This window comes from Felis catus, chromosome B2 (genome assembly GCF_018350175.1).
Source record: "Felis catus isolate Fca126 chromosome B2, F.catus_Fca126_mat1.0, whole genome shotgun sequence".
Lineage (NCBI taxonomy): Eukaryota > Metazoa > Chordata > Mammalia > Carnivora > Felidae > Felis > Felis catus.
Window position 1 is genome coordinate 89,686,594 of NC_058372.1, and position 72,089 is coordinate 89,758,682.

Consider the following 72,089-nt stretch of genomic DNA (forward strand, 5'->3'; position numbering starts at 1 on the left):
TATCTGTGAGAATTTTACATGAACAATTCACATTGTAGATAGTCAATGTATGGATAATTGGGACTTGGCTGTTGAGAGAAGCAAGTTAAGAAGCATGCTGTATACATGGTATTTTATGCTTCCTGTGTCTGTGCTTTGACCTGATCTAAATTGTTGTCATCAGAAATAAATTATAATTGGGGCACTTGGGTGGCTTAGTCAGGTAAGCATCTGACTGTTGATTTCTGCTCAGGTCATGGTCTCATGGTTCGTGAGATCTAGCCCCATGTCTGGTTCTGTGCTGACAGTGTGGAGCCTGCTTGGGGTTCTCTTTCCACTTTCTCTGCCCCTAGCCTGCTTGCATGCACGTGCACTCTCTTTCTCTCTCTCAAAATAAATAAACATTAAAAAAAATTACCATGGCTATTTCGTTCTTAGTCACAACTCAGAAATCTTACTCTGCATTCTTGAAAGATCTTTGGTTTGGCAAATAAAAATTGGCAGCTACTATCTGTAGAAATCCATTCCTTTAAGGTAAAGTTGACAGCACCATTTAATTAAGTCTAATTCTTCCACACAGGAGAGTTGTGAAGATGAAGCCATTAAAAAAAAAACTCTTTAATAGCATATGGTAGAAACAACTTTTAAGAAAAATATTATCATGTCTAGATTTTCACCAAAATAGATTTCACCAATCTATCATTTATTGATCTCTATTCTCTAATCTATAGAAGAATGTCTTTCAAATATATTTTATTTTGACCTAGAATAAGAAATACATTTTATATCACACACTAGTGCATGTATGTGGACATGCAACATACACATGAATACACAACTCAGTTAAGGGGGAAAGAGAAAAAACAGCTGGTCGAGAGCCACTAACCTGGTTTCATGGCTCTCTGGTTGTGACCTGCACCTTGAAAAGCACTGTTAGTAGTATTTTATATAAATAGACAAGCATTAAAAAAGCTATATGCCAAAACCCATCATAAAAATAACTTAAAGCAGAGCACAAGACTCAAAAGAGTGTTTTAACTAGAGCAGAATTCTTTTCTTTAGAGATCTAGATGTGGTGATGAAAGTCCATGTTACCTTTGAGTTCATCCTAATTGAGCACTGCCTTCCCCATAGGTTTCTGATTGAACTTTCTTTATTGCCCTGAGTGATGTAGAAATTAACAGGCTAATTCCAGTATCTAGTCTATGTGCTTTTTTTGGTAAATAATAAATTTTTTTTAAGAAAATAAGTATTTAAAGATGCTGAAGTTATTTCACATGTGTTTTTGCATCCATATGCACATTTTTACTAAAAGATAATGGCACATTCAGTTCTACACGCTCCTTACATTGTTATAGGAATCTAGATGGCAGGATTTTTTTCTAAGTCACAGTCTGGTGTTGGGCAATCCCCAGAGACATTTGCCCATGTTGGCATTGGGAATTTCTCCAAGTCAAAATCTACAATATCTCTGCTCATTTGCTTAGCTTTGTCAAAATAACTGGCCAGTTTTGTGGAAATAGACCTACCTTATACTTTAATGTTTGCCTACACAGAAAACTAACTACCATATATGTTTCCCCAAGTTAGGAAGTCTAAACACCAATATAGCTTATACTTTACTATATTCTTTTTATAACTTAAATTCTGCCTTCATTTTTAAGGAACACTCTGTATTCAAAATCTCACACTTTTTCAGCAAGAAATCTGTACAGAGCAGTGACATATTGTTTTGATTATGTCTCAGCTTATCCATTTAAGAAGGCTGAGAAGTTGTTTCAGCAGATTTCCTGCAGATAACCTGTGTTCCTGGTTACCTGTGCTCCATTGTTTCAGGAAGATAAATGGAAAACTTAGATCTTCATGAAATAAGGCCTGGAGGGAGAAATTCTGCAATAAACTGTCTAAAAAAAGCAAAGAGCTTCCCATTCCTAGAAATCGTTAATCATAAATTTGGTGACTGCTGTTGGAGATATTTTGGAGAGATGATGAGGTAGGATTGTAAGGCTCATAGGTTTATATGGTCTTATCCAATTGGGAGGTTTTTATGATTTTAAATTATGTGAAAAGATTGACATGTTAGACCATAGGGTCCATTGAATTTTCAATGACATACACATGGGCTGGTACCCATGTAATGCTGGCACCCAGTGTTTTACATTATCATTAGTTAGGTTTGGGTTCAGCATGACGGCATCTTCAGAAAAGCTCGTGCTAAATTTATTCTTCAACTTAAAAACTTCAGTTGCTGTTCTTCAGTCTATTCTTCTTTTTGTGGGATGTCAAACTCTGGATTTGAAGAAAAGTTGTTTAAGTTTAAACGTTGGGGATAGTGTCAAATGTGAAAATTATTTGAAGAACATCTTATGATTCTTATGAACCACTTTGGAATCACAATCTGTTCAGACCCTACCCTGAAAAGTGCACACTGAATTTTATAGGCTCAGGTGATTCACCCCAGAGTAAGATTACTTGTAAGGAAATATGTGTACTTTCCAAAGTCTCACATTTTCACTTCTTAGGGACTGCCTGAACACACCAATTACTCCTCAAGTCATTCTCACGAGGCTCTGAATCTCTGCCTGCAAATTAAATACCTTAACAGAAGTAATAAATACCCTCTCCCATCCAACAAGAACTATGTTTACACTGAAAATCATCTCAGAATTGAAAAGGAGTTCATAAAGCCGTAAAAACAATAGAAGAAATCACAAAGTAAGCCAGTGGATGACTATATAAAAATCAAAGACTGTTCATCAAAGAACACTATAAACAAGATTAAAAGGAAATGAGAAATTGGGGGAAAATAATTGCAATAAGCATCTAGTATACTTTCTAGCTTTTGGAAATTAAAACAAAGGTTAAAAACCAATGTAACGAATGGTAAGAGTGTGGGAAAATACCATTCTTTCTACAGCAGTTATTAAGTGATTACAGTATGGCAGACACAGAGGATTTTGGTACAGGAAAACACCCCTGTCCTTGAGGGGCTTACTTCCCAGTAAATGAAATACAAATAACCAGTTAAGATTTGAAAAATGCCTAACTTCACCTCATCATCAAAGAAATATGCAAAATTATTGAGAAACAACTTTGGCCTGTCATTTATCAGAGACAAATAGTAATAATGCCGAGGGTTATTGAGGAGATGGGGAACAAATGCTCTTATCCATTCCAGGTAGGAAGTTCCATGGTGGTAGCTTTTTGGAAAGTATTTTTGCAGCATATATTAAAAGTTTTAAAAACTGGGTACTCTTTGATCTATTTCTTTCTCTTCTATAAACATGTTCTGAAAAAGTAGTTAAAAACTCAGACAAATACCTATATTCAAAGTCCACCACTGCAGTATTAGTTATAACCTCAAAAAAACTGGGAGTAATCTACATTTAAAACATTTAAAAATGTATACCATGGCCCAATATTTGTTAAAATAATGTATATGCTTAGGAAAAAACAATATATAAAATACTGTGATTTTCATTTTATTTTTTATTTCTAAATTTTCTATATATATTATTTTTCTAATAAAATATTATTATGATAAAATATTAGCAATAATTATCTCAGGCTGCTGAATTTGGGATGATTTTTATTTTCTTCTAAAAAATTACATATTTGCTTCCCAAATTCTCTATACTAAGCATTTTTATATTCTTTATAAATTCAGAGAAGAAATAAGCATTATTTAAAAACATATCTTGAAAGCAAGAATATATTCAAATGCCCATCAAATTATAATAATTCTATGGAAGCAAGGATGAACTTATTCAGGTAGAAAAGACACTGGGTACAACCAGATGTCTTTAGAACCTGTAGTTATTTGCTTGATAACATTTATGGGATTTTGATTCATTTGAAAAGAAGATAGAATTGAGTATTATTCTTTGAACTTTCAAATATTCTTAAAATGTACTACAATTTTTTGAAGTTTAGAAATTAGTTTACAGAGGTCCAAGTTTTACAGTAAGCACTTGCTACATTTATCAAATATTGTTCTCATAAATTCATAGTAACACATTTGAAACCACATTAAATCTTTTTGTCTTATTTATATTTTTTCACATTAAATCTTTATTTTTTTTTCAGGAATAGAATTTAGTAATTCACCACTTACATATAACACCCAGTGCTCATCCCAACACGTGCCCTCCTTAATGCCCATTGGCCATTTAGCCCATCCCTGCCACCCAACACCCCGTCAGCAACCCTCAGCTTATATATATATATATATATATATATATATATAGTCATATATATATGTATATATATATACATATATACAGTCATATATATATGTATATATATATACATATATATAGTCATATATATATGTATATATATATATAAAATCTTCTTTATTCACATTAAATCTTAAGAAGTGCAAATCAGATGCCTTTTAGAAAACCCTAGCTAAAACCTAAGTAAAGACAAAATGTCTGCAAGCATTTTAATACACAAGTGATATGCCAGTGCTTTATTGCTACATTCAAAGTAAAAAAAAAATGAAAAGGAGAAGTTTAAAGAGATTTGTAAGGTATCTCAATCACAAGTCTTTTCGTGGTTTATATGAGAAATCTTCCTATATGTTAACATTTAGATATATATCTTTCCATGCCCATATATGACTATGGGTATAAATATATGTGTATATATATGTGTAGGCATATATTTATACCCATAGTCATATATGGGCATGGCAACTTCAAAAAAATATATATATATATACACAACACATACACACAGACACCCCAACATCCCTTCAAAGTATTCTTTATCTTCTTTCCTTTCTGATTTATTTATTCACTCAGTTGTTACCTGGACACCTGTTATGTGATAGCTACTGAAGTTTCACCAGTACTAAGATGAGTTAGATTTGTTCTGGTTGGAGGAGCTTACAAGTGTAGTGGGTAAGACAAGTACATAAATGCTATTACTGGTTATGCTACATATAATAGAGGACACCACAGAGTAGTATGTAAGTACCAACAAAGAAATGATTAATTTGTCTTACTTTGGGAGTAGGAGTGTAAAGAAATGACATTTACATTGGGTCTGAAGAACAAGAGTTTCTTAGGTGGAGAGCAAAAGGGTATTCTAGGTAGTAGGAATGGCACATAAAAAAGCCTGGATAAGTGAATGTATACCCTATGTATATGACCAAATTTTAAGGTAAGTAGAGGGGAATGACCATTAGGGTTCAATTGTGACGGGCTTTGTAGACCAGGCTATATTTAAGTCTCAATCACAGTCACCTGGGACATGACCATTATCAAGCCCTTCAGGGTTAAGGGTCATTTTGTCATCTGTCTGATCCAGTTATCCCAGAAGCTTCCATTTGGGAATGCAAATAAGGCCTCCTCTGTGCAGAAAGCAATCCTCCATTCCTGCTGAGGAAGTGCTTTACCCAAACTTACTTATCTTTTCAGGTATACATTCTTCAGAAACAAATAGTAAACAACACCCACAGTGCTTTCACGAGACCTTCTCATTTGCAATGACCCAGGAAACCCAGCTTTGTTAATAAGCAGTGAACACCTACTCAGGCTGGCAACTGGGTCAAATGTTAATTACTCTCCAATAGCCACATTTTTTTCTCTCTTCATTTGCTTTTTCACCTCCTCAGAGACTTTAATCAAGTTTGAATTTTCCTTACTGCTGAGACTAGTGTAGTGTTAAAAATAAGTTAGCCCTTTGCCTGTCTCCTGGGCACCTATAATCTCAGGCGTCATTAGATTCTCTCCCTTTCCAAGTTAATTATATTCAGTGTGAGCTTGAATTTTCAAATCCATCTGGTTTCTCCATCTCTGGAGATAGTTTATTTATATCTACTATTTTAAATAGAAAAGAGATGGAACAACAGTTTCCTCATAGTCTAAGCATTTTGAGTTTGATTCAACAGCCATTTCCTTTAGAATAAAATCAATGGGGAAGAATTTATTTCACAGCATCTCTGTGTCTAAGCACTGATAAAAAACTCTCCAGTAGGACTAAGGTTTGTCTCTGTTATTGTCTCCTCTAGGCACTCATCACAATTTATAATTATATATGTATTTCTGTGTTCACATTTGTGATGCTAACCAGACCATAAACTCTGTAAGGGCAGGAAAATGTTTTGTTCATCAATCCATAACTGAAACTTAAAATACTATATGGAATATGCTAGATGCTCAATAAATCTTTATAGAATAAAGGAAGAAAGGAAGGAATCAAGGTTCATAATAATTGTAATACTTTAGAGGCTTACAACTTTTTTTAATCACCAAGGCCATTTATTTATTTATTTATTTATTTATTTATTTATTTATTTATTTTTACATTTATTTATTTATTTTTGAGACAGAGAGAGACAGACACAAGTGGGGGATGGGCAGAGAGAGAAGGATACACAGAATCCGAAGCAGGCTCTGGGCTCTGAGCTGCCAGCACAGACCCCAACGCTGGGCTCGAACTCACGAACCGCGAGATCATGACCTGAGCTGAAGTCGGACACTCAACCGACTGAGCCACCCAGGCGCCCCATCCAAGGCCATTTTATTAATTTTTACCTTCATGGATGCTATTTCAGTTACCTATTGCTGTGGAACAAATTGCCCCAAAGCTTATGACTTAAATAACAATTATAATTTTTCCCAATTCCCAGTTGGTTGGGTGGTTCCTCAGTTGCTTTTACCTGGGTCACTCAAGTGACTGAATGCTGGACAGTCAGCTGGACTGTAAGGTCCAAGATGGTCTCAGCCACATCTGGGAGTTGGTGTTGGCTACCAGCTGGAGTGCCTCAGTTCTCTTCCACATAGTTTCTCATCCTCTGGTAGGCTAGACTGGCTTTATAACATGGTGTCTTACGGCAGGGTTCGAGAGGGCACAGGTAGATGCTGCAAGTGCTCGTGAGGGCCTACACTTTGGAACTTACACAATGTCACTTCTGCTAGTCTGTTGGTCAAAGGCAGTCACAAGATCAACCTAGCTTAAAGGGATGGAGAAATAGACTGTACTTCTCAACAGGAGAGGTTGTAAAATATGGTTCATGTGTTTTTCAATTTCTAGAGTATTTAAAAGTGATGATGAGAATGAAGATGATGATGGTACTAAAAGTACTAAATATTTACACTAACTAGTGTTCTAAGTGCGCTATTTACGGCTCACACACAAAAAAGTGTGAATTAGGTGATATGATCATTCTCAGTTTATAGATGGGGAACTGAGGGTTAGAACAGTTAAAGAACTTGCTCAAAGTATTACAGCTAGTAAGCAGAAATATAGGGATGCAAACACAGGTTGATTAACTTTATAGCCTGTAGTTTCCCCCCCTTCCCTTTCTCTGAACTCTTAATGAAATAATTAGTCCCTGCTGTCTGTGTTATGTCTTTCCATGTCAACATCAATCTTGATTTAAGTAACCAGAGATGATTGTTTTCAGTGGGTTGCTAATAAACGATAGAGTTGAATAAATAAGTTGATGTGTTAGCTACTACTGTTAGCACTGTTAGCTACTACTGGTAGCCTGATTTTCATAATTGCTAAAAGAATGGGTTCAGCCTTTTTTATTTTTAAAATTGATTTAAGAACAGACAGGCAGAAACTCTATTTAATGAATACAGATTGCAGCTGGTCCTCCTCCTGGGTTATCATTTCAGCTGGTAAATTTCCCATAGGCTAGAAATCTCAAAACAATTCCTCTTCTTCAGTCTGCATAACCAACTTTATTTTTGGAAAGTTTCTCCTGTCTGTCTCCTCCTTTGCATTTCCATTGGACATAACTCCTTGCAGCTCAAAGTGGGGTCTGTGCACTAGCAATATTGGCTCAATTGGGAACTTATTAGATATGCAGAATCTCAGACTGCACCTAGAACTGCTAAATCAGAATCCACATTTTTAAAAAAGAGAGAAGGCAAATAAAATTAGAAATGAAAGAGGTGAGGTGCCTAGGGGGCTCAGTTGGTTGAGTGTCCTCTTGATTTCGGCTCAGGTCATGATTCCAAGTAATGATCTCAGGTCGTGGGATCAAGCCCCACATTGGGCTTCATGCTGAGCCTGCTTGGGATTCTCTCTCTCTCTCCCTCTGCCCCTCTCTCCTGCTCAAGCTCTCTCTCTCTCTCTCTCTCTCTCTCTAAAATAAAAAATGAAAAAAAAATTTAGAAATGCAAGGAGACGTTACAAATGATATCACAAAAATACAAAGAATCATAAGAACAATGAACATGAACAATCATATGCGAACAAATTAGGTAACCTAGAAGAAATTGCTAGAAACATGCAACCTATCAAGACTGAATCAAGAGAAATATAAAGCCTAAACAGACCATTGATGAGTAAAGAGACCGAGTCAATAAACAAAACAAAAAACAAACAAGCAAAAAATTCCTAACAACGAAAAGCCCAGAACCAAATGGCTTTACTGGTGAATTCCACCAAACATTCAAAGAAGAATTAATATCAATCATCCTTAAAACAGAAGAGGAGAGAATATTTCCAAACTTATTTTATGAGGCCAGTATCCTCAGATACCAAAGATACAATAAGATACAATAAGAAAAGTACAGGCCAATATTTCTAATAAAATTAGATGCAAAAGTCCTCAATAAAATTCTAACAAACTGAATTTAACAGCACATTAAAAGGATCATGTACCATGATCAAATGGGATTTATCCCTGGGATTCAAGGATGGCTCAACACATATAAATTGATTGATGTGATATACTAAATTAACAGAATGAAAGATAAAAACCACAGGATCATTTCAATAGATACAGAAAAAGCATCTGATAATATTCAACATCCATTCAAAATAAAAACTCTAAACAAAATAGGTTTATAAGGAACTTACTGCAACACACTGAAGCCCATATATGAAAGGCTGTCAACTAACATCATACTCAATGGTGAAAAACTAAAAGCTTTTCTTTTGAGATTTAGTAAGAGGCAAGGATGCCCACTCATCACTTCTATTCAACATACTACTTAAAGTCCTAGCCAGAGTAATTAGACAAGAAAATGAAATAAAAAAACACCAAATTGGAAAGGAAGCAGGAAAATCAATCACTATTTGCAGATGACATGATTATATATATATATATATATATATACACATGTGTATATGTGTATATATATATATATATATATATGCAGAAAACCCTGACTAAGCAAAAAATTGTTACAACTAATAAATTCAATAAAGTTGCAGGATATAAAATCAACATACAAAAATCAGTGGCATTTCTATACACTAAGAATAAGCCATCTGAAAAGGAAATTAATAAAATGACCTCATTTGCAATACCAACTAAAGGAATAAAATAGGAATACATTTAATCAAAGAGGTAAAGGGCTTATGCACTGAAAATATAAAATGTGGAGAAGTGATATTAAAGAAAACACAGATAAATAGAAATATATCCTTCATACATGGATTGGAAATAATATTGCTAAAATGTCCATACTGCCCAAAGTGATCTATACATTCAGTTCAATCTCTATCAAAATCCCAATGGAATTCTTTTCAGAAATAGAAAAAAAAACTCTAAAATTCACCTGGAAATACAAATGACCCCAAATAGCCAAGGAAACATTGAGCAAGAAGAACAAAGCTGGAGGCATCATACATCCTGATTTCAAAATATATTTAAAAAGCTACAGTAATTAAAACAGTGCAGTACTTGCATAAGACAGACATGCAAACCAATGGAATGGGATATAGAAAGTCCAGAAATAAATCCATGCACTTTTGGCCAACTGATCTTTGACAAGGGTGCCACAAACGCACAATGAAGAAACAATAGTCTCTTTAATAGTGTTGGAAAAACTGAATATCCACATGCAGAAGGAAATTGGACTCATCCCACACCATGTAAAAAGTGGGATAATTGATACAAAATCAACTCAGTATGGATTAAGGGCTTAATGTAAGATCTGACATGTAAAACTACAAGAGGAAAACATAAGGAAAAATCTTCTTGACTTTGGTCTTGGAATTGATTTCGTGGATATGACACCAAATACACAGGTAACCAAAACAAAAATAGACAAGTGGGATTGCATCAAAGTAAAAAGCTCCTGCACAGCAAGGGAAACAATAAATGGAGTGAATAAAGATCTTATAGGATGGGAGGAAATATTTTCAAACCATAAATCTTATGAGGGGTTAACATCTAAAATATATAAGGAACTCAATCAAACAGCTCAATAGCATGAAAACAAATAACCTAATTAAAATTGGGGCAAAGGATCTGAATAGACATTTCTCTGAAGAAGATACACAAATGGACAACAGGTGGGGAAAAAGCTGCTCAACTTCACCAGTCATCAGGGAAATGCAAATTGAAACCACAATGAGATACCACTTCATATCTGTTAGAATACCTATCATCACAGAGACAAAAGATAAGCGTTGGCAAGGATGTGGAGAAAGAGAACCTTTGTGAGAATGTAAATCAGTGTAGCCATTATGGAAAATGGTGTGGTGGTTCTTCAAAAAATTAAAAATAGAGCTAACATGTGATTTAGTGATCCCACGTCTTTTAAGAAAATTTTCTTTAATGTTTATTTCTGAGAGAGAGAGAGAGAGAGAGAGAGAGAGAGCGAGCGAGCATGAGTGGAGGAGGGGTAGAGAGAGAAGGGACACAGAATCCCAGGCAGGCTCCGGGATCTGAGCTGTCAGTACAGAACCTGGCATGGGGCTTGAACTCATGAATGGTGAGATAATGACCTGAGCCAAAGTCGGACGCTCAACCAACTGAGTCACCTAGGCGCCCCAGTGATCTCACTTCTGAGTATATGTCCAAAATAAATGAAATACTATCTTGAAGAGATATATGCACTTGCATGTTTATTGCAGCATGATTCCCAATAGTCGATACAGAAACAACCTAAATGTCCATCAACAGATGTATGGATAAAGAAAATGTGATACACACAGATCACACACACACACACACACACACACACACACACGCACACACACACACAATTCAGCCTTTAAAAAGAAGAAAATCCTTTCATTTGCGATAGCATAGATGAACTTGGAGGACGTTATGCCAACTGAAATAAGCCAGATGCAGAAGGATACATACTGCATGGTCTCATTTATGTAGAACTTAAAATAGTCAAATGCATAGAAGCAATGAATGACATGGTGATTGCCAGGGGCCAGGAGGAAGGGTGAATGGGGAAGATGTTGGTCAGAGTACAAAGTTTCAAGGTGAGTAAGTTCTGTTCTAATGTACAGTATGCTGATTATATTAACAATACTGTGTTGTATACCTGAAGCTTTCTAAGTGGGTAGATCTTAAGTGTTCTCACCAATAAATAAATAAATAAATGAATAAATAAATAAATAAATAAATAAATAAATAAATAAATAAAATGAGTATGTTAATTAACTTGATTGTGGTAATCATTTCACAGTGTATACATATATCAAAACATCAAGTTGTACACCTTAAAAAATACTATCCCTATTCGTCAGTTATACTTTAATATAGCTGAGAAAAGATCCTCTTTTATTCAGTTTAGAAAGCTCTTATACTGTTCTTCCTTTCTGATTGTATACTCTAATAAACTGTTGCCTGCTGCTCATTTTATTTTGTGCCCACCTCTTCATTCTTTGAAGTGGGAATACAACAAATCCTAGGTATTAAGGTAAAAAAAATCCTGCAGCAGTACAATTTATTTCAAAATTATTTGTATATTTTTTTCTCAACCCTGTGTGTGAAAAAAAGTAAAACATTTTGTGAGGTATTTAGTTAATTTTGATCCTTCTATATGATTCATTTATGTATTTGGATTTAGGCATTCATTAGTAGGGAGGAAGTCAGTTGGTAGAGACTTGTTTCATTGAATGATAGAGATGGGTGCATTTAATTTTAGAAGAAAATGCAACGATGAGTTGTCAGTGTATTTTTTCCTCAATTCAGTGATGTGCACTTTACCCACATGTTAGTTTTTAAACTAATAACTAGGATGTGCCTTACTATTAATATGAATATTTAATGTTGTATTTTTGGTTCCCAAAGGAAGTTATTACATTAATTGTGCATTTTTTAAATGTTTAATTTTGAAAGAGAGAGACAGCATGACCAGAGGAGGGGGAGAGAGAAAGAGACACAGAATCCGAAGCAGGCTCCAGGCTCTGAGCTGTCAGCACAGAGCCTGATGTGAGGCTTGAACCCACAAACTATGAGATCATGACCTGAGCTGAAGTCAGATGCTTAACCAACTGAGCCATCTAGATGCCTCTAAATTCATTGTGCATTTTACCATCAATTGTACTTTAGAATTGAGAAATCACTGGAGATTGTTTTCTGGTTCACCTAAGTAGGTAGAATTGATCTATAGGAAACACAGGAGACAATGGATTTTCAATTCTTGAGACTGGGTAATGTTTTAGGCATTAAATTTTATTTTTCCCCCCAGTGGAGCCCAGAATAATGTCTTGGAGATATTGTTATATAAATGTATGTTAAATAATGAATATACAAACATCAAAAATCAAGATACCAATTTAGCATAGGTTTTTGGATGGACATTGCTGTATTTGAGCTAATTACTGAAAGGACAAATGAAACAATACTATCTCTATGGGGGTGAAGTCATAAAGGATTCATAGCTATAGGATTGTTCCTAGCCTTAGGCAGAGGAGGAGGCTATCTGTACAATGAACTAAATTTTTGGTGTAGAGAGGTGTCAACAAAGAACTGGGGATAGTAAAAAAATATTGTTAATTTCTATATTTTGCTTTGGGCTTGTTCCATAGAACTCTGTGAATAAAGGGATGACTGGGTGCCTCAGTTGGTTAAGTTTCTGTCTTTGGCTCAGATCATGATCTCAGGGTGCGAGAGCCCCACATCGGGCTCCCTGCTGTCAGCATAGAGCCCACTTTAGATCCTCTGTCTACCTCTCTCTCTGCTCCTCCCCCCTCACCTCCTCACTCTCTCTCCTGCTCTCTCTCTCAAAAATATTTTAAAAAAAGAACTCTGTTAAATAAATGGAAAATTAATCTCTGCCATCCTGACAAAGAAGTCAAAGCAAATTATGAAGAATCAGCTATTTTTTTTCTAACTACAACTTTTAAAACATATGATCTTGATTTATTCACTGAACTCTCAGGAATTTGGTATAGCCATTAAGTGTTAACTTTAATTTTCTTACTAGCAGTTTTTTACTGTCCCCACAAGGGAGGAAAGTTTGGTGGCAAGAACTCAGGGCTGGTTTCTAGCAGCCCATTGGGGTTGGGTCTCTGGACACACACTGGACTGTGTTAAAAATAACTTGGCCTTTCTGGGGATTATTTTTCTCATCTGTAACATCTGATAATCTCTAAAGCATCTTTCAAGTCCAGATTCCATGACCCCTGTGACATCATAACCCATGAAAAACAGTAATATCTAGACTTCAGGTGCCTAGATTTCTGAGAATTTGGTATGATGGGTGCCTTTTTTTAAAATTTTTTTTTCAACGTTTATTTATTTTTTTTGGGACAGAGAGAGACAGAGCATGAACGGGGGAGGGGCAGAGAGAGAGGGAGACACAGAATCGGAAACAGGCTCCAGGCTCTGAGCCATCAGCCCAGAGCCCGACGTGGGGCTCGAACTCACGGACCGCGAGATGGTGACCTGGTTGAAGTCGGACGCTTAACCGACTGCGCCACCCAGGCGCCCCTAGGTGCCTTTTAATTATTAGCCATATTTAGGGTACATTTTACTAATTCTGAGCTCTTTAGGCTTTGTTCATGAGAAACTATATTAAGGAAATACGAAATCCTTAGGAATATGTACCTATTGGGATGAGCACTGGGTGTTGTATGGAAACCAATTCGACAATAAATTTCATATAAAAAATACAAGCTGTAGGCTAGAAGTAAATTAATATTCAAACATTCACTGATTTATATTAATTGGTCAAAATTTAAATGAGGTACCTTAAATTGAGTAAGCATAGAGGAGGGATGCAGTTATGATTGTAAGTAATAACAAATACCCAAGTATTAATTAGATATGGGAAACTGATCATTATGTTGTCTTGAAAATAAACATGTATACATATCATGGGCAAAAAATACAAGACAGAGAATCTCTGTCAAACAACCTTAGCAAATTTGCGTGTGTGTGTGTGTGTGTGTGTGTGTGTGTTTACTTATACATAGAAAAAGTACATAAAGCACAAAAATGAATTTAATAGTCATCCTTTTTATTTTGCACTTTGATTAAATGCTAAAGTTCTTTACAACTCTTAATAAATGTAAATTAAAAGAAATCACTGACCAATTTACATATTGGAATTATTTGATATCTATTGGAAATGCTATTAGAAAAATGTATGTTGGTTTAAAATAATTTTAATCTTTAAAATCATAATATATTTTGTAATAAAAAAGATGATGGAGATAAACTCTTCAACTATTTTTCAATTACCAAATGACAACATCTGTTGATGACCCATGGTTTTGGGTCTTCAGATGTCAGGGTTATTCACTGAACCCTGACTGTTGCACCATAGGAAAGTGAGAATAAAGGCCCCTGGAATTGTAGCCATGATACAGCTTTTTCTGAAGTTGTAAAGGAGCATCTAGGCTCTGGGTGTAGCTCTGCAGAGCTCAGTTACAGAACTAAAATGCCTCAATGTGACCTATATGTATCACGTTATTTATGTGAACTTTCATCGAGATATGCGTTTATATATTCCCTTGTTTCAAAATGGTCTCTAAAAGATCTAGAACCAAATACACTGGGTTAAAAGTCATATGTCTTGACAATTGAGATATAAAAATGGAAATCAGATTGTTAAAAAAGTTGGTCTCTGTGACTCTTTCATGTAAAGGGTTGAGTAAAAGTGAGTTTAAGACATTCATGGAGCAAGTGATTCTATGAATTTAGATGAAGTGGGTGGGTTTATAGATTTCATCCACAAATAAAATAGCAGTGTTTACCTTTGTTGAGAATACAGTCTTTAAAATCATTTCTTTCTTTTCTTTCTGTACAAAATGCATGTTTTATACAAACCCAAAGAAGAAAAGGTAGCTATAATGAACATCTACACATTTAAGGGCTAATTACTTTTGTACTCTTGAGCAAACATATACTGTAACCTAAAGAGAATGTATCTGAGTGTATGCCTCACATCCTGAAGAATACTATTATTAAAACGCATGTACTGCTTTCTGTAATTCATAAGCATGAGAACAAAGCTAAATGCAAAAGAATATTCTTAAACCATCAACCAATTTCTTAATCAGTCCTTTTCTTATGGCACTGTAGGAGAAAGCAAATCCTCCCCCCTCCCAAATAATTGACACTCTCCAGTATGATAGTACAGGTTGCCAAGGTGTGCTTTAAAAGTACAGAAACAGACAGACCTGGATTTTAGCCCAGCTGTTATGAAGCTGCTCAACATCAAGCCTATCATTTAACCTTTCTGAGCCTAAGTAAATTGGGTTGATACTTACCTCATGGGTTTGTTACATGTAACCTTACATATTGCATATGTTCAATACATGGTAACTGTTACGCTAACAGATGGAGCTGATTATTGAAGGCATTAGATTGAATCATATGAAATTTTGTAGATAAAAAATGGCCAAATTTAACACTTCATGATAAGGTTTTCCCCTCCTAGGAATCTCAAGAGCACTATTGCTGTGAAGCCAAAGTATGGATGGCAAGGCCAGATTCCTTGGTGAATTTTCAGTCAATAGTCATGGCCCTTTTATCAGTGACTAGTTTATAATATGCTGAAGTAACACCCATAACCATGGAGCTCAGGGATCTTAGACTATCCCTTTCTATACTCCCAACGTGAACAAATATTTTACATCTTACTAAAGTTAGCATTTTAAACTCATTGCATTTGAATGGTTACACTTTCATTCCATGCTACTGAGAGTCATAAATACACAGGAAGGATGGACATAAGCACACTGTTTCACCTGCTCTTTCTAATAATACCAATAACATAGACAAGCCTATCTAGACTTTTGGTGATACGTGTGCTCTCCTAAAAGCTGGATTTCAAGGTATTTTCTATATTGTTGATTTCCTTCTCAGTCACTCTCCTTTGCACTTGAGGCAGGCGTTTCCGGAAATTTCCACTCAGCACGATGTAGAGAAAAGGATTAATGCTGCTGCTGGCATAGCTGAAACAGATGGAGAGATAATAACCCACATGGAAAGCCAGCGTGGGCTGCTCCATCTGTAAGTTCACCAGTTGTATCACGTGATAGGGGGCAGCACTTAAGATAAAAACTGCCACCAGCACCAGCACCATCTTTGTCAGCTTCATCACTCGTTGCTTTGGAACACTGGGATTATAACTACAAAGGAAGCATTAGGATAGACAGAACATAAACAACCATAGAAATTATGGGGCAATGATTTCCTAGAGCTTTCATTAACAGAGATGTCATGCAGTTACCATGAGCCCCCTGATGTGTTGTGATGAGAAGAACTGATCTTTCCCCAAAACACATAACTACAGTCTAATTGTGATACAATATCAGGCAAGTCCAGATTGGGAACATTCTATGGGATACCTGACCAGTACTCCTTAATGCCCTCGAGGTCATGAAAAACAAGGAAAGAGCAGGAAACTCTCATAGACTAGAGGAGACTGGGGAGACATGACAACTAAATGCAATGTGGTATTCTGCATTGAATCCTGGACCAGAAAGAGGCTGTAATGAAAAAACTGGAGGAATCCAATTAAGGGTAGAGTTTAGTTAGTAATAATGTACCAATGCCATTTTCTTTGCTTGGACAAATGCATCATGGCAGGGTAGTATATTCATGGAGGAACGAAGTGAGGACTGTATGGGAACTCTATACTATTTATGGAACTTTTCTATTAATTTAAAATTATTCCAGATAAAATTTGAAACTTCCCAAGTTTTATCATGTTATATTTAGATATTTAATAGAAATGTCCCAGGGATGTAGTTGAAGCAGATGAAAAAGCCCAGGGAATGATTAAAAAAAAAAGCATGGCAACTGAAAATCTTTGTAAGATAATGATTCTTCTGCAGCTTATCTGAGTAGGCACCATCATTCCTCTAATTATTTGCATTTTGAGGGGTAATTGGACAGTATGAAATTTGTTTCATAAGATGCTCTTTGCATTTCTGAGGAAAGTGCTGGGAACAAAGTGATCTGTTTTGGAGAATGGTCTTAAAAGGGCTCAAGCATCCTCTCCAACTGTCAGTGTCTTAATACTCCATGTGATTCCATTTCAACTGTCTTCCCAGCTCAGCTGCCTGTGATACATTTAGAAACTAAGTTATTTTTCCATAACTGTGGCTGCTTCCCTTTCCCATTCTAAATGGGAATGCAACATTACCAGAGAATTTCAGGAAGCTAAGTGGGAAAAAATGTCATGGGTCAATAAAACACCTAAACCTTTGGCACCAGACTTTGCCACAGATTTTGACTCATGGTTAAATTGATCGCCTATTTGACTTCCAGGGAAGATGGTGGGTTAGGAGAATCCTAAACTCATCTCATCTCACAGATGCAACTAGATAACACCCATATCAGTTGTAAATAACCCAGAAAATGACCCAAAACCTGGCAGAACAGACTCTGCATAGTTAATCATAGAGAAGAGGCCACATCAAAAATGGTAGGAAGGGCAAAGGTGTGGTCAGGAGCAAAACTGACATGTAAGGCTGTCCACAGGAGGGCAGGAAGCTGCAAGCATGAAGAAGGCAGAAGAGCAGAGCCTACACTAGACATCCTAGGCAGGGGGGATCTGAACTGGGAAGACGAATCTCCACAACATTTGGATTTAAAAACAGAGGGGCTTAACTTCACAAGTTTTTACAATCAGTGAGGCTTAATACCTGGAACTTTAAAAATCAGCAGGCTCATCTCTGGGAGAGTTAAAGGGCGGAAGGAAACTGAGTTCCCACCCCTAAAGAGACAACACAACCACAGTCCCTTGTAGATACAGCACAGAAGCAGCAGTTTGAAAAATATCTGTGATTTATTTATTAATCTCAGAACATGTACTGGAGGGGAAGAAATCATTAGGAGACTTATCCAAGAATAAAAGAGCATGGACACCTGGGGAACCAGCATGAACACTCTCTACCTAGCTTGCTAAAAGTGTACCCCACCCCCACGTTCTCCTGCAGACCTGCCTCCTCCAATATGCCTTTGGCTGGAACCCATCCAAAGCACTGCCACAAGCTTGGCAGTGTGTAAGCAGCCCTGACAGTGGCCAGCGTCACTCCAAAATGACTCCTGTCTGGGGTGCCCGAGTGGCTCAGTCGGTTCAGTGTCTGACTTCGGTTCAGGTCATGGTCTTGTGGTTCGTGAGTTCTAGCCCAGTATCAGGCTCTGTGCTGACAGCTTAAAGCCTGGAGCCAGCTTTGGATTCTGTGTCTCCTTCTTTCTCTGTCCCTTGACCCCTCACACTCTGTCTCTCTGTCTTCAAAAAAAAAAACATTAAAAAATAAAACAAAAACAAAAACAAAGTGACTCTGTCCTGGAGAGAGAAGAAGATAACCACACACAGAAGTTTCACTGTGGCTCCAGCAGTGGACTGGGGGCAGACATCTGGTCTGACTATAGTCCCTGACCACCAATGAAAGCTTCTCAGGAGACAACACAGGGAGAGTCCCCTGTAGTTTGATGTTATTGCATCTCTGGCAGATGCATGGTCTGACCCAACTCAAGCCCACAATAGCCCCATACTGATCCATTAACAATACAGGACCCAACTCTGCCCACCACCAACGGAGAGCCATTGCAAATGACTGGACTGAAGTCAAATGCAGTTCAGCCATAATAGTAGGGCACATGCGACACACATAGGAGACACCCATGAAGCAGCAGATTCTGATGAACAGAGAACATTCCACTGCAGGGCACTATAGACCCCTTCTTCATTAGGACATCACTTTCAAAAGCAGGAGATGTAGCTGATTTCCCCAACACATAGAAATAGACATAGAGTGCTAGACAAGATGAGAATCAGAGGAATAGATCTCAAATGAAAGAACAGGACAAAATCACAGCAAGAGAGCCAAATGAAATGGAGATAAGCAATATGCCTGATAGAGAATTTAAAGTAATGGTTATAAAGATACTCACGGGACTTGAGAAATTACTGAAATTAAAAAAAAACAGTAGAGGGAATTAATAGCAGAATAAAGATATTTGTGCTACCAAAGTGAGTATAAAATAGTAGAATAGAGGAAACAGAATAATGGATCAGTGATCAGGAAGATGGAATAATAGAAAGCAATCAAGCTTAATAGGAGAGAGAGAGAGAAAAAGAATAATAGAAAATGAGAATAGATTGAGGGAACTCAACGACACAGTCAAGCATACAAATAACGTTTGTATTAACAGGGATCACAGAAAGAGAAGAGAGAGAAATGGGGGCAGAAAATTTATTTAAGAGACAATAGCTGAAAATTTCTCTAATCTGAGGAAGGAAACAGACATCCAAATGTAGCAGGCACAGAGAGCTCCCAACAAAATCAACCCAAGGAGATCCACACCAAGACACATAATGATTAAAATGGCAAAAAGAGTGATAAAGAGAGAATTTTAAAAGCAGCAAGAGAAAAGAAAACATACATATAAGGAAAGTGCTATAAGGCTATCAGTTGATTTTTTAGCAGAAACCTTGCAGGCAAGAAAGGAGTGGCATGATATATCCAAAGTGCTGAAAGAAACAGCCCCTGCAACCAAGAATGTTCTGTCCAGTGAGGCTATCATTCAGAGTAGAAGGAGAGATAAAGAATATCTCAAACAAAAGTTAAAGAAATTCATCACCTGTAAACCAACCTCATAAGAAATATTAAAGGGGATTCTTTGAGTGTAAAGGAAAAACCGAAAGTAGGAACAAGAAAAGTAGAAAGCAGAAAGGCAGAAGAAATAAGTATATCTATAAAAATCAGCCCAGGGATTCACAAAATAAAAGAATGTAAATTATAACACCATATACGTAAAATACTGGGGAGGTGGGAGTAAAAATTTAGTGCTTTTAGAATGGGTTCAAACTTAAGTGACCATCAACTTAATATAGACTGCTATATGCATAAGATGTTATATATAAACTGATGATAACCACAAATCAAAGACCCATAATAGATGTGCAAAATTTAAAAAAGAAAGGAATCCAAGTACATCATTAAAGAAAGCCATCAAACCATGAGAGAAGAGAGCAAGAGAAGAAAGGAACAAAGAAGTACAAAAACAACCATAAAATTAGAAAATGACAGTAAGTACATACCTATCAATAATTACTTTGGATGTAAGTGGACTAAATGCTCCAATCAAAGATAGGGTGACTGAATGGATAAATAAGTAACACCCATCTATATGTTGCATAGAAGAGACTCATTTCATTTCTACAGACACATGCAGATTGAAAGTGAAGGGATGGAAAAACATTTACCTTGCAAATGAAAGTACAAAGAAAGCTGGGGTAGCATTATTTATATCAGACAAAATAGACTTTAAAACAAAGACTGTAACTAGACACAAACAAGGACATTACATAATCATAAAGGGAACAATCCAATAAGATATAACAATTGTTAATATTTATGCACCCAACATTGAAGCACCCAAATACATAAAGCAACTATTAACAGACATAAAGGAAGTAATTGATTGGAATACACTGATAGGGGACTTTAACACCCTACTTACATCAATGGGTAGATCAGATAGAAAATCAACAAGGAAATAGTGGCTTTGAATGACATACTGGACCAGATGGATCTAAGATATATTCAGAACATTCCATTTTAAAAGAGTGGAAAACACATTCTTTTCAAGTGCACATGGAACATTCTCCAGAATAGGCCATAAAACAAGTTTCAACAAATTCAAAAAGATCAAAGTCATATCATACATCTTTTTCTAACCATATACTTATGAAACTAGAAACCAACCATAAGAAAAAACCTGGAAAGAGCTCAAATACATGGAGGTTAAATAACATGCTACTAAATAATGAGTGGGTCAATCAAGAAATCAAACAGGAAATAAAAAAATGTGGACACAAATAAAAATGATAACACAGTGGTCCCAAATCTTTGGGATACTAGGGCACTCAGCCAGTTAAGCATCTGTCTTTTGGTTTTGGCCCCAGGTCATGATCTCACAGTTTGTGATGATCACAGTTTGTGATCTCACAGTTTGTGAGCCCCATATCAGGCCCCAAGCTGACAGTGAAAGAGCCTGGTTGGGATTCTCTCCCTCTCTCTCTGTCCCTATCCCACTTTCTCTTTCTCTTTCTCTCTCTCTCAAACAAGTAAACGTTTTTTTTTTTAAAGGGGGAAAAAACCCCCAAGACTTTTAAATATAGAGAACAAACTGTTGGTTGCCAGAGAGGATGTGGGTGGGGGGATGGGTGAAATAGGTAAAGGGGATTAAGAGGGGGTGATGTGTGGGAGATGTAGTGATCTTGTCTTTCCAAAATACAGTAATCTATTCTAAAGACAAAATTTGATATTTGTCTTAAAATCCAACATGCTATGTGTTCACTGACTTACTTAACTTGGTATAGACAGTTTCAAGTAGAAAATAATTTAGATTTATTCATACAGTTTTACTGACAACTATTTTTAAAGTTTCTTCCCAAGTCTATTGTCTTAAGGTAAATCTTTGGTTTTATTCAGTCCTAATTAATCTCGTCCTAAATATTCAAGTATTAATGAGATTCTTTTCCTCCAAATTAAAAAATTAAGCACAAAATTAGAAAGTTATACACGGCATCTAGGATATTTACATATGTACACAACTCTTCAAAGTGTACAAACGAAACATTTAAGTAACGTTGATAACAAATATAAAAATATTCTTTTAATAGTATATTGAGTTCTGTTTAGATTTTTATGAAACTATAACATTAGTATTGCAAGATTTATCACTGGGAGGTCCTCAAATAGCTGCTTCAGAACATATCTTATTTCAGAAAATGCCTCATATAAACATTAATGCCCGTATGTCTAAATGTGGTATGTTTCAAGTGATTGTTGTTTAAATTTCTGTTGTGGATGTCTTAGGATCTCTGAATTGTTCTTTCAACAAATAAAACAAAATAGGGTAAATACTTACCATCTGGCATCCTTATTCTGTTGGTACATCTCCCAAGTATAGCATAAAATTAAAATATAGCATACCAAAATCAAAGGCAGAGGGAAAAAAAAAGTTGTTATTGTCAAATAAAGTGTATACCTGTAAGATGAGAGAGAGAGAAGACATGGCTGTTACATTCACATTGCCAGGAACTGGCTTTTACAGTTTATGAGGCATAATTTTCTAATTTCTCAGGGCTCAGGATAAAAGTCTTTGGGGGGAAAGTTAAGGATCTTGGCTGCTTTTATGGAGAGAAGTCTTGCTCTTCATTATTTGCCAACAATGGTGCTCATCTGTTCTCTAGCCAAGCCCAGCACTACTGAGTACAAACAGGTGAGAATACATATTATCACCATTATCTTTAGTGTTATGTACAACAATATGGAGCAGCAAGTAGCATTTATTATATAGTATATGCTGATCTGAGTACTTGACGTATTTTAATCCACTGAATCTGCTCAATGCCATGATTACAATTGCCATTAGTATTCTCCTGTTATAGAAGAGCAAACTAAGGCACAGAGGGGTTAAGTGGCTTGCCTAAGGGTATCCAGCTAGTAAGTAGGAGAGGTGGGATTTGAATCCACAAGAGAGTTGAGTTGCACAGCCCACCATTGTAATCAAGACCCCCGATGGCCTCTCAAAGGGCCTGTTGTGAAATGAGCCAGTCTTTTCCTTGAGATCCCCTGGGGAAAATTCTCAGGTAAGCCAATTCCATTTTTTCATGGATTCCAGGTATCCTCCTGCCTGGAAGAAGCTTGGTGTTGGTGAAAGAAGGCAGCCCACACTGGGTGGGTGTGCACAGGGTGGCGCAGGGAGAGCACCTGGGAGCAGAGGGACACTGAAAGCCACACATTGGTTCCAGTCTCAGTTCACCATAAGAACTTAATTCTGGGGAGTAACAACAGAGGCTAGAACCTCAGGATTGCCCTTATGATAACCAACCAAAACCAGCAGATGCAGCTGCTGGTGCAAAATAGTCAGTCATTATTATTTCTTTGACACAGGCTGAGTCCTCTAGACATCTCAGGTTGTGCTGCTCTGTTAGACAGGTTGGGGTTCATATTAATAATCTGTCAGCCACCAGTGATTAAATATCATTTCACCTTTAGATTGGCAGATGGTTTTTGTCTGTGAGTGCTGCCAGTGCTGGTGGGAGAAAATAATGAATTAACAATCACTCCTACTGATGTTGTGGTCCTCTGGAGATTTTTGTTACTGGATTTGTAGCCTTGCAAGGGCCTCTACCTCCATCCCTCTTGGGCTGTGACTACATGACGCAGAAATGACTCACCTATTTGACAAGTGGTAGATGGGAAAAAGGAATCTTCCAAATTGACTGGAGATAATGTATGTGAAAAGCACCTAGCACAATACGTAGCCTGTAGTAGGCGGTCAAAAAATTTTAGTCATAGACTCCAAGGATATATTCAAAATTTCGAACAAAAATTTTTGACTTAATTTTTCTTTTCAAATTAAAATGTGAGAAATAAGCTGTATTGGCTGCCTTGATAGTTACCCAGAGCTGCTGTAACAAATGACTGGGTGGCTTAAAGCAACAGAAAGTTATTGTCTCAGTTGTGGAGGTAGAAGTTGAGGGGCACCTGGGTGGCTCAGTCAATTAAGTGTCCAACTCTTCATTTAGCTCATGGCATGATCTCACAGTTGTGAGATCAAACCTCAAGTTGGGGTCTGCTGAGCATAGAGCCTGCTTGGGATTCTCTTTTTTCCTCTCTCCCCAACTCTCTCTCTCTCTCTCTCAAAAAAAAAAAAACGTATGAAATTAAGATGTTGGCAGGGTTGGGTTTTTTTTTGGAGGCTCTGAGGAAGAATCTATGCCATGCCTCTCTGGTAGTTTCTGGCAATCCTTGGTGTTATTTCCCTTGTGGACACATCACTCCAATCCCTGCCTCTGTCTTCACAGGCTCTCTCCTCTCTGTGTCTCTTCAAACCTCACTCTCCTTCTGAGGACACCAATCACTGGATTTAAGGCACACTCGAATCCAGTATGACCTCATTTAACTTGATGATATCTGCAAAGACCCTATTTCTAAATAAGGTCACATTCATAGGTACTAAGAATCAGGACTTGAATATATCTTTTGGGAGGGAGGGCAAACTTAAACCAAACTCCAGTGGCACACTGTTAAGGTTGGAATCTTGGTAACGCCTAGACCCTTTTGGAAATTTTGCCCCTCCCTTGATTTTTGCATTCCTGCTGTGTCTGGTTGCCATGGATCTTTAAAATCCATATTTGAATATACTTGTGTCCACTGAGGCTACATAATTAAACTCCAAATCTTTTTCTAAAGGTTACCCTCTCCTTAAAATCAGGCTACCAACTTGATTGTGGAAAGCAGAAAGCGAAGCGGGGAGACTGCCCCTTAGAGGATCCCCAAGGACACTGTGTGCAGCTGCCCACGTGTTGACAAGGAGGATGAAGCACTTCACTTAATTCAACTCTATTTTTCTTAAGTTTTAACAACCTACCGGAGTACATCGTCAGGGGATGTTAAATCAAAAGCACAACTCTCCACGCCGTCTTTAAATTTGATGACCTTCGAGTAGACCCAGACAGGCAATGCCAGAATAAAGGAAGCTGCCCAAAGGCCCAAATTGATGCGGATGGTCTTGTACCTCGTTCTCCAACTTGTAAGTCGAAATGGTTGGACGAGAGCCAAGTACCTGCAAAGCCAGTTAAGAAGGGTTTGGGAACAATCAATAAAACGCTGAGCTGCCAGGATGAAAGGTTCATGACAAGAGTAAATTATTAGTATTATTATCTTCCCTGAAGCACACCTCTATCAGGGTAAAAGAAAGTTCTATTTTTTAAGAGCTGGCTGGTACCTGTAGAGAAAACAACTCTTGACCCTGCAAGTCTGAATAAACCACTCACTGAAATAGCTGTCACTTCCCCGAACACACTGATAATGGTAAAATTCTGCCCTGTGCAAACTCTGTCTTTACAAAAGTGCTTCCCATGTAGGCTGGGTTCTGGAAAACTTTGCTTCTGAGCAGGGATTTCCTCCAGGAGAGAGGGGCCTTCTTCCCAGTAGGATTTACTGACATGGAGGCAGGAAGGAGGCAAGTGCACTGGCTGGTAGGAGAGTCCCCAGGCAGGATGAGGTTCTGGCCCATGGGAACAGACATTCTGCCCAGATGACTTTCCAGTGGGGGCCCCAGGCTCTTGGAAAGCAGTCCATGGGAATCACAGTGAGGATAAACCGACATGACTAGTGCAGACAATGCAGATTTCCAGGAATTTAGGCTGCAGGCCAAAGAGGGGAAATGGGCTAATTTCATGGGGAAGGGGTTTTTCTTTCTTTTCTTTTTTCCCCCATTTTTAATTCAGAAAAAAAGCATAATCATTAATGAAGCTTGAAGTCCTGACATATTAAATATATTTGGTTCTCCAGCAAGTCCAAGAATGTTTCAGAGCCAATTGAAAGCTAAAAGGTGAGAAACAGCCTAGACCCAGAAGGAAGGTTATCTGTGAAAGCACAGTTTTGCTGGAGGTGGGGGTGTTGGAAGGCAGTATCCATACACATCAAATAAATGTAAAACATGTTTTGGTGGTTATTTAATTTTTGTAGAGCTACTTAAGATTTCTAAAAATAAAAAAAAATTGCTTGTCCCCTGTTCTTTCAATTTTGCATGAGAGGCAGAACGTTTTAAGGGACACTTAGTTAAGGGACCCCTTGGCATTCAGGGAGACGTTTGTGGCCCAGGGTACCCCAGCTGCTCCTCTCCTGCACATTGCACCTTCATTACCTGTGGCTGAGGAGAGAAGGACCCCTCCCTCCCTTGTGTACAACCACGAGGTAGTGATTGTACAGCAGCCCAACCATCATTTTGTCTGGGATGAAAGGATAATGGAGTCATGGCATCAATAGATAAGGGAATCTTCTCTGGTTATATCTTCACCCCAACACCCTCCTTCTCCCACCTGAAAACCCCTCACTGGTTTTCCATCTCCTTTCAGATAAAATTCAGAATTCTTACCATCATTTGCCAAGTCTTTCTTCACCTGGCCCTGCCTGTCACTCAGGCTGCAGCTTGTTCCAGTCTCACTATGGCCTTCCTTTAAGCTCTCTCCCCTTTCAAGGCCAGGTGCATGCTGTCTTACTTGCCTGGCAGAATCTCCCTCTGTTTCCTCTTGCTCTTCCTTTGAGTCTCCATTTAATAGTCTGTGTGTCTCGGAGCGCCTGGGCGGCTCAGTCGGTTGAGTGTCTGTCTTCGGCTCAGGTTGTGGTCTCATGGTCTGTGGGTCTGTGGGTTTGAGCCCACATCGGGCTCTGTGTTGACAGCTCAGAGCCTGGAGTCTGCTTCAGATTTTGTCTCCCTCTCTCTCTGCCTCTCCCCAGCTTGTGTTCTTTCTCTCTCTCAATAATAAAGAAATAAACTTAAAATATTATTTAAAAAAATACTCTGTGTGTCTCAGAGAAGCCTCCCTTGACTACTTACTCTATACAAGGGCCATGACTATAAATGCAGATGGTGGGGGAACTCTGCTTTTCTTTCCTAGTATGTATCACTGTGTGGAAATACACATTTGCTGTGTGACTCTTCACTTAATGTCTGTCTACATCTTGGGAATGGAAGCCCCAGGAAAGCAGGAATCTTGACTATTAGTTTAATGCTCTTGTATCATTTGTATCCAGCATAGTTCCTGACCTATGGTCATACTCAATAAATATTTGTTGAATGGGGGATTTGGCTCCTACTTACTTACTTTTGATGTTCTAGAGAATATATTTACAAAAGTAGCCATCTATGAGAGTTTAGGCAGCTTTCATCTGGAGGTATATACATTTAATATTTTGGATGTTTACAAAATTTTTTTGGTATTGATTTTTTAATGTATCTCTCTTTTTTTTTAAATGAAATTTACTGTCACATTGGTTTCCATGAAACACCCTGTGCTCATCCCAACAGGTGCCCTCCTCAATGCCCATCACCCACTTTTCCCTCCCTCCCAACTTCCATCAACTCTCAGTTTATTCTCAGTTTTTAAGAGTCTCTTATGGTTTGCCTCTCTCCCTCTCTGTAACTTTTTTTCCCCCTTTCCCTCCCCTATGGTCTTCTGTTAAGTTTCTCAGGATCCACATAAGAGTGAAAACATATGGTATCTTTCTTTCTCTGTATGACTTGTTTCACTTAGCATAACACTCTCCATTTCCATCCATGTTGCTACAAAAGGCCATATTTCATTCTTTCTCATTGCCAAGTAGTATTCCACTGTGTATATAAACCACAATTTCTTTATCCATTCATCAGTTGACGGACATTTTAGGCTCTTTCCATAATTTGGTTATTGTTGAAAGTGCTGCTATAAACATTGGGGTAGAGGTGCCCCTATGCATCAGCACTCCTGTAACCCTTGGGTAAATTCCTAGCAGGGCTTTGCTGGGTCATACGGTAGATCTATTTTTAATTTTTTGAGGAACCTCCACACTGTTTTCCAGAGTGGCTGCACCAGTTTGCATTCCCACCAACAGTGCAAGAGTGTTCCTGTTTCTCCACATCCTCTCCAGCATCTGTAGTCTCCTGATTTGTTCATTTTAGCCACTCTGACTGGCGTGAGGTGGTATCTCAGTGTGGTTTTGATTTGTATTTCCCCAATGAGGAGTGACGCTGAGCATCTTTTCATGTTCCTCTTGGCTATCTGGATGTCTTCTTTAGAGAAGTGTTTATTCATGTCTTCTGCCCATTTCTTCACTGGATTATTTGTTTTTCGAGTGTGGAGTTTGGTGAGTTCTTTATAGATTTTTGGTACTAGTCCTTTGTCCGATATGTCATTTGCAAATATCTTTTCCCATTCCGTTGGTTGCCTTTTAATTTTGTTGATTGTTTCCTTTGCCGTGCAGAAGTTTTTTTATCTTCATGAGGTCCCAATAGTTTATTTTTGCTTTTAATTCCCTTGCCTTTGGGGATGTGTCGAGTGAGAAATTGCTGTGGCTGAGGTCAGAGAGGTTTTTCCTGCTTTCTCCTCTAGGGTTTTGATGGTTTCCTGTCTCACATTCAGGTCCTTTATCCATTTTGAGTTTATTTTTGTTAATGGTGTAAGAAAGTGGTCTAGTTTCATCTGCATGTTGCTGTCCAGTTCTCCCAGCACCATTTGTTAAAGAGCTGGTCTTTTTTCCATTGGATATTCTTTCCTGCTTTGTCAAAGATTAGTTGGCCATATTTTTGTGGGTCCAATTCTGGAGTCTCTATTCTATTCCATTGGTCTATGTGTCTGTTTTTGTGCCAGTACCATGCTGTCTTGATGATTACAGCTTTGTAGTAGAGGCTAACGTCTGGGATTGTGATGCCTCCCACTTTGGTCTTCCTTTTTCAATATTACTTTGGCTATTCGGGGTCTTTTGTGGTTCCATAAAAATTTTAGGATTGCTTGTTATAGCTTTGAGAAGAATGCTGGTGCAATTTTGATTGCGATTGCATTGAATGTGTAGATAGCTTTGGGTAGTATTGACATTTTAACAATATCCCTGATGAATATGGATGCAAAAATTCTCAATAAGATACTAACAAATCGAATTCAACACCATATAAAAAGAATTATTCACCATGATCAAGTGGGATTCATTCCTGGGCTGCAGGGCTGGTTCAATATTTGCAAATCAATCAATGTGATACATCACATTAATAAAAGAAAAGATAAGAATCACATGATCCTGTCAATCGATGCAGGAAAAGCATTTGACAAAATTCAGCATTCTTTCTTAATAAAAACCCTCAAGAAAGTTGGGATAGAAGGAACATACTTAAACACCCTAAAAGGCATTTATGAAAAGCCCACAGCTAATATCATCCTCAATGGGGAAAACAGAGCTTTTTCCCTGAGATCAGGAACACGACAGGGTTGTCCACTCTCACCGCTGTTGTTTCACAGAGTGTTGGAAGTTCTAGCATCAGCAATCAGACAACAAAAGGAAATCAAAGTCATCAAAATTGGCAAAGATGAAGTCAAGCTTTCACTTTTTGAAGATGACATGATATTATACATGGAAAACCGGTTAGAGTCCACCAAAAGTCTGCTAGAATTGATACATGAATTCAGCACAGTCACAGGATACAAAATTAATGTACAGAAATCAGTTGCATTCTTATATACTAATAATGAAGCAACAGAAAGACAAATAAAGAAACTGATCCCATTCATAATTGCACCAAGAATCATAAAATACCTAGGAATAAACCTAACCAAAGATGTAAAAGATCTGTATGCTGAAAACTATAGAAAGTTTATGAAGGAAATTGAAGAAGATATAAAGAAATGGAAAAAAATTCTGTGCTCATGGATTGGAAGAATAAATATGGGTATTGTTTGGAGGTAGAAACCTACTATTGAAATATTCCACACACCTGTAGTTATTATTAATCAGAGAAAGAAGGAGAGAAATTATCAAATGCATTTGAAATTTCTTACCTGTTAAATTGGCAATACTTGAATGGCTTAAATGTTCCCTGCTTGCATGTGCATATGTATGTGCTTTCTCTCTCTCTCAAAAAATAAACAAACATTTAAAATGACTTAAATGTGTAAGTGATAAGGCTTACTCTTGGCACTGACATGGCCAATGCCATGATTATGGCCTTGCAAAGAAAACTCCATTTCTGTTTTACAAAATCTCAGATTTTGTTGAAGTTTTATGCATTTAGTACAGTTGGAACCGTAAGAAATGCCAAGAAGGAAAAGGTTCAGTTTTATAGACTCTTTATTTCTCTCTGGCCATGTAATCTCTAGAGTGAGGACAGAGAGAAGGATAAGTATTCAAGTGCCTTAATTCTAAAATAAAATTTTAGCACACTGTGTCCATTAGACTAAAAAAATGACATTAAGGGGTGCCTGGGTGGCTCGGTCAGTTTAGTGTCAACTCTTGGTTTTGGCTTAGGTCATGATCTCATGGTCATGAAATTGAGCCCCATGTTGGGCTCTTGTGCTGAGCGTGGAGCCTGCTTGGGATTGTCTTTCTCTCTCTCTCTCTCTGCCCCTCACCACTTGCTCTCTCTCTCTCTCACTCTCTAAGTAAACCTTAAAAGAAGAATGAAAAAATTAAAAAGTGACATTCATATATATGACACACATGCACATGTACACATACACTCACAGAAAAGAACCAGTGAACATTAGGGAATGTATACAGTTGGTCTGTTCCAGTGCAGACCACGTCCATTCACTTTATTTGCAGTAAGAGGTTTACAGAAGAGGTACAATTTCCTTTCTTTAAAGAAAAAGCCAAAAACTCTCCTGCCTTCAGGGTACAGGGTATGAATAAGCTTTTATTATCTCTGAGAATGGGATTATGATTGGTAATACCTGTGCTTATGACTGGTAATACCTGTGCTTTAGATTGCTTTCTTTCAGTGGGCCTGTCCTCTGCTGAGCCCTCACCCTGCGTTGGAACACTGGCCAAGCTCACCAGGCTTTACCTAAGACATTGTCAGCAATGGCTGGCATCAGATGAACCAAACAGACCTACATTGATTTTTAAATGTGCTGTTAATTATAAATTGAGAAGCACAGTCTATATTTTGAGAATTCTTTTGCAGAAAAGCAGTAGGATATAAAAAATGCATTAAACATCACCATCATTATTCATGTCTGAATAATGATCCACTGAATGATTTCTATGAACCTCACTATTCCTTTGTTTTTTCATTTGAAAAACTGATCATCATGTCCTCACCCCAAAGACACACATGGAGTGGAAAAAGAGGCAGAGCTGAGGAAGAGGTCCTGGAAGGACCCAGGGAAATTTAACATAGCACTCAAGACTGACAGTCATTCATTTGTCAGTATTTTTTGAGCACCTATATGCCAGGAACTGTCACATAGACACTTGGGATTTATTAGTGATCAAAGACCCTGACTTCATGGAATTTACATTTGAGGGGTAGGGGAAACTGAACAATAAACAGTACACACACACACATCCAAACAAAAAGCAAATTATATTATATAATATATTGGAAACAAAGGAGAAAGAAAAAGTAGATCAGAGCAAGAGGGGGTCAAGTATGCTGGGTTGGGGTTGGTATGGGAAGAAGATGGATGGAGATTTTAAGTGAGTTGTTCTCTGAAACCATTCCTGTTTTGCATGTTACTGTATCTTTAGGGCTTGTTTCTATTTGGGGAATGTTGCTAAGACCTAGTCTGGAGGTCCTTGCATCTAGATAATGCAGGGACATCCTAGCTTGCCTGCTTCCTGAAGAGGTCAGATGATAAAGTTATGAGCCATCTGCCATCTCTAGAGACAGCTTGGAACTGGGTTCCACCACTCCCTGGCTCCATAAGTACTCACCATCACTGTCATCTCCTCGAATAACATTAGCTTAATGGTTGGTGAATACGGCTATGGTACATTCCAGGTCACAGTCTAATGCATTTCTAATGATGTTAATTAAATATCAGCATTTGTGTTAACTCGTATAATGATGAGTGTAAAAGATGTAAAATATGGTCTTCCTGGTACCGCAATGTCTCTTCATAGCTATCCAGGAGCCCAAATTTATTTCCCAGATTCCTTCAAACTGCCAGGTGATAACAAGAGTCTGTGAGACATTGAACATACCAAAAATAGCCCTGGACAGAGAGTAAGGAGACATACTTCAGTTCTCAGTTCTGCCATTGACTTCCTGTGTGCCTTCAGAACATACCCTCACTTCTTGGGGCCTCAGTTTCCTTAGTGCAAGAATGATGGGGGCACTCATTCTTGTTTCTAACATTTCATGATTTCAAGATATCTTTATCTTGCAGTGAATTAGAAATAATACTGAAGTAAAGAATGAATAGGAAAAAGATTTTAGTGTTTTAAAATTTCCATTAAAAATATAATTCTATGAAAGTTGGAAAAAATATTCTGAAGTCCTACAATGAAATAAGCAAAGTAAGAGGAACTTTGCTGTTACAAACCAGCAGATGTTGCTTAAACTGGGATAAACATGGGAAAGCACAAGCACTTCTGAATTATGTTAAGCCATTTCAGAGTTTCATCACTTACCTGTCCACACTCATTACAGTCATGATGGAAGTACAGGCAAACTGGTTGCAAGTATCCAGGGATGTGATAATGGTGCAGAGAGGCCCCCCAAACACCCACTCTCCTCCCCGTGCCCACTGATGAATAAGAAAAGGCATTCCAATGATGTGGACCAGATCAGCCACAGCCAGGTTGCAGATATAAATGTCAGGAATAGTTTTTTTCCTGGACCTGAAAGAAAAGCAGGGAAACTGAGGATTGATATTGAAATTACGCACCTTGTTCAATTTATGCCACCTTTTACAAATTTTTAATTGTCTAAATGAATTTTAAAAGAAATTAAAGGAAAACCTACACAAATTCATGTATGAATGTCTAGTCTTGTGTGTACTTAAACATTTTGAACTATATACCTGATAACTTTCTGTGGTGGCTTAAAGATATGTCCACAAATTCTTTGATACTGCTTTCAAAAGATGGAGCCTAATTATCTCCTTTTGAGTGTGGTTAAACTTAGTAACCAACTGTTCACAAATGGAATATGGTGGAAATGACAATGTGTGACATAAGAGCATACAGGCATTATAGGCCTTCTCCTTGCTCTCTCTTGGATCACTTTCTGGGGTAGCCAGCTACCATCTTGGGAGGATACTCAAGCAACTCTGGAGAGATCCACATGGAGAGGAACTGAGGCCCCCTGCCTACAACCAGCATCAGTCTTCCAGGTATGTGAGTAGGCTACTTTGGAAGTAGATGCTTCAGCTCCCACCAAGATGACTGTTGCCTTGGAGAACAGCTAACTGCAACTTTATGAGAAACCCTGAGCCAGAGCCACCCAGCTAAGCTGCTTCTGGATTCTTGACCCTTGAAACTGTGTGGGATAATAAATGTTGATTGTTTCAAACCACTAAGTTTTGGGGGGTAATTTCTACATAGAAACAAATTATACCAGTTCCAAGCTCCATCAGGCAAAAGGCTTACTCCTTACTTATCCCTGCCACCAAAAACAGCTGAACAGGGAAGATAAGTGGTTTGCATTATACAATGCATTTTTCCCCACTGAAGCTTAAGTCATATACTGACAGATCATTGTTAAAGAGTTTCAACCATTACTTGGAAATATTCCAATAATATCTAACCCAATAGCAAAGACTATGAATTAAGATCATGAAATCCAGACAGTGTGGAGAAGAAATCTGAAGAGTAAACGGTTAGAGGGCATGGAGAATAATCTCATGACCCCTGCTGGGGGGAGTGCATTCGATGCTGTCTAGATGTGGCTCTCTTCTCTGTAGGCAGAAGAATTTTCTAAGGGCAGAAATTTAAATTTAAAATTTAGTTGGCTCCATGGGACACCTGGGTGGCTCAGTCAGTTAAGGCTCTGACTCTTGATTTTGGCTCAGGTCATGATCTCACAGCTCATGAGATGGAGCCCCATATCGGACTCCAAGCTGATGGCGCAAGAGCCTGCTTGGGATTCTCTCTCCCTCTCTCTGCCCCTCCCATATGTGTGTGCATTCTCTTGCTCTCAAAATAAATAAAATAAACATTGAAAAAATTCATTTGGTCCCTATCGTCAAGGCGTTAGGACATTCAGTAATAAAAAGGTAACATCTTTATTTGGGAGATGCTATTCATTACTTCAGCGAAGATTTTATTGAGCAACCAATTATGTATCAGGCATCATATTGTGCTCTGGGGCTGCAAAGCTAAATAATCTATAAACTCTAACATCAAGGAGCTTGTAGTCTAGATGTGTATAAATAAAGATCACTGCAGTGTGGTGAGAGAAAGCTAGAGCAAGTGCAAGGAGCACACAAAAGGGGCCCCTGCACCCTCCCCTGGAGACAGTCAAAGCAGATTTCTTGGCAGAAGTGGCATCTGAACTGAGGACAAATAAGAATGTACAGAGCACATAAAAATTAGCCCTAAGATTATGCCACAATTGCTAGTTCACTCTGAATACACGGCTTTGCTCTGTGGTTTGGAAGCTAATGTGTGTCTTTATTATCCATGAGCTGAAAATTCTACAGCCTGTGAACTTTATTTCTAAGCCATAAAATCCTTGTGTGAAACAAATCAGAGAGGATGCTTTCTCCAGATCCTGGCAAGCACACACTGTGTGGGAAGTTACTGCCATCGAATACTTACTCAGCAACCGCACTTTGGGCATGGTTGATGACACTATAAAGCATGTTGGTTCCCTGTCCCCAGCAGGTTGGTGACTCATATCAGAAAGATCCAGAATGAGAAGAGATTTGAGGAAAAGATGATGTCAACCAAAAGATCAGCCAAGTGACTGTCCTTGGTCTCTCATCCTCTGTCCTCACCAGGCCACTGGCAGTGGGAGATGGGGAGGGGACAGGGGAGGGGAAAAGCTCCCAGAGGTCAGGTAGAAAGAGTTCCACATTAAAAAAAACAAAAAACAAAGCAAAACACCATAAAATCCCCCATAAATTTTAGCCTATAAACAGATGTTATTTCCACTTGAATTAGGATATAAACTCTAAGTGGTTGCTTAGGGTCTAATTGCAGCAATTAGATTCACAGCCCTTGCTCTTTAGACAGGTACCCATCATCAACTGATAATGAATTATGTTAGTACCATTGTGGAGGACAGTGCAAGCCATTAAGTGGCAATTAAAATGAATTAAATAAAGTGTTTCTAGGTGATATTCTGTATAGAAAAGGAGAATTCTGAAGCAAATGATGATCTGGGCAAAAGATGATAGATAGGGCAATAAAAATAACACATTATATTTATCATTGCTTTCTGTGGTAAGGGTGACAGCATAGAAATTTTAAAAAAATTAAGGAGAAATTGTAAAATTTCTACCTATACAACTTGCATTCTTTTTTTTAGGTCTAATTCATCTCCAGATTTTCTGTTGCCAGACTTCATTAAATTTCTGTCATGACTCAAACATTTAAAATAAAAAATGTAGACTAGTGATCCTTTTAGCTAACATGTTTTCCATATGGTTAACATGGCCGTATCTAATGCTCACTAATTTGGAGAATGATAAAATAAATTATGGTATTGCACAGTACCTTACAATAAATTATGTAGTTGTTACAAATCATAGTTTGTGAGAATATTTAATCAAAAGGGAAACATACTGATTAAGTAAAAAAGTCCCAATTATGTATATAGCATACATTTATTTAACATTTAAATAATTTATTTCAACATTTGTTTAGAAATATGCTGGAATCATGCCAAGTGATTACAATGATTATCTACTGGATAATAGTAGTATAACTATTATTTGTGTTTAAACAGTAGTATGACTGTTAATGACATGTTTACATTTTATGGTCATAAATAACAACATATGCTATGGATTAAATAAAATACATAACACCACACATGCGGGAGGCTGCTTTGCTGATCAACTTGCTTTCAAATCCTTTTCCCACTCTTCTCCAGCTTTGTTCCTAGGTGTCCTTGCCAACTGGCTTTTGGTTGGTTTTGGCCAGTAGGAAGCACTGTTGGAGGGAAATTGGAGGGTGGGAGGAGAGGAGGGGTCAAGGCATTTTCTTATCCTTTTAAGCTATTGGCATCTCTGGCAGTGGATGCACATCTTCCATGGCCCCATCTTCCTCCTATAGCCTCAATTCCATTATCCCAGATCCCTTTATGGCTACAGCTCCCACGAGGCAGTCTAGATTCCTGGGGTCTATAAAACTACCTATTTTCTTTTCTCCATCCAGCTCAGGGCTGGGAGAGGGGTGGTGGTGTTAGGGTGGGAGATAGTGGTAGGACATGGTAGAAGCTTCCTGATTTTTAAAAATTTTATTTATTTTATTTTTAAATGTTTATTTATTTTGAGAGAGAGTAAGAGCTAGCAGGGGAAGGGCAGAGAGAAAGAGAGAGAGAGAGAGAGAGAGAGAGAGAGAGAGAGAGAGAGAGAGAGAGAGACAATGAGAATCCAAGCAGGTTCCATGCTGTCAGTGCAGAGCCTGACTCAGGGCTTGATTCCAGGACCCTGGGATCATGACCTAAGCTGAAATCAAGAGTTGGATGCTCAACTGACTGAGCCACCCAGGTATCCCCAAAGCTTCCTGCTTTTGTGTATCTTCGGGTTGATGTCTGACATTTAACTCTAGTTGAATTAAATCCCACTTGTGGAAAAACCCCAATGGATTAGTAGTGATTTTGTGAAGCACTGTGATGAGAAGAATTCTGAATCTTTGTATGGTCACTACTTACAGGACAGATCTGTGCACAGATTAGAGATGACTGGTATGGATGGGAGAGTTTGGAATGGGAGAGTAGAACGACATACTTGCCAATGCTGCTCTAGATACATAGTGGGATACAGTTGAAAGAGAACCTAACTGGCAATTCCATTTTCATTTCTATGCCCTCCTTATGTCCTAGGAAAAGACATTCAACCCCTTTAGATTCCAGAGTTTTCTTGGCTCATTGGACCATTGCAATGAGGCTCTTCCAGCAACTTTCCACGTCAGGTGAACAGATGTGGCTGAAAGGTTCTATAGCATCTGAAATATAGGATATGTGTGCAGCAAGAGTATGGTTAACTCCAACAAGAACTTACATATGGCTGACACTCTGAGAATGGCTGAGGGCTGGGTCAGAGGGAACCAGTAGTTATGATTTAAGCTGGGTAGAAAAAATGAAGGGGTCTTATTCTAACTTTTTAATCTTCCTGTCTGTTTTAGCAACTGGTATTCCACCATTAGATCATTTGTGTTCCTGGGGCACCTGGGTGGCTCAGTGGGTTGAGCGTCAGACTTTGGCTCAGGTCATGATCTCTTGTGAGTTTGAACCCTACATTGGGCTCACTGCTGTCATTGTAGAGCCTGCTTTGGATCCTCTGTCCCCCTTCTCTCTCTGCCCCTTCCCCACTCATGTGCATGTGCTCTTGCTCTCTCTCAAAAATAAATAAACATTAAAAAAAGAGTATTAGATTCTTAATATTGCTTCAGGTTAATGTACTGACCCTCTTGTAATCTCTGTATAAAATGTAGATACCACTGGGAGGGCTAAAAGTAAGGTGTTTCAGAATTCATGGTTTAGTGTGAATTCATTGACTTGACAGTGTCAGGGAATGACAGAACAAGGACTTTTTATTTATCGGGAAACAGGGCATCCCTTGGAGAGTCTCTGTCAGTAGACTGTCAGTCGACAGGTGAAAGATGTGTTCAGGAGGTGGGGGTAGGGATCTGATGGAGAAGAACATCCTCCCCTTTATGGAAGTAGCTTCCCAGGGCCCACTATGACTGTGGAGCAGAGTTGTGTAATGGGATTGAGTTCACTAGTCTCCCACTGAAGAATAAAAGGGAGAAATGATTATGTTATAATTGGCCCAGTTTCCCTCCTACATTTTCTAATCTGGCTTTCTTTTGACCTGCTGTGAATTTAAAGTGTGACCAACTAATAATGATCTGGCTTCACTACTTTATAGTCACCTTCCTAATGCACAATTTGCTTCTTACTCTTTAAAATGGCCACATAGAACCTCTTATTCTGGAAACTCCATATTTCTTAAACTTATTTTTTTTCTTGTATGTTTTTAGTCTTCCTTTGGCAAAGTCAGAAGTTAGTTCATTTCTTGTTTCCTAGTATCGCTAATGATCTTACTGACTTTCAGTTCTGTTCATCCTCTTCTGATACAAATATTCATCATAAATGGAACTTCTCCTTATTTTTAGTGTAATCTTAATATTTTAATTAAGCCACCCATCTGTTAAGAAGGTAACAAATAAAAGATCATGGCAAGGCATGATGAAAATATTAATACAAATTGCCTTAAAATTTTTAGAGAGCAATTTTCCAAAAACAAAGTGTTAGATAAATTCCAAGCCAAAAAAAAATTAAAATTAATTTACTTTCAAATGATTTTTGAAAGACTAATACATTTTTGGACAGCAATTTACAAAGAAAAATATTAAAGTCCTAGTAATAAAAATTAAAATTAAGTTGCTCCCAAATTTTTTTTGAAAGATTAAAAGATTCATCTTAAAAGCTCCATTAACGTATCTTCTCACATATTATCTATAAAATGGTAATGATAAGAAGAAAGGACAGATTTTTCACAACCATTGCAAATAAATTGGTCAGTATGATGGCTCAGGTTTTCTTTTTTTTCCAGTTAAATGATTACTTGCTTTATGTTGAGAATCTGTTTCCAGGAATTATAGCTCAAGTACTGACTTTTAGAAGAGTTCACATTCCACATTTATTCTTTTTTCCAGCTTTGTCTCCAGCTAAGTAGATAAGATCAGGCCATTGTCTATTGGTGTAATTAGAGGGGAACCAAGAATTTTTTTCCAGCCCCAAATATCTCTTCAACAGCTTGTCACAGGGCCTGAAATCTAACACTGAAGAGTCTCTGCATATAAAAATTGCCTGTAAAAAATGCAACCATTTCTGTAGGGCCAACACATGATAACTTGATTTCTCACCCAGTGGGGCTCTATGGATGTGAGACATCCTATATGTATCTCCAGGAGAGGACAGTAAAGATCCTGAGGGGTATGAGGGAAGATGGAAGGAGAAGTGGGCAGGAGCAACAGGCAAACAGGGGAGAGCAAGAAACATTCCCGTTTCTGACTATAAACTCTCTACTTGGCACTATTGCTTCCTTGATGCTTCTGGAGAATATCTGATTACTTCTGTTTTCCTTCCTAGAACTTAATATTTGAAGCATCTTTTTTTTTTCACTTGATTGTTTTTAATGTCTTGTATTATTTTTCAAATTATTTTATGTGTTTAAATCTTAGCTTTTCTACTAGTCTATGAACTTTTTAGAGTCAGATGCTACCGCATTTCTTTGGTATTTGTATAACACTTAGTGCTGGGTTTGCAATAGGTATTAGCAATATGTATTGAGTTGAACTACTTACAGCACTTAAAAAAATATTTTAAAATGCTTGATGTTCACAAATGGCTTTACAGGATGCAATAAGAAATGCTTGAATTCATTAAGAGTAGAATTCTAATATACCAAATAAATCTTCAATTATGGATGGTGTAAATACCGTTTGTGCTACACTTAACTGCAGAGATAATGACAATAAAAATTTGAGAGGTGCCTGGGTGGCTCTGTTGGTAAACATCTGATCCTTGATTTCGGCTCAGGTCATGATCTTGCAGTTCATGAGTTCAAGCCCTGTGTCAGGCTCCACACTGCTGACAGTGCCAAACCTGCTTGGGATTCTCTCTGTCTCCCTTTCTCTCTGTCCCTTCCCTACTTGCACTCTCTCTCTCTCTCTCTCTCTCAAAATAAGTAAATACAGTTAAAAAAAAAGGCAATCATTAAAAAAAAATTGCAAGTGGGCTGGCTGATAGGAAGCCACCTGGGGAATGTGACCAGTTATGAACTTTCTCCGGAATAGTGAAAGTCATCTGCATCACCATCCTCTGGGTTGCTTTTGCTCTTAATTGATTCTATGAAAATTCTTCTATGTACATAGTAAATCTAACCATCTTTCTAGTTTTGATGACTTGTTTATATGTTTTCATTTATTTTTTAATATTTATTCATTTTTGAAAGAGAGAGCGTGAGCAGGGGAGGGGCAGAGAGAGAGGAAGATAGAATCCACAGCAGACTCCAGGCTTTGAGCTGTCAGCACAGAGCCCAGTGGGGCTCAAACTCACAAGCCTCGATCGAGATCATGACCTGAGCTGAAGTTGGATGCTCAACTGATTGAGCCACCCAGCAGCCCCTTTTTGTTTTTATTTATATATATATTTATAGCACCCGAGTTGGGGAGAGGGGCAGAGGGAGAGAGAGAATCTTAAACAGGTCCACACTCAGCATGGAGCCCGACACGGTGCTCCATTCATGGCCCTGGGAACATGGCCTGAGCCAAAATCAAGAGTCAGATGCTCAACTAACTGAGCCACCTCCTCTGTTTGTTTTTATTAATGTGGAGAAAATAACCTAGAATTTGGAATCCGAGTTCATGGGAATTCTGAATCTTGGGATCTGAGTTCAATGCCAGGACTGTCACTAACTGTGTGATGCTGGGCAAGTTATTTTCTCTCCTAAGTCTCTTTGCCTAATGGGTATAGTAATTGTACTGCTATTTTGGATTAAGTGGGTTTACAACTGTGCTTTGTAAGTGTAATATGCTACACAAAAGATTGGTGTAATTATGTGTTAATATGCTGAAAACACTATTATTAAGTGGTACTATCAAAAGTGTTTTCTTATATAGAAACATGGACAATTTTTTTTATGATGGTTATAAGCATGATTGGAGACCAGGATAATTACATTTAACATCTTATATTGATTAAAAGAAGTAAAACTTAAATGTGAAAATAATCAGGATAGCAAAAATATCAAGTAGTGATGGGGCACATGTACACTAACTCTGAATCCTTGTGTCAAAACCCATAGGAAATAAGTAACCTATTCCTATTTTCCAGGCTGAACCTTATGCCCTGGGTTTGAGAGGAACAAGGAAATTACCTGAAGGAGGTGGGAGATGAGAAGCAAAGGCAGGAGGTATTAGGGAGCAGATGTCTCTCAGTTTGGCCTACATGGGGGTAGTCTACGCTGAAGGGAAGAGCCTACCATCTATGACTGCCTGAATCTTTGAGTGATCAGGGAGAGTATCTCTCTTGCTCAAATGAGTGAAAAAGAGTCTCTTTCATCAACCGACCAGGGCAACTTGTTAGGATAACTCTTATTGCCAGAAAATAGAATGGTTGCATTGAAGTTTTATTCCATGCCTGGGCTCCACCTCTAGAGATTCTGAATTAGTTAGTCTAGGGTGAAACTATGTATTGAAGTTTTTTTTTTAAGTTTATTTATTTTGAGAGAGGGAGGGAATGAGGGAGAGAGAGAGAGAGAGAGAGAGAGAGAGAGAGAGAGAGAGAGAGAGAGAGAGAGAGAGAATGAGCAGGGGAGGGTCAGAGAGAGAGAGAATCCCAAGCAGGCTCCATGATGTCAGCATGGAGCCCAACATGGGGATTGAACCCATGAACCAGGAGATCATGATCTGAGCTGAAACCAAGAGTCAGATGCTTAACTGACTGAGGCACCCAGGCGCACCTGTATTAAGATTTTTAAAAGCTCCTCAGGTGATCTGATATGGTGCTAAGATTGAGAAAATTCCCTAACCCAGCAGGAAGCATTGGCTTAGGCCTTTTCGTTTTGAGTTTTACAACTCAGATGTTACTTAATACATGATGAAAATATCTGTAGAATCCTGTTTAATTATCTTAACCAAATATTTCCAAACCGATTTCATTAAGAAAAATCCTATAGAGGGAAAGAGATTCATTTAGGGAGTATAGAATGTGCCTAAATTACAGAAAAGAATAAGAAGATCTTACCTTATTATAGTGAATACAATGAGGATGTTGCCAACCAGCCCCAGTGAACAGATAACCCCAATCATAGAAGGGAGGATAATTGTATCCACAATGCTGAGGGTTTGATAAGCAGTCTCTTTATTGCAGGATTTGTTCAAAAGTTCAGCAGAGGTGTTCCAACAGGATGAGTAAAGTGAATTCATTGTTCATGAATTTCCAGTGGTTAAACCTGTGAAGGAATAGGACGTGATTTATTTAATGAATTGTTGAGGCAGTTCCGTGAACACAGCTTTTCTTTAACTTAATTTAAAAAAATTTATTGGGGCCTTCTTTGCAACAAGAATTGATGCACCATAAGATTTCAGGTGAATATTACTACTCCCTGTCCATAATGGCCTCACAGATTACCAGAGGGGATATGTAAATAGGAAATTACAGAACAGTGTACTGTGATAGTATGCATATGTTATCATGCCTTATTGTGGTGCATTCTTTGAACATTGCTGATATTTACTCAGTATTCCCTGGTACTGGTTGTTTACAGCTGGTATCTGTTCTTATTGGTCTGTGTATCTACTCGTATTGGCTAGAACCCCTGCAATACTTAAGTTGTTAAATACATCGTCTCTGCAATAAAGTGCATGGGGAACACCAACTCTGATTATTTATGAATGGAATGCAATAAGACTTCCTGAGATGATTCTTGGACTATCTGAAAGGATGAATAAGAGCTCAGTAAGGGACAATGTAGGAAGGGAAAGTACTGTAGCTAGTAGGGGATGATGTCTCAAGTCTGAGAGTTTCAAGTGTTGGTGAGGATTTGGAGCCCAGAAAAAACCCCTGCTGGTGGGAATGTAAATTGATATACCACTGTGGAACATGGGGAGGCATTATTTATTACAGTTGAATAGAATACATATTATCCCATGACCCACAGACTTCCCCCAAGATGGGATATACCTAGAGATACACGCTTATATGTACCAGGATGAGTGCTCCTGAGTGTTCACAGAAATGTTTATTTTAAATGTCTTAAGCTGAAAATAGTCAAAATGCCCATTAACAATGGGATGGATAAATCAATTGTGATATAGTCATACAACGAAATGCTTCACAATACTAGAGGGAACAGATCACAAGTACACAGAGTAACGTGGATGAATCTAATGACTTAAGGTTAGGCAAAAGCAACACTTCATACAGTATGACTATATTTACACGGAATTTAAAAACACAGGCAAAACTAATCTATATTATTAGGGATAGATTTAATCATGGTAAAAATAGAAAGAAAAGCAAAAGAGTGATAAGTGGAAAAGTCAGAAGATGGGAGGCTTTTATGTATGGTTCTGCCAGTTACATTAACAGTAAAAATTTTAAAAATGCAGTCCAATATCTAATCATATGGTTTGAAGACAATTATCCAAATCTCTGTTCTTTCTTCTTTAGTAATTCTTACCTTATGCTTAATTTTCCTACTTTGCTTCTGTTCTCTTTTATTTTTCATCCAGTTATTTCAAACATTAAAAATCAGCTAATATAAATGTTAAATTTGATTGTGATTCTGTTATGCTGAAATTCGATGTCAAAATATATGCAAAAATCTTGCAAAAGAGCCATTTTCAGGCAAAACCGTTATATATGACTGGCTGAACTCATTGAATAATCTCATACAGAGAAACATATTCACAGTCAGGCACCTCGTGTTGTTTTAAAAACAACAAATGTGGCTATTTGAAAAAGCCAAGATGACTAATTTATTTCAGTTTTCATTCTGTTATTTAGATCATGAAAAACCAATGCTTAATAAAGATTTTGGGGGATACACAAAAATAGTGTTTAATAGGTAAAAATGAACTTTTATGACAATTGCTTTTTAAGCATTTCCACAAGGTCAATAAGGAAAATATGGATTACATATTCAGAATAATAGGTTTGGGCACATATATGCATTTTTAGAAATGATGATTTAAGTTTAAGACATAGGTAAACGTTTTTCAATGAATTATGTATAGCAATATCTGTTACCTCCCAAATCATTTATGTATTTAAATATCTCTTCTCCAAATATAATCTATAGGTATATGACTCCCTAAGTTTTAGTCAACAGTCATGCTAATAAGTATGTTTCTAAGGCTAATGGCTTTATGTCTAAGATTGGGAGTATAATTGATAAGGCTAAATATTATTTTTTTTAACGTTTAACAAAAAAAAAATTTGCTAAGTCAGAAGGCTCGCCTGTGATTGACAATTCCTAGGCTATTAAAGTTTTAACCCAAATCTCTTCAGCTCCACCTTTCCATCTCCCTATACCTTTTCCTTTATTCATCTCCTGGCTCTTGAATTCTGTGAAGAAGATAGGAACTTCAGAGAGTGGGAAAAGGAGTTATCTGTAAAAGAATACGATGTGTGGAAAGAACCCTGAAAGTAAACTGTAAACTTTAATCTAAAACCTTTGTTCATGTCGTTACAAACCAGACAAGGTAAGAACCCTGTGACCTTGGCAGTTACTGTTTTTCTCCCGAGGTCGATTAAAACCTTTATTGAGCATCTCCCGTAAATGCTGCAATTTAAAGTAAAGGCAAATGGGTGTATTTGTAAAAATTCTATACAATTGAAATTTTATGAATCCTTTGGTCATATTTATAAGAAGTTTCTTGCTTTACTAATTCGCCTAATTTCCAATTTGAGAAATTCACCCATTGAATAATAAATTCCTATCAATGAAAATAACCTTCTTGTCCTTTACCTTGTCTTGTTAGCTGTGGCAGGTAGCTGCCTTCCTTCCCTCTAGGTATATGAACATGAAAAAAGCTAAACATGAAAAGCTACTGTTAACAATATTTTGTGCTTCATAAGGCTTAGAAAATACCATAATCTTATCTTTCTCATTCTTATTTCTTATTCTTATACCTTAGTAGACACTGCTTGTTGGTTAAATATACAGAAACAAAATATTAATTCACTGATAATTGATAAATATTAGCTGTTAGAAATTTTAAGCATTATTTATTTAAATTATGTTCATATTTTAAATATTGTTAATATTTACATAGGAAGTTTTTTTTACAATCTTTCATACAAAGAATCTCTCAATTCTTTTCTTTTTTTAATGTTTATTTATTTATTTATTTAAAAAATGTTTTTAACATTTATTCAGTTTTGAAAGGCAGAGAGAGACAGAGGGCGAACAGGGGAGGGGCAGAGAGAGAGGGAGACACAGAATCTGAAGCAGACTCCAGCCTCCAAGCTGTCAACACAGAGCCTGACATGGGGCTCGAACCCACAAACCATGAGACCGTAACCTAAGCTGGAGTTAGACACTTCATCGATTGTGCCACCCAGGTGCCCCAAGAATCTCTCAATTCTTAGGTAACATTTCATTATATCTAAGCGCCATTTTCATCCAGGACAACTCCCTCTAATGGTTATAATGAGAATCAGTGCTTTCTCTGACTTATTTCACTTAGCATAAAACTTTCTAGGTCTATCCATGTTGCAAATGGCAGGATTTCATTCTTTATCTAATATTCTATTGTACATGTATACATGTTCTTTATCCATTCATCAGTTGGTGGACATTTGGGCTCTTTCCATAATTTGGCTATTGTAGATAATGCTTTTATAAACATTGGGGTGCATTTCACTCATATATGGAATTTAATAAACAAAACACTCATAGGGGGAAAAAAGAGAGGCAAATCAAGAAGCTGGCTCTTAACTATAGAGAATAAACTGATGGTTACCAGAGGGGAGGTGGGTGAGGGGATGGGTGAAATAGGAAAGGGGATTCAGAAGGGCACTTGTCGTGATGAACACTGGGTATTGTATATGTAAGTGTTGAATCACTAAATTGTGCACGTGAAACTAACATTGCACTGTATGTTAACTAACTGGAATTTAAATAAAAATTAAAAAAAAGAAAACCAGTGTTAAATAAGATTAACTTAATAAATACTCCTTTGCAGAAAACTATCTACATTATCTCTATCAACCCTCATGGTACCTCTGGGGTGAACCCATCCACCCAGGTATTACATGAAAGTACTTCCCCCTTGAAATTTCTAGGCATAAAACTTTTTCATTTACTAAATTGCAAGTTTTGACGCTTATTTGAAATATAACTCCAGAAAACTGGTCCTAAATAGTTGAAGACATCTTTTTGTAGGAAGATTTTCTTCTTAAGAAAAAAAAAAGGAAATTTATGCTTGTGAGGTTGGTGTTGAGAGAAGACTGACAGTGTCAGTTTAATGTATTCTGATTCACATTGTTCATCTATATACACTGACATCTTCATACATACACAATTTATTCATGATGGGTAGGACAAGCAAATGGAGGAATGAATATAAAGGAAATTAGATGTTTTTTTTTTAAAAAAAAGAGTGTTAAGAAGTCTGAAAAGTGATAAGAAAACGTACATGGCAAAGAAGAGCATGATGTAGAGAATAAATCAAAAGAACAGATGATGAGTTCACTTACATTGCAGCAATATTTCACACAAGTTTGATTATTTAAAAAAAATCCTAATATAATAATCCTCAACTATTTTCCAATGAACATAATCATGTTGATGGGATTAAGTGGATCTAATGAGCCAGCTTTATGGCTACTTGTCTCATTACTACTTTCAAGTTAAATATCAGGAAAAAAATTATATGGGGAAAAATCCTGCTAATACCTAGCAAAATTAATAAGGATGTTTCAATAGCCATAAAGCACAAAATGTAACACTTACATTTGCCTGCTATACCTCTGCTCCATACCCCCCACACTGATGAGTAAGAAATACACTATATATGTATTTTTAATGTTTATTTATTTTTGAGAGAGAGACACACAGAGTGCTAGTGGGGGAGGGTCAGAAAGGGAGGGAGACACAGAATCTGAAACAGGCTTCAGGCTCTGAGCTGTCACCACAGAGCCTGATGCGGGGCTTGAACTCACAGACTGCGAGATCATGACCTGAGCCGAAGTCGAACGCTTACCTGATGGAGCCACCCAGGCGCCCCTCCACTTAATCTTTAATCTACAGTGAACACCTTTAGAAACTGTTAAAAGGTAAACTGAGGCACATTAAAATTTTTTTCAAGAGTTTGAATGAACACCGATTGAAATCAAGTAACACCAAACTGAAAGTGGTTGGGGGTGCCCCATCGACAGGGACAAGGGGAAAAGTTTTTATAGAGAAGGTGCAGAAGCAACACAAGAAAATTATTTGATTGGCTTAGCTTACACTTGTCCTATTTGGGAAAGCCTAGTTGGCTGTTTGTGCCTGGTTGTTCTTAAGTGTTATTTTTCTCAGATTCAAGGGCATAGACTTCAGCATAGGGTTTCGTTTGCTTACATAGGGTACCAAAGCATTAGGGGCACTTCGGTCTAATGGCCTCCTTGTTTAATTACTTGAACAAAACATAGTACCAGTTTTAGCTCAAAACACTTCAGACCGTAAAGAGAAGCAGAAGAAAGGGGATCACTCCCATGACCCCGTCTCTATCTGTTGACTATCTAGACAGCAGCTACAATGACCTGATCTAACATGGCAAACCAGGCTTCGTCACCATTTACAGCTAGAAAGAAAACCTTCTAGGGATTACTCTCACTTGTCAGCTTCCCATATATCTCTAAGTGACAAAGGAAGCTGGAGAGAAGGGACTAACAGAGTTTATCCTAATGAAGAATATACCATGAGTTGGTGGTGATGATGAAAAAGTATGGTCAGATAGGCTGGGGGTGTGTTTTAAACATACCTGCCTCTATATTTCTGCCTCTCATCTACTTTGAATAAGTAGAGCTGAACACTGTAATCAATGTAGCCTAAACAACTGAACTTTATGTTCAAAGTTGAATGATACAAAGGCATTTCACTTTTTATCTCAAACATTCATACTATCTTTCATCTGAATTCTTTTTCTAAGTAACCAGAGAGAAGCTTCTCTTCATTGGAATGATGAAGGAAATGGATCTCACATCTAGTGGTCTGACAGGAGCAGATGCAGATTTGTGGGTCCATTAGCTTATACAGTGGGGAGGGGTGCTCTTTAAGAAAAAAACAAGTCACAAATACAAATTTCAGTGCAAATGTTTCTTTAGAATGAGAAAAGACACGACACATTACAAATGTTAAAAAGCTAAAAATACCCTAAACACAAAATCCAGGAAAATAACATAATATTTTATTAATTGCCTAACAAGTACTTTTCTCCTACATGTTTTGGTTGCATAATCTTTAATTATCTCTTCAAATGACAACACATATGAAATATCATCTGTGTCACAGTTCAGAATCTATAGCCTTAGGAAACTATGTGATTTTGCATAAGCCTCAACTTTTTATGTCTGAGTTTTTTTTTTTTTAAGTTTATTTATTTACTTAAAGAGAGAGAGACCTAGTGTGAGTGTGGGGGGGGGGGAACAGAGAGAGAGAGAGAGAGAGAGAGAGAGAGAGAGAGAGAAGGAGAGAGAGACAATCCCAAGCAGGCTCTGCACCATCAGCACAGCGCCTGATGCAAGGCTCGAATCCACAAAACCACGAGATCATGACCTGAAACGAAATTGAGAGTTGGATGCTAAACCAATTTAGCCACCCCAGCACCCCTGTCTGATTTTTTTTTTCAGCCTAAGGAAAAACCAGTTATCATCTGGTGGGCACCAACTGTGCACGGATTTGGGGCATCTCTGGTTGGCCTCGGGGCTCTAGGAAATGCAGCCACTAATGGTGGTGACTGGCATGTGGGAGGCTGGCTTCTGGAGGTGCTGCTCGTGTAGCCCAGCTGCTCCACAGCTCAGTCCTTCAAACCAGCACCTACTCATGCTTTTGTTCCAAAACACTACCCCAGGTGTGGCTGCTACAAGCCAGCCAAGGCTTTCATCTTTCATGAAGCATCACCTGTAACTCTTTGACAGCACTCCCCACCTACCTCATGTTTACCGATGCCCCTACCTGACCTCCAGCTGCCTTCAAGCTCCTGGGTCCTACCTGAGCTCACTTTCTGGCAGCTTCTTTTGCACCGGCACCTTTCAGTCTCTGCATCTGGACTGCTCAAGCCTGGCCAAGGTAAGGAGTGCTGGCTGGGATCCAAGGTCTGCTGCTCAAATTTGTTTTACCTTTAATTTAAGGGATTTGCTTTCTTTGCTAGTGTTCTCGCCTCATACACTTGCTGGCCCCTTGCCACACACATTTCTTTGTCAGCTACTCACATATTCCATATCAAAAGCAATCTTAGGCTTATAGAGACCATATAGCTAATCATTAACTGACTTACTGATTTTAAGTTTAATTTCATTTTTATTATGGAGTTACATTTAGTGAACTTGGTTTGATGTAAGTAAATGCTTAACTTTTGATAAGTGATTAAGGTCTGGGATGCATTCTGACATGTTATCCCACTCATTCATGAATCATTCTCCAAATGTGTGAATAAAAATTAGCCTTCCTCTGCTCAAGCATTATCTAACATTTTAATTAGCACGTTCACAATCTCCTTCGACCTTGAACTGTATTAGCTGGAAGGGAATGTTCTTTGCAGATTTCAAAACAGGTTAGAAAGTCCAGACTCTTACATTCTAGCCCTTCATTTTATAAACTCTTTAGATTCTTTGGAAAACTCCAGTTTATCATTTTGCCAGAGAAGGTTTTTTTTTCTTTTTTTTAAACAATTGTTGGAAATACATTTTGAAGGAAATTTACTCTTTGCTTAGGAAGAACAGAGTATCTATGACATTGTTGGCAGTTGTGGCGTGGGATCAGCCAGAGTAGGGCTCTGTCAATACTTTCATGGGACCTAGTTTTACTTTCATGAGCCCCTTCCTCCATAAAAACTTAAAATTATACCTTATAATTGTATTGGTATAAATACAAATATAATCCAGTTTGGATTCTATTTATTTTTCCCTTTTGAATTTATAAGAAATGAAAACATTTTCATTGGCCTGTAAAAGTTTTGTGGGCCCTGGGCATTGTGGCTTCTGTGCCTAATGGATGAGTCATTTCTACTTATCTTTATATTTAAAAAAAATACAACAAAGTATTGACTTAGAAACTCAAAATGTCATGCTATTCCCTCAGCTTTGAATGAAGACGACTCACTTAAAAGCAAGGCTATAACCAGTCCATGGAGCCACCATGAAGCTTACTAGATGATGAGTGTAATTTATAATGCTAACATTCAGTCTTGGGCCATATCATAGGTTTATTTCTGGAAATAAATATAAACTGAATGTAAACACTTCTAATATGTGGTGAACTCAATAATTAGAGCCAAAAATTGAGTGGGCAGGGAAAAAAACACACTCTGAGAATCAACTTCAGCAGATTCCAGTGTTATGTGACAAAGGTATGGAGATTTGTGAAGGAAGAAAGAGCAATGGGACAGCCTGTCTGATGAGCCACAACCAAAGGCAACGTTTCAGCAGCTTCAGGAAGATGACCCTCCACCTACTTGCTTGATGATGCCGGAAACTAATTTAACTGAGAATGCAGACTTTCAAATCCATAGTTAAAATATTGCTTCTAATGTGAAAACTCCTGAGAAAATGAAGTATTGTATTAAACGCATGATGCAGAATTAAAGATCGCCACCTGAACTTTCTCTGAAAGCAGGTTGTGTTGAGGGGAAATGTTCTGGTTTTGCCTAGCTTTTAGAATCTAGAAGAGGCTATGGGAGCTCAAGATGGTTCGTTAGAAGCATAGGTCATCCACTGGCCTTCCCTGAAGGAAGAAGATAGCGTGGTGGGGGTGGGATGGGGAAGATACAAAGGGGGACAAGTACCCTTCTTCACAACTGGTACTATAATCAGAGTTAAGAGGGCAGTGGACTTTCTAGGGCAGTGTTAGAGAGTCTTTTGATGTTGGGTGGAGTGTAGACTGGGATAGGACTGTGGAGACGAGAAGGTGCCATGACTAAAGTTAGGCCAAGAGAACCAGCAGGGCTCCTGGTACAATTGTGCAGGTTGTGCACAGCTCAAGGGTGCCACATCTAAGGGAGGGCGGTTTATTTACTTTGTAGACATCATAAGTTTGTATATTTATTAAAACAGTTTTCTGGCTGATGGTAGTAGAGTACTTTGTTTTAATTAAATTGACATATTTTGTCCATTTTCTGACAGATGGGAAGAAGAGAGTCTCTAAATTGCAGAAAGGCACATTTTGTTTAGTATCCTTGTACCCCTTCAGGAAGTTCCTTAGCTTGAAAAAATTCCTGCATTTTGTTCTCATTGACGACAGGAGTCCTGTTTTGTTTTGATCCCCACCCCCATGATTTTTTTCCTATCACATAATATAGGAGCACAGTTTACCGATGAAATTGACCTTTCCCCAAGCTTTGTGCAGTGGCAGTATTGTAGCCAATGAGGTCTATCTGAGGCGCGATTATTGCTAATTGAAATTGAACTTTCCCCAGAACCATCGTAGTCACCAGCCAAATGTGACTGTTGAGCATTTGAAATATGGCTTGTTTGGATGGAGATGCACTGTATGTGTAAAACACACTGGATTTTTAAGACAAAGTGTGAAAAATATAAAATAGTTCCTCAATGACAAGTTTATATGGAAAATACATGGGAATGATAATTTTTAATATAATGGGTTAAATGAAATATATTAAAATTAATTTCACCTGTTTATTTTTAGTTTTTAAATGTGCCTACTAGAGGGGCACCTGGGTGGCTCAGTCAGTTGAGCATCAGACTCTTGATTTCCGCTTAGGTTGTGAACCCAGTGCACTGGGATTGAGCCCCATGTTGGCTCTGTGCTAAGCGTGGAGACTGCTTGAGATTCTCTGTCTCGCTCTCTCGCCCTTTTGCTCTCTCACTCTCACTCTCTTCCCCCCCCTTACTTCCTGTGTGTGTACTTGTGTGCTCTGTTTCTCTAAAAAATAAAAAGATTGTTAAATGTGGCTACAAGAAACTTAAGTTACATATGTGGCTTGCGTTGGTGGCTCATATTTCTGCTGTACAGAGCTCTGCCTTAGAAGGCTGACTAGAAAAAAACATCCTTGGTAATAATTTATACAATAATTATTTACATTATCTCCAATTTAGTACCCTTTAGTTAATAGTATTCCGATCCACTTCATATTATTTTTAAGAGTTACATGAGGCATAATCTTAAATAGGGTTAAAGAAGAACATTTCTGAAAAATATATGTTTCTTCGCGGCAAAGATGTTAAGTTGAAAAGAAAAAAAAATCATTTTTTTATGGCTTGGCACTTTGCCCAGATAATTACAAGCTTTTATTTGGAGAAGAGTGTTGTTTGTTCCTGAAAATCTGCTAGCGTTATTTAAGTAGCCTCATATGAACATAGTGACTCATGTTTGGTATAAGATTTTTGTTTAATCTGATCGCTTCAATTTATATACTGATTATGGTTTTACAGTTGTATTATTTTGTAATAGTTTGTTTTGTAGTTTATCTATAAGATGAGAAAGTAAGCATTGTAAAAGCATACTAGCCAGCTTTACTCAACCAACTAGGGATCTTTGTTCAATAGTAGCTTCTAGATATGTGACTTTTCCTCAGCACCACAGCTTTTCCTAAGGGCATGAGTGAGATGGACCAAAGGAACGTCAATATACTCCATTGAATCTGGACTGGTCTCATGCTAAGTAGAGATAACCTTGCCTGGGAGTATCTGGTTGCCAGGCCAGGCCAGGCCAGGTCAGGCTGAGATTGAAGCTGCTTTTGTGTGGAAGTTGTGTGTGTGTGTGTGTGTGAGAGAGAGAGAGAGAGAGAGAGAGAGAGAGAGAGAGAGGAACTGGATGAGGAAAACAGAAGAGAGGGAGGGGGAGAGAGGGAGAGAAAGAGAACTTTCTGATATAATCTTTCTAAGGACTATCTATTAGCACCAATAAAACATCATCTATATTGGGACTTTCAGGGTTGAATCAAACCCTCGCTTGTCCTAAAAATTGGGAGTGAGGTGTGTAGCAGAAATGACAATGTAGAAGAATTCTTTATTGTGTCAGTATTCAGTGTTCCACATATAGGTACTGCTCACATAACACTAATTTCCAAAACATCAAAGAAAAGATATGTTCATTCAGATGGTACAATCCCAGAAGGGATGCATGAAATATTTAGTATTCGTTTCTGCTTTAGGTTTTAGGATAAAAAGTTATTACGTATTTGAGTAGATGTCAAGATGGGGTTGTGAATTTAACAAAAGAAACCCTTAGATAATTTACACTTCTTTCATTGTGGTTTATATACACAATGGAGATGAGATGAGAAAGAATGAAATACGGCCCTTTGTAGCAACTTGGATGGAACTGGAGAGTGTTATGCTAAGTGAAATAAGCCATACAGAGAAAGACAGATACCATATGTTTTCACTCTTATGTGGATCCTGAGAAACTTAACAGGAACCCATGGGGGAGGGGAAGGAAAAAAAAAGGTTAGAGTGGGAGAGAGCCAAACCATAAGAGACTCTTAAAAACTGAGAACAAACTGAGGGTTGATGGGGGGTGGGAGGGAGGAGAGGGTGGGTGATGGGCATTGAAGAGGGCATCTTTTGGGATGAGCACTGGGTGTTGTATGGAAACCAATTTGACAATAAATTTCATATATTGAAAAAAATTTACACTTCTTTCAAATAGGTCAAGTGCTCATAGAAGAAGAGACATTTTAGTCTGACAATCAGAAATCTACTACAGTAAAAACAAGGGTCTTCCTAACTGCTGATCCTTACTTGGTCGTCAAAGGTAATGCTTCATCTGCTTGTTTATTTTTATTATTGTTATTATTTTTAATTTCAAAAGTACAGACTTCCCTAAGCTGTGGTCCAAATAAAAAGGTAACAGTTCATATATCTATCACTCATTATTCTATATTGAAGGCAGAAAACAAAGATATTTTATTTAACAATAAAATAATAACCGTGAGCACCTAACCTCCCCATCTCAGGCACCTGAGCCCTCATCCTGGAAAGAAAAAAAAAGTTGCTTGTTGCTAAAAATCTGCTAGCATTATTTAAGTAGATTCATATGAACATAGTGGTTGTTGTTGTTGTTGTTTAGCACACACTTGATTTTCATCCCCGCTTTTTAAGACTTGGACCCTTTTCTCTCTAGAGTGAGTTGAATGGTGCCCCCTGATAAGGGGTGTTTATGGGAAAGAATTCCTGATATGAACCCAGTCACAGCCTAGGAAACATTTCTGAAGCCTGAAGCCACTGACCTATTAAAATAATTTCACAAAGGATAAGAGGATTTAGAGTCTTGTGTCACTATTAAAAGTTCTAGAGCCTGAATGCCTGAGACTGAACCTGACTCTGACACTATCTGTGACCTTGGACAGGTCATTTTACTTTTCTATGCCTTAGAATTTTCATCTGTAAGTTGGGGAATAATAATAGTACCTACCTCATAAGGGTTGTTTTGAGGATTGAGTGAAATAATGCATTTAAAGCCCCATGCCAGATGTAGAGTAAGTGCTCATGAATATTAGCTATAATTTAATTATTCTCACTGCTCTATGCCCAAGTCTTTAAAGTATTTGTGCAGAAAATGAAATTGACAACTATTTGTTTCTTTCATATATTTCCGTAACATGTTCTTAATCTGCTGCATTTCCAATGATGTGAAGATACCTGTTGTTATAGTGGCCCCCTCTTTTCTCCAAACTTTGGGGTTCTGCCTTCCTTTTGCTGTCACCATCACTGCCTCCTCTCTTACTCAGTCACACTTGCCCCTACACAAGTACACTGTGTTGCTTTAAGATTTCAGAGGGCAAAAAGGGACTAGTCAATTAAATAAGCATCTCCTGCCCCATCACCATCTTCTGTAATTCCTTCTTCTGTGTATCTAGGAAATTGCTGGGGAATGACATTTAGGAGGTTTGATAGTTGTTTTATTTACTAGAGTTGAGATGAAATTGATTGGTATTTTTCTGCTAAACACTCCCCTGCAGAGGTAAGAGTTTCAAGAACAAAGAAGAGGGTGGCCATAAAGAAAAGATGTTTTAATGCTGGGTGTTAGCCTGTGACTGGAGTGGTTTTCCTCAAAACTGTGGTCTGGCCTCTGGAAAAATCCTTGTCCTCGATGGGGACCTGGCCAGTGGCTGGGGGTATAAGACTGGGGATGCTGGGACTGAATCCAGGTTCTGCCCTGCCAGGAGTGAGAACATGGGCAAATTACTTAACTCCTTTTAATTTTAGATTCCTACCTGTTCAATGAGAATAATACAGCCCATCTTATCAGATTGTTTTGAGAAAATGAGATGTACAGATGAAGCACCTGGCAGACAGTAACCATGAAATAAGTGCTGGTTCTTGCTGTTGTTACTATTAATTCTCTACCTATGCCTTTGCTCATGTTCTCTCTGCATGAATGTACCTTTTCCTCCTGGATGATGTGGAGGACTCTTCTTTTTAGGAACGGCTCACCTTCTTGGAGAACTATCCTCTGATTTTTTTCCAGTGCTGTGAGTCTCACCTGCCTCCATGCTGTCAGGTTTTGTACGTGCTCATGATTTTTAGTGCTGTGTTCACATGTCCCTCCCCCCAAACTGTAAGTTACTGTAAACACATGGCATATGTTCAACATCCACTCTTTACTGAATTAACAGTTTCTCTCTCCAACCCTTATTCCTCCTGACCACTTCCCATGTACCTTGCATCTATTTTCATATTCTGGACTCTTAATTTCATGGCCCCTGAGACCCCTAGCTCCCCGCCCATCTTTGTGTTCTATTCAGATGGGCCTTCTTCGGGTTCTCTTTCTCAGAGCCCCACTGCTTCCTTCAGTTAGGGCAGCTTCCTCTGAGCCACCTCAGCAGAATCCCTCCTCAGTCTGTCATAGTCCATGTCAAGGCTGCCTCCTAAGTTAAGTCTTAGTTTCTGACTCACCCCAACTCACCTTTCTTCAACTGTACTCAGGATGGCTGTCTAGAAATGTAACAGTACCAATGCATATTACAAATGTGACATCTCAAAAGGTGCTTTGTGGTGACAGCGGTCCTTCTCAAGGTGTATGTAGCATTATGTAGATGTTAGCAACCCTGCTTGGTAAAAGGATTTCTCTCGCTCCTGGGTCCTCATGCTTAGATGTTGTTCATAGAGGATGTCATGAGTAGAGAATTATGTCTCAAAGCACCATCTGAGCCAGCAGAATATGCATGGCACCCATCCTTCCTGTAATTAGGACCCTCTCCTCTTTTATTACACAGCTGTGTCTGCTACTCTGTACTTCTAGAAGCAAGCCTTCTCCCAGTTGTTCCAAAAAGAGAATTTGAGATCCTCATTCTAGCTTTTGCGTCATCACTCCAATGAAACCATGCTTGTCAGGCTTACATAATCTGATGGTTGGCTAAATACAGTGAATTCTTATTTTAGTTGAGTTCCAGGCAATAGCTAGAATCATTGCATAGTTGCTCCTTAAAACAATTTTTGCTCTTGACTTTCTTAATATCACTTAGTTCTTCTCTTTTTACTGGCTGAATGTCCTGCTCAGTCTCCTTTGCTGGTTTCTCTTTGCTTGCCAGTCCTTGAAGTGTTGACACTCCCTAATGTTGGGTCCTAAGCCACTACCTCTTAGCCCTCCTCATCCCCTGCAAGGTCTTATCTCTTCCTGATGTCAGTGACTGTGTGTGTTTGTGTCTGTGTTGCTGCCCAAATGATAATCATGGTGTTGATGAAGATGATATGTACTGAGTTCTTATTATATGCACTTTAAGGATTTCATTTGCATGAAGTCATTTAATCATCACAGTAAGACTATGAGGTAGAATGATTATTAATCCTGTTTTACAGGTAAGTGCAGAGTTAGGAGCTGACCAAACCGTCTGGCCTTGGATCATGCGCTGTTATTCAGTACCCTGCACTGCCTCTTTCAGTTTTACGCTTCTGTCCTTATTCCAGAATATCACTCTTGGATTTCACCCAGGCACCTCAAATAAGTAATATATATTAAGAACTAAACTTACCATTCTGCACGTACTGCTCCTGCTCCTGTGTCCCCTATGGCAAGGATGGCACCAGTTCCCCCCATTTGGCCGAGCTACACAGCTGGCCTTCTCTTTGCCTTCATTCTCACCTGCTCTTTAATCAGACAGCAGATTCTCTCCATTCTCTTCCTTTCCCCAGATCCAACCATGTTTTCCTAGCTTCATTGCTGCTACCTTGATTGATGCTACTTTCGTCTATGTCACTGTAATAGCTTCATAACTGATCTCCCTGCTTCTTGTCTTGCTCCCTCTGCAGCCGGTACTAAACAGATGATACGCTTTGCTTAAATACCCTTCAGTGCCTCCACGCTGACCGCAGGCCAGAGACTTACCGCCTCAGTGTGGCTACATGACACACATGTGCTTCTCTCTTCTGCCTCAGTGTGTGCACCTGTTCCTCACACAGTGTTTGTGCAGTTCCCGGAGGCTTCCACAAACGGCTTCATCTTTGTCTCTTCACACTCTCCCTTCCCTTTGCCTTTAAGTATCTGGCCTCTCCTCTTTACTCCGTTTTGGTCCACATATTATACTCTTAGTTTTTAGCTTTGTACGTTTTAGTGTTTTTATACTTTGGATTCTCGTTTTGTCCCACTTGAGTATATTACCCTTTGACTCACATGTATCACACGTGAAACCTCCCATTTTCTCTCCCCCTTCCTCTTCCAATTTTTGATAGGTGAGCAATTAAAAATTTTCAGGCCATACAGTGTGCCATTCTAATCCTTATACTCAACTTTAGGATTGGTTCTACAGTTTAACACGTTCTGGGCCTCCTGCCATTCCTTTGCTGTAGGTGAGGAATTTGCCAAGAGCCCTACAAAAAGTAGATGGCAGGGCTAGTATTTAAACCAAAGTTTGACACAAATTTTTGTGTTTTTTTCCCTACTACATACCGCTTCTTTTGAAAAGAGAAACACATATATATTTAAAAGATAAACAGGGGTGCTTGGGTGGCTCAATTGGTTAAGCGTCCAACTTCAGCTCAGGTCATGATCTTGTGGTTCCTGAGTTCAATCCCCGCGTCGGGCTCTGTGCTGGCAACTAGGAGCCTGGAGCCTTCTTCAGATTCTGATTCTCCCTCTTTCTCTGCTCCTCCCATGCTCACACTCTGTCTCTCTCAAAAATAAGCACACAATAAAAAAATAAAGGATAAACTACACTGAAAGCAAAAGAGATCAACATAGTACGTGGGAAAAGTAAGCAAAAATATAAAAAGATAGAAAAGAAACATGATAAAATAGAAATAGATATATGAAAGAGATTAAAATTCACTTCACTGGCATAAAACATGTAAAAATAAAAATTATTAAAAGTTATATGTGGGTACACATGATTTTATATATATATATATATATATGTATATATATATATATATATTTTGATAAGATATTCACAAGCCAATAATAAAGTAAAATCAAATCAAACAAGAGATTAATAAGCCTAGAGAGGGTTAACATTTTTAAAGGCATTAAAATAGGTTAAACATCATTAGAGGTAATCTACATTCCTTGAACAAAGGCAGCTATAGACTCTAGCCAAGTATTTAACCTATTTTATCTCATTTGACATCAGGTTCTAGGTCCTTTCCATCTTTCTCCCCGGCAGCCCCCTCATCAGGTGAGCTTTTCTCCAAGGCTGGTCCCTTCAGGGATACACGAAGGAGGCAGCGTCTCCAAACACCATATCCTGACATAACCACAAAGACCAGAAAAGAAACCATGTCTTTTTTGTGGACATGTTGGTGAATGTGCAGTCCTTTCCAAGCAACCTCTCCTGCAGACTTCCCCACAAGTATCAATGGCTGGAAATGTGCCATTTGCTCATTGATAAACTCATACATAGTAAGAGGAGTCCAATTACAGTGATTGGTCTAAAATAATCTAGGTTTCCCCCTGTCCACCCTGGGTCTAGGGATGGACATAAACTCACCAGAAGCACACAGCCATGCAAACCCAATGCAAGGAGAGCATAATCAACCAACAGCATTTGTCATAGGTAGAAACACTAGAAAGACTTTCCCCTTTCCCTTTGACCTGTCTGCCTCTCATTTTTGACTCTCAAGTACCAGTGAGGATCAGGATGGGCTGGGTGAAGACATACAACTTCATGTTTTTTTGGGTTTTTTTTTTTTTTTTTTGCTTGCAACAGCTGATTGGGGCACAAGTTCCTATTATTAGGTCTATAATTGTATAATTTTTTTATATAATGAATAACATACTTATTTGTCTCCAAGAATGGCCATAATAAATATTTACCCATGACTAATGTGAAATTCTTTTTTTTTAATGTTTATTTATCTTGGGAGGGAGGGAGGGAGACACACACACACACACACACACACACACACACAGAGAGAGAGAGGGAGAGAGAGAGAGAGAGAGAAAGAGAGAGAGAGAGAGAGAAAGAGAGAGAGAGCATGTGGGGGAGGAGCAGAGAGAGAGGGAGACAGAGAATCCCAAGCAGTCTCTGTGCTGTCAGCATAAAAGCTGACATGGGGCTCAAACTGATGAACTGTGAGATCACGACCTGAGCCAAAATCAAGAGTTGGATACTCAACCAACTGGGCCACCCAGGCACCCCTAATGTGAAATTATCAAGGTATTTATGAGTCAGTGAAGAGACCAAGCTTAGTGTCTGCATGATCTAAATGGATATTTACAAATACACGCATGTGTAGTCATATTTACAAACACACCTGTGACTCCAGTGAGAAAAAATAAATATAAGGTACATGTTAAAAACAAGTATTTCCAATGGCTGAAGAGGGTCCAATATCGTATGTACAGAAATACACCCCAAATTTAAAATTACTGCCTAGATTTTCATGAAAACGAACACAGAGAAGTGAAGTGTCAATTATAATAATAAGCAAATGTATAGAATATGTATAATGTGCCATATATTGTACTTAGCTCCTTATATATATTATCTCACTTAATTCTTATAATCACATTCATGGCAGATACTACTATTACCTTCATTTTGCAAATGGGACTACTGACACTAAGAGGACAAGGACATTACTCAGTTCACCCTGATAATGAGTGGTAGGGCCAAAAATTAAACCTGTTTCTGTTGGCTTCCAAAGCTGTGTGGTTGGTGTTTGACCTCTACTGAAAAGATGGTGAACAATAGACACACTTCCCCTGAAATGTCCCCTTCTTGTTAGGAGCCCAAACTGCTCCCAAGAGCCTCTGGGACATTGGGTTAATAGCTTATCATGATCATTGCTGCTTGAAAAGAATCAAGAAACACTTTGAGAAAATTACACATATCTCATATAAAGAACAAACTATATATCTCTATATCTCTACACATATCTCTATATAAAGAACAAACTGTATAAATTCCCTTCTAGATTTTGAAAATATAAAATATTTTAGGTAAAATTTATACAATGAAATGCTTTAGTAGTAAATAATTTTATGCCATTTTCTATTTGAAAAGATGTTGTTTTCATACGTGTTCTATGAAATAATCTCCACCAAAGAGTGCAGCCTTTCTTTTAAATTTATGAATAATTTTGTTGGAGGAAAATATTCACCTGGACTTTAAAAAGAGCTTCAATACATGAATTTATTTAAAAAAATTTTAAGATTAAAAGGCATTTTTATGCCAGTTAATTTGCAAGTTCATAAGCATAAAAAAACCCAAACTACCATCTTAATGAACTTGAGTGATCAGAGGATTGTAAAATGAGTAGCTCAACTTTTTTAGAAGGCTTGGGACATCAGGTACATTTAGGACAAAGTGGGAACTAGTTGATGAGACTTCCTGTATTTGATGGCTTTGCAACCCAATAGTACTCACATTACATGCTTTAAAATTGTGGCAATGAGCTGCTAAATGTATGTGACTAGAGTTCAGTGTGGCAAAAGCTTTGCCAGTGTTTTACATGCTTTATATAAATCCCTAAGGATAAAACTTCTTGGGAAGCATGATTTCCATCTAGGTCTCTCAGAATGTTAGAGTCACAAAATAAACACACTATCGTATGTGTAAATTTATTGTAATGGATGATCATGCCAAATATTTGGATTCGTGAGCAATTCTCTTAGACTTGAATATATAGATCACCAGCATTTTTCACAGAACTAGAACAAATAATCCTAAAATTTGTCTAGAACCACAAAAAACTCTGAGTAGCCAAAGCAAACTTGAAATAGAAAAGCAAAGTTGGAAACATCACAATACCAGACTTCAAGTTATATTACAAAGCTGTAACAATCAAAACAGTATGGTACTAGCACAAAGATGGACACAGATCAAAGGAACCAAATAGAAAGCCCAGAAATGAACCCACAACTACATGGTCAATTAACCTTTGACAAAACAGGAAGGAATATCCAGTGGGAAAAAGACAGTCTCTTCAACAAATGGTATTGGGAAAACTGGACAGCAACATGCAAAATAATGAAACTGGGCCACTTGATTACACCATACACAAAAATAAATTCAAAATGGATTAAAGACCTAAGTGTGATACATGAAACCATAAAAATCCTAGAAGAGCACACAGGCAGTAACTTCTTTGACATTGGCCATAGAAACTTCTTTCTAGATATGTCTTCTGAGGCAAGAGAAACAAAAGCAAAAATAAACTATTGGGACTTCATCAAAATAAAAAATAAAGAATCAATAATACTAAAAAGCAACCTATGAATGGGAGATGATATTTGCAAATGACATATCTGATAAAGGGTTAGTATCCAAAATATATAAAGAACTTATAAAACTCAACACTCAAAAAATGAATAATCCAATTAAAAAGTGGGCAGAAGAGGTGAATAGATGTTTTTCCAAGTAAGATATACAGATGGCTGGCAGACACATAAAAAATGCTCAACATCACTCATCACCAGGGAAATGCAAATGAAAGCTACCATGAGATATGACCTTATACCTGTCAGAATGCCTAAAATCAAAAACGCAATAGACAACAGATATTGGTGAACTCTCCCTTCGTTACTAGGAATGCAGACTGGCATAGCCACTCTGGACAACAGTATGGAGTTTCCTCAAAAGTTAAAAATAGAACTACCCTACCATCCAGCAGTCACACTTCTAGCTATTTACCCAAGGAATACAAAAATACTAATTCAAAGGGACAAAAGTAGCCTGATGTTTATAGAAGCATTATCTACAATAGCTAAATTATGGAAACAGTCCAACTGCCCATCAATAGATGAATGAATGAAGAAGTGGTGTATATGTATAAAATAGAATATTGCTCAGCCATAACAAAGAATGAAATCTTGCCATTTGCCATGACATGGATGGAACTACAGCATATTATGCTAAGTGAAATAAGTTAGTCAGAGAAAGACAAATACCATATGGTTTTGCTCATGTGGAATTTAAGAAGCAAAACAAATGAGCAAAGGGTGGGGGGGGGGGAGAAGAGAGGGCAAACCAAGGAACAGACCCTGAACTCCAGAAAACAAACTGATGCTTCCCAGAGGGGAGGTTGGGGGGGGGGGATGGGGGAGATACGTGATGGGCATGAAGAGCACACTTGTCTTGATGAGCACTGAGTAATATGCACAATTGTTGAATCACTGTACTCTACACCCTTCACTAACATTACACTGTGTGTTAACTAACTGGAATTTAAATGAAAACATAAAAAATACTTGAGTATAGACAGAGTTAAGAATTTTGTTATTTTAATGAAATAAAATGTACCAAAGTTACTTTGATGTGTACTTAACGCAATACACAATTGTTACTGTGCTGCATGGTAATTAGCTGCAAGTCATAAGAAATTTTAAAATGACTGTCATTTTGCCAGCATGAATTTTTTGTCAGCACTAATCTTACACAGTCAAATCTAGTTTCTAAAAGCTTCTCTATGATCATACAATTTTCCCTGGATAAGAATCATTCTCTCCCTTCTTCTCTGTCTCCTTTTGCTTTTTCTACTGCCCTTTCCTAAGGTGAAGGGTCCCCCAATTCTGACCCCCAATTCAGCATTCCCACTCATCATTCCCTCCCCCTTCCCATCCTCATCCAGGGATCCAGCTGCTTGGAAATGCCAGGCCCTGGATTCTGCAGATCTTGAAGCTGTGCCTAGTTTGGGCCCTTAAATGTACATCTCCTGCTTTATTATAGGGATCTTTATGACATCCCCATATTTTGGTGTGGGACAGAAAGAAGAAACCTCTCACGGGGTGAGAACGTGGTACAACAGGGAGAGAGAGGGTATGTGCCAACACATTTGACAGTTTGGGGCAAGAGGAATGAGCACAGTGATGGAGATAAAGGATGGGGGAAGGGAGGTGAGTAGAGCAGCCTCTGGGGTCCACTACCTCTGTGAGAGACCCTGTGTCCATACATGTCCCTGGGGCATAACTCTTCCTCTTGGAGAAAGCCAGGAGAACAGAGCCACTTGAGTTTTTCTCACCAGCCCTCACATGCTCACCTTTCTGGAGGAATCAGGCAGATTAGGGCCCAGTTTAGTCCTATCACTGGTGGGTAACTCCCACTAGTCACCACCCTCTCCAAACCTCATTTTTCCCAATGATGGTTTCCCCATTGGTGAAACAGGGATACTCTCTATCTTACACAGTTCTTGTGAAGATTTAATGAAATGAAGCATCCAGACATTGTTTAACACAAAGTTGGCTCTTGACAAAAGTTCTTTTCTTTTTTCCTCCCCTGAAGTACTAAGAAGGCTTCCCACCCTGTCCCATCGTGATCTTTCACCATCTCCAGCTTTCCTCAGTTTTCCCCACCTATACGTATATCATTTCACTTCTGAGGATCAGAATGTTAAAAATAAGTGTGCAAAGTTTTGGGGGTGAGTACGTATGAGACAGAAGATAAGTGACAGCCTCTGGTTCCTTCCCTGTGGGCTGCAGAAGGGAGTGTTACAGTGCTGGAGAGGCTGTCATGGTGAAAGGTAGGGTGTCTTCAGGGCACAGGACCATTTTCCATCTTCTGTCCTTTGTGGAGTGGGTGCCATGGATGCCGTCCTTCCCAAGGCACCTATGGCCTCTGCCCCATCCATGAGATCTAATGTGCTTCCAAAAGTCCTGTCTAGGAAAAGCCTTGTGTCCTACCCTATGACTAACGTAGTAGGCTGGGGAGTTTGGGGTGTCTGAGAGGACCATTGCTGCACCTTATGCATTTAGCTCATCACTTGTGTTAAGTGCTATAGGCTCACTTCTTGATTGAGCCTGTACTCAGCACTATACTGCAGTAGACCTTCTCCCCAAATCCATTTCTGGTGTTTGGGAAAAGCCGAGCTGATACTAAAAATGAAATCGGTTCTGTCATAGCCTCTTGGACCCACAGGACTATTCCTGGCTTCTCTTTAAACTGCCTGGTGGTTTACCTTCCCAACTTGATCTTTGTTTAACAACCTACATTAACATTCCAGAAACATTAGGTGGCCTGTGTGTCGATGGTACTTTATTCCCTAGGCTAGAAAAACTCTTTTCTTGGAATGAGATTGCTCTGGGCAGTTTAACAACCAGTGCCAGGCTAAGAGTCAAACAATATTGCCTTTGTAATTATCTTGTCATGGCATGAGACAATAGATGAGGGCATGTCTGCTCTGCAAAAGGCCTTTTCAACTGTGACATTTAAACAGATGTCATGATCCAAATGAAATACAAATAATGGGTTACCAACCCAACCCAGTCATAACCAGCCAGTCAGCGCCCCCCTCCCCACATCTCTACCCACTATATTATACTAACAAACATATTTAGGTAGAAAACACCCCACCCCCAAATCTATGCTGAGCTAAATTCAGTGAAATTTCTGTGCATACCTCAAGTGAAAACAATTTCATGTTTATGTCAGATTCTAGTAATTTCAGGGGCATTTTAATAAGATTCCACTACACATGTAGATACCAGACTTTGGGGCAAAACCTTATTAAGAAGCATAAGAAAGCACATAGCTCTCTCAATTGCTAAAGAAAGAACTTTCAGAAAGAATTTCTCAACGGCTCTAAGAAGCCCCAGGCTGATGTGCAAAAGTCCACGCTACCTCCTTCCCTCTCACCCCAGTTCCCTGATAACTAGGAGGCCATCAGAGGAGTTCAGATGACCCTGCATGCCTCATGTGACCAATGAGTAATATAAAGCTAACCAAGTGAGGCGGGGACTTCACAGAAGGCTGCCCAAAGGGGCGAGTGAACATGGACACAGAGGCAGAGAGGGAGATCTACCAAGGGTGTGGAATTGTACTTGGCTTTTCTAGTTCAGAAAAGGCATGCCTGAACTCCTGGTTAGGAAAACAACCCAGTGATCAATTCCTCACCGTCGCCACTCTATTCCATCCTTTTTACTGCCGGAAAGGCAGGTGCACAAATTCCTTGCACTCCATCCCTCTGAGCTGAGTCTGACGCTTCCCTGAAAGCCATACTGCATTTCTTTTCCCATTTTTGTTTCCATTTTCTTTACCGAGTATGAAACTAGTCGCCGCCCTCCCCCTCTGTCCCGCAGATGCCTCCGTAGAAGCACACTCTGTACCTTCCGCGGAGAGAAGATGCTCACAGAGATCCGACACCTGTAGGTGAACCCTCCCCTTGGGAGGAGCAGCGGGTGGGTGGAGCCGGCAGGGACCGCCCCCACCCCCCACCCCCAACGCAGAAGGCTGCACCCTGGGCGCTCCCACTTTCGGCACCTGTGCCTTCGAGCTCCGGCCAGCTGAAACGTCACCTGAGTGCTCACTGTCCTCCCCATGGAGTGACAAGGCGTCAAGCGGCCCGAGCGCCCTTCTGTGCGGGACTGGAGACCTCGCAGACAAGTCCTTGATGCAAAGCCGCCAGCAGCCAGCGGTCCAGCTGGGGGAAGGTGGGGAGGAGTGGGAGGGAGCGCGGTCTAAGACAGGTCTGGAGCCAAACCCACCTCTACTTCCAAAGGGCGTGTCAGGAGAAAAACAGCCGCAGCCCCAAACGGGGGTTTACTTTACCACTTAATGCCATTTTATTCAATCAGCACCTTTATTGAGCACCTTTGGTGTGCCTTGAGAGCTTATAGGAGCTTGGGAGGCCCTAACAAAGTTAAAACGCCTCTGCTCTTCACGGAGCTGTTGTTGTTTCTAGTGACCGGTAATCACATAGGTTCCTGTGAACATTTGTAGGTGTTTTCAGCCAAGGAGTGAAAGAATAGAATTCTGACTTTCTTTGTATTTCAACAATGTTTATTGATGTCCCAAAGATTCAGAGGGAAGGAGGGAGAAGAAACCTACAATATCACCAAGGAGCTAGTTTCTTTTCAGGAACTTTGGCTTAGCCTGATTAAATCTCTCTGGTATCCCCCAAACTGTAAACCCAACCCAACAAAGCTGCTTGATAGTAACCAGGAACATCATGCTTTCCTATTGATCAAATCTGACCAGTTGCTACTTAGCAAATAAGGTGACATTTATACAGCTGGACCTGGATCACTTCTTCCCCAAGAGAGTCACACAGGGTCATGAAGAGAGAGCCCTGATTCTGTCCCAGCCTTATCACTGACTATTAGGCATATGACCTTGGGCAGATTTGTTAATGTCGTCAATCCTCAGTTGCCCCTTGGGTAGAATGAGGGTTGTAAGTACCTCCCTCCTAGGCATGCTGGGAGGCTTCATTGTGATGGCATATGCAAAGTACTTAAACCATGCCTGGCAGGTAGTAAGTGTTGAATAAATAGTCCCAGTGATAATTAATGGTGATTACAGCACCTTTCTGAATCCCCCTTCCTTCTATAACCTGAGTGGTGAGTGTGCTGTGGTGAATGTCATGTATTCACATTTTAGAAAAATTAAGAAACCTTGAAAGATTAAAAAATTCAACAGACCAGCATTTTTAAAAGCAAGTATGGAGTCATTGATCATAAAGTTTAGAACTGGAAGTTACCTTAGTATTTATGCAAAAAGATACTGCCTCTAAATGAGTGTGTGCTCTAAAATCTTTTGCACAAAAGCCGAGAGGATGAGTATGGGAAATGAAATTTAAAGAGAACTTAAAGGGAGTGCAGAGTGGGAGACTTCGCAGCCAAGATCCTAGAAGGGTGTGTGATTATTAGCAAATGTGATACCTGAGATTTTATCACAGCACCTTTGAGGAAAGAGGAAAAAAAATCCCACCCCACCTGTCTCTTAGTCTGATTCTTACCTGTTATGGAAACTTCCATTACAATGCCCTTGTCTCAAAGCCTTTACTATTTCTCTTAATATAACAACACAGTCTACTGAGTTCATACATCTTATGTGTTCTCCAGATTAAACTCTTGAAGCTTTTAACATTATTATCCCAGACCAGATTTTGAGTCTTTTCCAAGTAAACTCAAGGGGGAGCTTGTCTTGCCATTCTTACCTTGGAGGCATCCATTTAAAGAAGGCAGGGCTCTCTGCAGTAATAATTTTTGCCACTTTAATCCTTTGTTCCAGTGACTGAGAATGATGACAACAGTCAAATCCTATCTACTTGTGTACACGCTACAGGAGGGCTGAATAAATCTCTTTTTGTTGTTGCCATATTGTAAAAGCGAAGAAACCATTTTTTGTGTTCCTAACCCCAGCATGTTGCATTGTGTGTCACCTAGGCATAGGTAGTGGAAAGGCCTGTGCTAGAGATCACTATTCAGGAAAATGTCACCAGATGAGATCGAATTGCATCCTTGTCTGTGTTTGACAGTTTTCATAGACATTGAGGGAGGATATGTTGCCTCCTCTCCTATTGTGGTGGCACTTTTATATATACTTTAAAAAGTGTCATCACATGCTTATAACAACTTTGGAAGATGTATAGGATGATTTTAATCCAATTTCGCTGATACAAAGCTGAGGTCAGAGTGGGGATAAACGACAGGCAGTGGGGTAGAGGCATAATCCAGGAACAGAATCCCATCCAGTTCTTACCCCAAATCATGAGTTCTTTCGAAGATGTCACCTGCTTTAGGGAGCACCAGGGGAGCTAGAATTCAGAGTTAAAGCCCAATCTCTGAAACATCTGTGCCCTTTTCTCTCAGCTGGAAACTGGACTGGGGAAGGGCAAGGGTGAGACAAGCTACTTCCATGTTACTGGTGTGTGGGGGGAAGCTTCTGCTGGCCTGGTGTTGTCCCACACTGGACACAGATTTCTGACTGTGCTTATCAGATAAACTTTCGTCTCGTTCAAGAATTTTTGGTAGGGTTCATTGATTCTGGTCTTATAAAAGCAACAAAAGGAATGAATGAGATGACTAACCATACCTGCTGATGTGAACGAGGTCGTTGTGGTCCACATACGTGCACAGATGTGGCAAGGGCATGCCCTGTGGGTGGCAAGGGCATGCAGTGCATCCTGGTGTCTATTCTTCCTCATTAAGGGAATGTTCAGGGATGTCTCTGTACCGACCTGCCATGGCTTTCTTCTGAGGACCCTGGCCGGGACTGGGATGTCACTTCTCTCCATAATCCACTTGCTGTCAGCTTGGTCTTTGGCTCTACACTTATTCAAAGCACAGGCTCTGAGAGCTGAGTTCTCATCATTCACTCCCAGAGAAGGATCTGCCTCCCTCCAAGAAACTTAATGGTATTCTGGCTGAGGCTAGGGAGAAGTGCTGTCTTCCCAAACTGAACTCACTGTGCTAACATTCACTCCAGAGGTTGAATCCTCTTTTTTTTTTTTAAATGTTTATTCATTTTTGAGAGAAAGATAGAGAGAGCGTGAGCAGGGGGAGGGGAAGAGAGAGAGAGGGGGACAGAGGATATGAAGTGGGCTCTGTGCTGACAGCAGCAAACCTTATGCAAGACTCAAACTCACGAACCATGAGATCATGACCCAAAGTCGGATGCTCAACTGATTGAGCCACCCAGGCACCCCTAGAGGTTGAATTCTTAGTGAGCTATGACAGTAAGAAGGATCTTAAAGTCCCATTAACAGGAAGACTCTTCCTTTGCTAAGAATCTAGTAGTGGATGCTCGTGTAGATTCTGATGTTTTAAAACTCCCAGACTGCTGCACCTCCGGATGTTACCATTTTATGTAATTTTGTACCTACTAACATGACCATTGCATAAACACCAATGGCATATGGTGATGTTTCTGGAAGCGTGTTCCATACAAAACTAATGCCATTACATGATCTATAAACAAAGGGTTTTATGGTTGTGATAGATTGAGTTATTGGTCCCAGGTCTTTTACCCCTCTCTGGATCCACTTCATCTTAATGCCTCATCATGGAGAGAACAGATTTCATCACCCCTTTACTTTTGGCCTGGCCATGTTACTTGCTTTGTCCAGTTGATTTTGGATTAGAGACAGTGTAACAGTTCTCAGACTGGAATTTAAGAGATACCCCCTGAGAACATGTTCTGGCTAACCTGCTAGGCTGAGGAGGGTGAGAGAAGTGTGGAGCACCCAGATCCACAAATGTGTAGCTTGAAGCAGAGCTGTTTTGGCTAAACTGTAGATCTGTGAGAGTAAATGATTGTTTTAACCTACTGAATTTGGGATGGTTTGCCATCCAGAATTACTGCGGCAATAGGTAACTGATGTAGTGGTCAGAAGAGCTTGGGACACAATGTGTGCTATATAACTCCTCACTCCCTTTTTAAGAGTCATAATGCACATTGACATATTAAAGGCTCTGAGAAGGACTGCAGTAATGATCACTCCTGAAACTCATTTCATTTCTGTACCTTTGAATCATAATAATATCCTTTAGAATATACACTTTGAAATTTTTTTAAAATTATTAAGGGTAATCTATATAAATCCTAAACTTGCTATTAAGAAACCTGAAATGAACTCTTAGAACAATTGTTAATGATTTACAAGCCTTACCAATCAATTAGAGTCTCTAAAATTTTGCTTATTAGTAAGTTCCCATTTACCTTGTCACGGCTGCTGAATTTCACATCAATGACTTGTATGGCTCCAAATTTCTAAATGATTAAAAGCTATTTTCCACTGCTGTTGCCAGCCATATTTCAGAATGATTTTATAATCAGTATAAGAACATTTATTTTTAAATAAATGACCAATGAGTTAAATTGATCAATTTTAATTACTTCCATTTGTGTTTTTCCCCCCAAACTATATATCTAATATTTACTATTAAAGTTACTATTAAAGCTATGTTTGAGTCAAAAATGAGAATGAGTTACCTGAAATACTGGTTAATCCCTGTTTCTTCTCATTTTTGAGACATGTGGAGCATGTATAGGAGAGCTCTTGTTCAAGCCTAGCCACAATGCCAAGCACCAAAGGAAACACAGGGTTTCAGGAAACATGTGAGTAACAACTCCCTTTTTATTTATTTCAGTAACTATGTGCCATTGTCAATATCTGTTTATATTTTTTAAGAGGCTTTGGCATAAGTATTCATTTCAAACACTCACGAGTGCTTATGTTCAAAACTTATCATTGGCAATGAGGTACATGCAATGATTTATACTTTATTTTATTCCAACTTTTTGAAGAATGGTCATAGATTTTCAAGTATGCTATTTTAGAAACCATAAATCACTATGACCTAGAATGTTTTAAAACAAAGTGAAAAGTCAGTTGACCTTTCATGCCTTTTCCTTCTCTAAGGTGAACTTCTTTCTTTACTATATTTGCCCATGGCTGGTTGGTCTATAGTAAGGTGTTATATAAACTGAAGTGTGTTAGTAAAGCTTCATTATTCTTCTTTAGACATTTAAGTGGTACTTTTTAAGGGCATGCTTAAAGACACCCATATCCAATGATAAAATGATCAGAGACTTGAAGAACTTAATCTGTAAGGGTAGAAAGACAAGTGATGAACTTGACCATATTCTGTTCAATAATCTCTCAATCATATCTTGTGTGCAGCTAGAAATTCCTGGGAAATACTCTTAGGGATAGGCTAATGATAAAATGGGGATTTCACATCTTGAAGTGATTATAATTTGCTGCTTAAGTGGATTATAATTAGTGACTTAACCTTAATTTGCTTTTCTTGGGATTTTGTCGTATAATAAAGTTGCATCAATGTAAACTTTTGGAAATTTTTGAATAGAAAATTGCAAAAGTTGATCAAACAACCAGTTAGGTAGCTACACATCAGCTAACCTGCCATTCACCCACACAACCAACCCACTCATCTGCTATGTAGCTGACCAGCCAACCAGTCAACCAACCAACTAATTAGCTAATTAGCCAACTGACCAGCTAACCAACTAGTTGGAAATCAACCTACCAACCAAGCAACTAACTAGAAAATCAACCAAGCAGCCGAACAGCAATTCAGCTAACAAGCCAACCCATCTACCACACACCAGTAATTATTCTAGGCACTGGGGGTACGGAGATGAATAAGATATCATCCCTGCCAATGAAGGTAGATATTTGTAATCTTATTGAAAAAATAAACAATAATTACAGAACAGCATGAGATGGAGGTATGATATGCATTTCCAGACAGAAGTAAAACGTGTTAATTTGGTATTCTTGAAAGAGGTCTACTGTCATGAGTTTGCTCATTTTTAGGGATCAGAATTTTGACTGGTTAGTGAGGTAGAGAATACTCAGCCACACGTTTGTCATTTGAAAAAACATAAGAGGTGCTTTAATTTGAGTTTCAAAAAGGACAACCACAAAGACTCACTGTGAATCACTGCCTTTAATCTTTGGAATGATAACCACATAGTGTCACTAATCAGTTACCCTAAACATAGCTGTAGAAGACAAACCACATACAATATAGAAAGAGAGGGTAGATGTTAATATACAACTCTATCCTCAAGAAATTGTGAAAAACTCTGACCAGCAAGTTTAAAGCAAACTGACCCTGGTCTAATCCAGTTGATATTTCTCCTGTTGCATCAGGTTCAATAACCCTCTTCCAGGTCTCCAGCCTTCCTGGGCTGAGATAGAAATGCCAGGACCTCATTTTCAGTCTCAGCTAATTCACTTGTTCAAGTTTCACTTCGAGTCCAGAGTTTATGGGGATAATTGACTTCCAAAATGCTCTAAGAAGTGCATACTACTTACTACTCAATTTCCTATATATTTCAGTTTGCTTGGGACAATTCCAGTCAATGCCTTTGTTCTAGTGTGATCATTAATAGTGTCTAATGGCAGTGTGGTGAGTATCTGGGACAGCTACCTATGTGTCCTACTTATCCTATGGGGAAGGGATGGTAGTGTTAGCCTTCAAGATTAGGTGTATGTAAACTAGAAACAGAGAAGAAATGTGGATACCATGGTACTTCCTGTAGAACATCATTAGTATATTCCTTGGGGGCAGTAGCTTAGAATTCTAAGGTTTTACCATTTCATAACCCCATCACATGAGCTTCATGAACACACATACACACAAATGCACACACACAAACATGCACACACACATTCTCTGAGAGTACAGAAGAAGTATGACTAACTGTGTGGGAGGGCTCTTCAAAGACTCAGCAGTGGTGGTTTGAGTTTGGTTTTGGAAAATGAGCAGAGAAGCAGGTAGAAAAATCATGTCATCCCACAGTACAAATGTATGCAAGATGGCCATTTGGTTGTATGTTACTGCTTATGAGTTATAAACATGCAAATTTACAACTGGTTATATATAAATCTACTAGCAGACATGTGCTCATTGGAAAAGTTAGGAGTCCGGATATACAAAAGGATCTTTGGCAAAGGGACCTACCTTAGTAAGTCCATTACCAGCAGGAGCAACCCTACTTCATCCAGCTTTGGTTGGAAAATTTGAGTGATTATTTTGCATGTGCTCCATTGAGTGATACCTCTGCAGTCTTTGGTTAATGATTTTATTCTTAAAAAGATCCAATTCTTTAAACATTTTTTAAATGTTTATTTATTTTTGAAAGAGAGACAGATTGCGAGTAGGGGAGGGGCAGAG

At 38.5% G+C, this 72,089-nt stretch overlaps 1 protein-coding gene, 1 long non-coding RNA gene and 1 other non-coding gene across 5 annotated transcripts; 2 read left to right on the forward strand and 1 right to left on the reverse strand.

Annotated features, from left to right (window-relative positions):
* Nucleotides 1-15,891: 15,891 nt before the first annotated feature.
* Nucleotides 15,892-41,547, reverse strand: MCHR2 (melanin concentrating hormone receptor 2). 2 transcript variants are annotated; one of them, XM_023254194.2, is made up of 5 exons: nt 41,366-41,547; nt 32,071-32,280; nt 24,554-24,748; nt 22,043-22,162; nt 15,892-16,281 (listed from the first exon to the last, which is right to left on the reverse strand). In XM_023254194.2, the coding sequence occupies exons 1-5, from the start codon at nt 41,545-41,547 to the stop codon at nt 15,966-15,968; spliced, it is 1,023 nt and encodes a 340-aa protein (XP_023109962.1). In that variant the 3' UTR covers nt 15,892-15,965. The 2 variants fall into 2 exon arrangements, 1 of the variants encoding a protein (XP_023109962.1); XR_006598106.1 differs by lacking the exons at nt 22,043-22,162; nt 24,554-24,748; nt 32,071-32,280; nt 41,366-41,547 and adding an exon at nt 22,163-22,293 and having other exon boundaries at nt 16,144-16,281.
* On the forward strand, nt 21,699-24,817 carry LOC123385487. 2 transcript variants are annotated; one of them, XR_006598108.1, is made up of 2 exons: nt 21,699-22,766; nt 24,376-24,817. It is a non-coding gene; the product is annotated as an uncharacterized LOC123385487 (long non-coding RNA). The 2 variants fall into 2 exon arrangements; XR_006598107.1 differs by having other exon boundaries at nt 24,398-24,817.
* Nucleotides 41,548-50,663: 9,116 nt separating the features above from the next.
* LOC111560732 lies at nt 50,664-50,803 on the forward strand. Its single transcript, XR_002742711.2, has one exon. It is a non-coding gene; the product is annotated as a U4 spliceosomal RNA (small nuclear RNA).
* Nucleotides 50,804-72,089: the final 21,286 nt, after the last annotated feature.

What these genes read in the sequence shown, in the direction of transcription:
- MCHR2 (XM_023254194.2), bottom strand. Translation starts at nt 41,547, where the DNA reads ATGAATTCACTTTACTCATCCTGTTGGAACACCTCTGCTGAACTTTTG. An exon ending in ACTGTAATGAGTGTGGACAG is followed by an intron (nt 24,749 to 32,070) that starts GTAAGTGATGAA and finishes CTGGCTTTGCAG; the next exon opens with GTACTTGGCTCTCGTCCAAC. An exon ending in CAGAATAAGGATGCCAGATG is followed by an intron (nt 16,282 to 22,042) that starts GTAAGTATTTAC and finishes CTTCCTTTGTAG; the next exon opens with TTATAATCCCAGTGTTCCAA.